Source organism: Acomys russatus, chromosome 20 (assembly GCF_903995435.1).
Source record: "Acomys russatus chromosome 20, mAcoRus1.1, whole genome shotgun sequence".
Taxonomy (NCBI): Eukaryota; Metazoa; Chordata; class Mammalia; order Rodentia; family Muridae; genus Acomys; species Acomys russatus.
The window spans coordinates 10,538,369-10,599,316 of record NC_067156.1 but is presented as its reverse complement, the minus strand read 5'-3'; the positions used below and the strand labels follow the sequence as shown (position 1 = coordinate 10,599,316).

The 60,948-nt window shown below is 44.4% G+C and overlaps 1 protein-coding gene and 1 pseudogene across 1 annotated transcript; both read right to left on the bottom strand.

The window, feature by feature from the left end:
- Positions 1-14,032: 14,032 nt before the first annotated feature.
- Mep1b (meprin A subunit beta) lies at positions 14,033-39,281 on the bottom strand. The gene is made up of 15 exons (XM_051163562.1): positions 39,141-39,281; positions 35,721-35,739; positions 35,084-35,134; positions 34,105-34,145; positions 31,325-31,403; positions 28,667-28,784; positions 27,101-27,279; positions 25,784-26,002; positions 25,011-25,163; positions 23,223-23,438; positions 20,309-20,752; positions 18,790-18,969; positions 17,635-17,764; positions 16,437-16,641; positions 14,033-14,129 (listed from the first exon to the last, which is right to left on the bottom strand). Exons 1-15 carry the CDS (start codon positions 39,201-39,203, stop codon positions 14,115-14,117), a joined length of 2,112 nt encoding a protein of 703 aa, XP_051019519.1. The 5' UTR covers positions 39,204-39,281; the 3' UTR covers positions 14,033-14,114.
- Positions 39,282-51,179: 11,898 nt separating this feature from the next.
- LOC127204747 (myosin light polypeptide 6-like) lies at positions 51,180-51,572 on the bottom strand (annotated as a pseudogene).
- Positions 51,573-60,948: the final 9,376 nt, after the last annotated feature.

Sequence of the window (60,948 nt, the reverse complement as noted above, 5' to 3'; positions counted from 1 at the left end):
ATTCACTTTCCATCCCAATCACAGCTCCCTCTCTCATCTCCTCCCTGTCCCTCCTTCCCAGCCTCTTCCCTCTATTCTTCCTCCCCTTGTTCTCAGAAAAGGAAGGCCTCCCACAACCCACCCCAACACATCAAATTGCATCAAGACTGAGCTCATCCTCATCCACTGAGGCCAGGCAAGGCAGCACCAGTAGGAAATCCCACTATATTTGGCTAAGGATAGAGAAAAGAACCTCATGTAGGGTGGCTGCTTTGAATACCTGGTAGATGGTCATTTTATTTACTTAGATAGGACACTGGTTCATGGCTGTTTAAATGGCCAGTCGTTAGTTAGCTCTTTCTAAGACAGGTTTTGCCCATCAGCTGAAAGTTCTAAGGACAACTTCCCACAATCCATAACTCTCCTGATAGCAAGTGTCTCCTCAAGAGTTCATGCCGTGTGTGTGTGTGTGTGTGTGTGTGTGTGTGTGTGTGTGTGTGTGTGTGTGTTTAGCCTAATGGCATGCTAGTCTGGCTAGACTTAGATGATAAAATTTAATTTTATGTTAAAATTCAAGATATCAATGCCTGTCTCTCCTCCGTCCACATTCCACAGTCTTATTTAAGCATGGCTTGGGAAACAGGTCATCTGAATGAACCCCATTTTTTACAGGACCCACGGGGCGGTGTTATTATTAGAACAGATACAAGAACTTTAGGCTCACCTCGAGCCTGGGTTAAATAGTACTCTGTCTCTTCCTAGTACTTACAAAAACAGGTTGGCTTGGTTTGTGTAGGTGAGAGGAGACAGCAGAGAGAGATGGAACATCTTACCGCCACAGAATGAGTTTGCCCGGGAAACGTGGTGTGGGTTTGAAATAGCCTACTATAGAATGTATTCACAAAGTATCTAATTTTAAATAATGTGGGATCTTATCATTTTAAAGCTAATTGAAAACTCCTCATTGAAAACTAAGATTATGTCATACCCACAGGGCAGTGTCACTTTACCTGGAATATTAGCTACCGTTGTTGTTGTTGTTGTGGCTGCTGCTGCTGCTGCTGCTATGATTAAATATCTGGTGAGAAGCAACATAAGAGAGAAAGGATTTTTTTTTCCAGTGTGAACTTTGAAGAGATGGCGTTCATTATGGCAGAAAAAGCATGGCAAGGTGAGCATGAGGTGTCAGGCCACATGCATCTGCAGTCAGGAACGCAAAGGATACAGAAAGTAGACCAAGGCTGTAGAACCATAGCCCAACCCCCACCAGCAGTGAGGCATCTCCTAAAGTTCCCGTGCCTTCCAAAAAACTGTCATCAGCTGGGGAACCAAGTGTTTAAATACATGAGCCTATGGGAGGATGTGCTGGCTACTTTTATGTCAACTTAACACCAACAGAATCATCAGAGAAGAAGGAACCTCAATTGAGAAAATGTCTCCATAACATCAGGCTGTAGGCAAGCCTGGAGGGCATTTTCTTAATTAGTGATTGATGTTGGAGGGTCCAGCCCACTGTAAGAGGGACCACCCTGGGCTAGTGGTCCAGAGTTTTGTAAGAAAACAGGCTGAGCAAGCCATGAGGAGAAAGCTAGTAAGCTGCACCCCTCCATGGCCTCTGTGTCAGCTCCTGCCTCCAGGTTCCTGCCCTGTTTGAGTTCCTGTCCTGACTTCTTCAGTGATGAATGTGGAAGCAGAAGCCAAGTAACCCCTTTCCTCCCAACTTGTTTCTGGCCATGGTGTTTTATCACAGCGATAGTCACAGTAACTAAGACAGGAGACATTTCATATTCAAACCACAGCTTCTGGCTTTCAGAAACACCTTCTGCCTCGTGTCAGTCAAAACCAATAGAAATGAATGGTACCACAAAAAGCATAAGCATATATCTCAGTCAGAGTTTGCCAGAATTCTGTTGTAATAAGATATTTGAAGAACACACACTTCCGTTCCCTCTTTTGAGTTCTTAGATTGTCAAGGCCACTGCCATTGAAAGGACCTGGCCTCTGCTCTGAAATTCTTTTTTTTTTTTTTTTTCGTTTCGTTTTTTGAGGGAGAATTCTTTATTGCATGAGGCACATTGGAGGGCAGCCCAGCGGGGCACGACCTCAGCCAGCTGGCGGTCAGGGCTGGGCTGAACGCCATGGGCCTCTTTTCCCATCTTCCTCTGGTCCCTGGGTGGGGAGCCGCCCTCATTGGGCAGATATGGCATCAAACCTAAGTTCCTGCAGAACCTCGCTGATCGCTTCCATGGTTTTAATTACCTTCATTTTCAGCTGGCACAACTTGCCAGGGTCCTGGCGTCCTCATCACCTGCAGCAGCGCCACCGTGGCCAAGCATGTCTGAACCAGCTCCAAGTCATCACTGAGCAGGTAGTGGCGGTGAGCTTGATCCAGGCTGCGGAAGGCCTGCGCGCATTCATTCTGCAGCTGTTGGATCGGGCTCCGCAGCAGCCGGCACCTCTGCAGCGGCGGTGAGCATGAGCTCTGAAATTCTTAAATTCTACCTACTAGGGAGGCAGTGAGTCAACCATCACCTAGGGCTGTGCTGTGAGTAGTCACATGTGGGAATAGTCAAATGAAAGTCTCCTGCTGTGGCAAGCAATACTGGGTCGCAACAAGCTGAGATGGCTCCACTAGCCCCTCATTTTAATGAAAACCATGTGAGATGGATGGTCTCATATGTTAGAACTCTTTCCCAATGATCATGCAGTGCTGCTGCGCAAACCATTGAAAACCACTACAATACCAAATCCACAGACTGCTAAGATTCTCATAGTCCAACGGATAATGAAATCATGGACCCCATGTAGCTGTAAGGTACGCATGAATGCCATCTTATGAATGTGTGTACTCACTCCTTTGTCTCCTGGGTGCACACGCGCGCACGCGCACACACACACACACACACACACACACACACACACACACAGGGTGGGGAGGGAGAGGGAGAGAGGTGGGCACAGTGCACATTAGTAACTCAGGACTTAAGAAGTGTGGCAAAAGGAACGGGAACTCCAGGCCATCCTCAGCTACAGAGCAATTTCAAGACCAGTGTGTGTGTGTGTGTGTGTGTGTGTGTGTGTGTGTGTGCACCAAAGGCAAACAGACAAAAAAAACCCACATAAAATTGATAACTTAAAAGAAATTCACCAATTCTTTAAAAAATTTGTGAAATAGATCATCTGACTCTCTAACTTGTGAAAATTAAACCTACAAGAGTAAACCTTGCCAAAAAAAGAAAGACTGGGCCCATGTGCTCTCACTGGACATCCTACCATTTTAAAAGTACGTGAGAGAAGGAAGGGCATATGGGCCCTGGGACTGGAAAAGTGGGGTATGCTCAACATACAATCTGCACCTACATAAATTACGTTTTAAATTAAAATGTAAAAGAAATTCTATGTAGAACTATATAACTCTATATTCTATATAATCTCATCAAGAGGAGGGAGCACATCCTTGGATGTCACAGCTAAATACAGATGGTCCAAAAACATAGACAAAGAAAACTATAGTCTAATATCACTGGTGAATATGGATGCAAAAGTCTGTAACAAAGCAAAAACAAATAGACTTCAGCAATATGTAAAAAGAATCATAAGCCATAACTAAATGCAGTTTTCTCCACCTCCCAGGGATACAAAGGTGATTGACATTCATAATCCATCAATTTAGTCCAAAGTATTGGCAAACTGAAGACAAAAATCTTCGGACATACAGACTAATGCAATAACAGAAATCAACAAGACTCTATATCCATTTATGATTTTAAAAAACTACTCAGGGGCTCAATAGATGGAACTGCTCTTCCAGAGGACCACTGTTTAATTCCTAGCACCCACATCAGATGCTCACAGCCACCTGTAACTCAGGTCCCACAGAGTCCTATGCTCTCCTCTGGCCTCTGCAGGCACCTGCACACACACACACAGTGCACATAAGCTCACATGGGCCCGTACACATGCACAGAAATTCTTAAAAAAGAAAATAAAAAATGTGGAGGGGACCATCCTCAGCTTGTTGAAGAGAACTTCAGAAATAGATGGCATCAGAGCAAATGGTGTAAGACGAGAGCTTTTCCTAAGACTGGAGCAAGGCGGCAGTGTCCACTTCTGTTGCTATAGTCAAAGCATCAGAGGGGATTTCAGTCATGCAGTGCCCTCATTGTAGATGGCATGATTGTATAGCAAAGTCACTGCACACAAGATTATCATACAAAAGTCAGTACTCTCTGTACACACCAGTAATGACCACATAAAAAGGTAAAATCTCACATAATTTATTATTGCCCCAACTAAAAGAGGAACAGAAGTGTAGATATAATAAAACATGTTCAGAACCTCTACGCCAGGACATAGTGAGCATGAAAAATGGATTCAAAATTATTCTCAGGATAGAGAGATACACTGTGATCATAGATTAAAAGACAAAAAAAAAAAAAAAAAAAGAAAGAAAAAAAGCCAGTTTTCCCAACATTATAATAAGATTTCACACAATTATTGTCAGAGTCCCAGGAAGATTTTTTTTTTTCAGTTACAGACTACATTACCTAAAATATATCTAAAAGAAAATGAATGAATGTAATCAAAACCACTTTAAAAAATAAAAGTGAGGACAGGAGTGGTGGTACACACCTTTAATCCCAGCACTTGGGAGGCAGAGGCAAGTGGATCTCTGTGAGTTCGAGGACAACCTGGTCTACAGAGTGAGGCCAGGATAGCCAAGGCTACACAGAGAAACCCTGTCTTGAAAAACCAAACAAATAAAAATAAATAAAAAATAAAAGTGAGAAAAATTCACCTACTCTGTTTTTTTTTTTTTTTTTTTTTTTTGGATTTATTTTTTTTTTTTTTTTTTTTTCCTCTCTTTTTTTTTTTTTTTTCCTCTCTTTTTTTTTTTATTATTTTTTTTATTATTTTATTCTTGTTACATCTCAATGTTTATCCCATCCCTTGTATCCTCCCATTCCTCCCCCCCCCATTTTCCCATTATTCCCCTCCCCTATGACTGCTCCTGAGGGGGATTATGTCCCCCTATATATTCTCATAGGGTATCAAGTCTCTTCTTGGCTACTTGCTGTCCTTCCTCTGAGTGCCACCAGGTCTCTCCCTCCAGGGGACATGGTCAAATGTGAGGCACCAGAGTATGTGAGAAAGTCGTATCACACTCTCCACTCCACTGTGGAGAATATTCTGACCATTGGCTAGATCTGGGAAGGGGTTTAAAGTTTACCTCCTGTATTGTCCTTGGCTGGTGCCTTAGTTTGAGCGGGACCCCTGGGCCCAAATCTGCCTATCATATTGTTCTACTTGTAGATTTCTAGGACCCTCTGGATCCTTTTATTTTGCTGTTCTCCCATGCGTCTCTCATTTAGAGTCCCAATAGGATGCCTTCCCCTCTGTCCCAGTTTCCTGGTAAGTGAAGGTTTTCGTGGGATACGCCCCTTGGGCTAGTATGCAGATATAAGTGAGTATATACCATTTGATTCTTTCTGCTTCTGGGTTAACTCACTCATTATGATCATTTCTAGCTCAATCCATTTATCCACAAATTTCGGGAATTCCTTGTTTTTAATAGCTGAGTAGTATTCCATAGTGTATATGTACCACAGTTTCTTTATCCACTCTTCTACTGAGGGACACTTAGGCTGTTTCCATGTTCTGGCTATTATGAATAAGGCTGCTATGAACATGGTTGAGCAAATTTTCTTGTTGTGTGCTGGAGCATCTTCTGGGTATATTCCAAGGAGTGGAATAGCTGGGTCTTGAGGAAGCCCTATTCCCATTTTTCTGAGATAGCACCAGATAGATTTCCAAAGTGGCTGTACTAGTTTGCATTCCCACCAGCAATGAAGGAGTGTTCCTCTCTCCCCACATCCTCGCCAGCATGTGGTGTCGCTTGAATTTTTGATCTTAGCCATTCTGATGGGTGTAAGATGGAATCTCAGAGTTGTTTTGATTTGCATTTCCCTGATGACTAAGGAGGTTGAGCATTTCTTTAAGTGTTTCTCAGCCATTTGATACTCCTCTGTTGAGAATTCTCTGTTTAGTTCCAAGCCCCATTTCTCAATTGGGTTATTCGGTTTGGTGGTGTTTAATTTCTTGAGTTCTTTATATATTTTGGATATTAGACCTTTGTCAGATGTAGGGTTGGTGAAGATTTTTTCCCAGTCTGTAGGCTGTCGCTTTGTTCTCTTGACAGTGTCTCCTGCCTTACAGAAGCTTCTCAGCCTCATGAGGTCCCATTTATTAATGGTTGACATTAAGGCCTGGGCCGTTGGTGTTCTGTTCAGGAAGTTGTCTCCTGTGCCAATATGTTCCAGGCTCTTTCCCACTTTTTCTTCTAAGTGAGTTAGTGTCTCTGGTTTTATGTTGAGGTCTTTAATCCACTTGGATTTGAGTTTTGTGCAAGGTGACAAATATGGGTCCAGTTTCATTTTTTTACACATAGACCTCCAGTTAGACCAGCACCATTTGTTGAAGATGCTATCCTTTTTCCATTGAATGGATTTGGCTCCTTTGTCAAAAATCAAGTGACCATATGTGTGTGGATTCATATCTGGGTCTTCGATTCGATTCCACTGATCAACCAGCCTGTTGCTGTGCCAGTACCATGCTGTTTTAAGTACTATTGCTTTATAGTACAGTTTGAGATCAGGTATGGAGATTCCTCCGGAGCATCTTTTATTGTACAAGATTGTTTTAGCTATTCTGGGTTTTTTGTTTTTCCATATGAAGTTCAGAATTGAACTTTCAATGTCTTTAAAAAATTGTGTAGTTATTTTGATAGGGATTGCATTGAATCTGTAGATTGCTTTTGGTAGGATGGCCATTTTTACTATGTTAATTCTCCCGATCCATGAGCAAGGAAGATCACGCCATCTTCTCAGGTCATCTTCAATCTCTTTCTTCAGAGTTTTGAAATTTTTTTCATACAAGTCCTTCACTTGCTTAGTTAGGGTAACTCCTAGATATTTTATATTGCTTGTGGCTAATGTGAAGGGTGTGGTTTTCCTAATTTCTTTCTCTGTAAGCTTGTCATTTGTGTATAGGAAGGCTACAGACTTTTTTGAGTTAATTTTGTATCCAGCCAATTTGCTGAAGGTGTTTATCAGCTTTAGGAGTTCTCTGGTGGAGTTTTGAGGGTCACTTATGTACACTATCATATCATCTGCAAAGAGGGATAATTTGACTTCCTCCTTTCCCATTTGGATACCCTTGATCTCCTTTTGTTGTCTTATTGCTCTGGCTAGAACTTCGAGTACTATATTGAAGAGATATGGAGAGAGTGGGCAGCCTTGCCTTGTTCCCGATTTGAGAGGAATTTCCTTGAGTATCTCACCATTTACTTTGATTTTGGCTATTGGCTTGCTGTATATAGCCTTTATTATGTTGAGGAAAGTGCCTTGTATCCCTGATCTCTCTAAAACTTTAAACATGAATGGGTGTTGAATTTTATCAAATGCTTTCTCTGCATCCAAGGAGATGATCATGTGGTTTTTTATTTTCAGTTTGTTTATATGATGGATTACATTGATGGATTTCCGTATATTAAACCATCCCTGCATGCCTGGAATGAAGCCTACTTGGTCATGATGAATGATATCTTTGATGTGCTCCTGTATTCGTTTTGCAAGTATTTTATTTAGTATTTTTGCATCTATGTTCATAAGAGAAATTGGTCTGAAATTCTCTTTCTTTGTTGAGTCTTTGTGAGGTTTAGGTATCAATGAGACTATGGCCTCATAGAATGAAGTTGGTAATTTTCCATCCATTTCTATCTTTTGGAGTAGCTTGAAGAGTATCGGTATTAGCTCGCCCTTAAAGGTCTGGTAGAATTCTGCACTGAAACCATCTGGCCCTGGGCTTTTTTTGGTTGGAAGACCATCGATGATTGCTTCTATTTCTGTAGGGGAAATGGGACTATTTAACTTGTTTATCTGTTCTTCACTCAACTTTGGCAAGTGAACTTGATCAAGAAAATCGTCCATTTCCCTTAGATTTTCAAATTTTGTGGCGTATATGCCTTCAAAGTAGGATCTTATGATTCTTTGAATTTCATCAGTGTCTGTTGTTATGTCTCCCTTTTCATTTCTGATTTTGTTGATTTCAATACTGTCTCTCTGCCTTTTAGTTAGTTTGGCTAATGGTCTGTCTATCTTGTTGATTTTCTCAAAGAACCAGCTTTTGGTTTTGTTGATTCTTTGGACTGTTTTCTTAGTTTCTAATTTGTTAATTTCAGCCCTGAGTTTGATAATTTCCAGGCGTCTACTCCTCTTGGGTGTTTCTGCTTCTTTTTTTTCTAGGGCTTCCAGTTGTGTTGTTAAGATGCTTATGTGCGATGTTTCCAATTTCTTTTTAAAGGCACTTAGTGCTATGAATTTTCCTCTTAGCACTGCTTTCAATGTATCCCACAAATTTGGGTATGTTGTTTCATCATTTTCATTGAATTTCAGAAACTCCTTGATTTCTTTCTTTATTTCTTCCCTGACCCAGGTGTCATTTAGCAGAGAGTTGTTTAGTTTCCACAAACGTGTAGGCTTTTTGTTATTTCTGTTGTTGTTGAATTGCAGCCTAAGAGCATGGTGATCTGATAGGATACAAGGTATTATTTCAATCCTCTTGTATCTGTTGAGGCTTGCTTTGTGACCAACGATGTGATCAATTTTGGAGAAGGTTCCATGGGGTGCAGAGAAGAAGGTGTATTCTTTCTTGTTTGGGTGAAAGGTTCTATAGATATCTGTTAGATCCATTTGACCCATGGCATTGGTTAATGATGTTATTTCTCGGCTTAGTTTCTGTTTCAATGACTTATCCTTCAGTGAGAGTGGGGTGTTGAAGTCTCCCACTATTATTGTGTGGGGATCGATGTGTGGTTTAAGCTTTTTTAGGTGATCTTTTACATATGTGGGTGCCCTTGTATTGGGAGCATAGATGTTCAGAATTGTGATGTCATCTTGGTTGACTTTACCTTTGACGAGTATGAAGTGTCCTTCCTCATCCCTTTTGATTAATTTTGGTTGAAAGTCTATTTTGTTCGATACTAAAATGGCTACACCTGCTTGCTTCTTGTGACCATTTGCTTGGAATATTTTTTTCCAACCTTTTACCCTGAGGTAATGCCTTTCATTATGGGTGAGATGTGTTTCTTGGATGCAGAAGAATGTTGGGTCTTGTTTATGTACCCATTCGGTTAGTCTGTGTCTTTTTATTGGAGAATTGAGGCCATTGATGTTGAGAGATATTAATGACCAGTGACTGTTAAGAGTCTTAATTTTGATGTTGTTTCCAGTCGAGCGTTTGTGTAGTTGTGTTTTTGCCATGGGATAGTTATCTATTTCCTGGGTAGTTTTGGTTGTAGCTTGACCCTTTGGGATGGAGTTTTCCTTCTAGTACCTTCTGTAAAGCTGGGTTTGTGGATAGGTACTGTTTGAATTTGTTTTTGTCATGGAATATTTTGTTTTCTCCATCAATGGTTATTGATAATTTTGCTGGGTAAAGTAGTCTGGCCTGGCATCTGTGTTCTCTTAGGGTTTGCAGGATCTCTGTCCAGGCCCTTCTGGCTTTTATGGTCTCTGCTGAGAAGTCAGGTGTAATTCTGATAGGTTTACCATTAAATGTTATTTGGCCCTTTTCCCTTGCAGCTTTTAATATTTTTTCTTTGTTCTGCATGTTTTGTGTTTTGATTATTATGTGGCGGGCAGTTTTTCTTTTCTGGTCAATTCTATTTGGTGTTCTGTAGGCCTCTTGTATGTTTATAGGCATCTCTTTCTTTAGATTGGGGAAATTTTCTTCTATGATTTTGTTGAGAATAGTTTCTGGGCCCTGGAGTCTGATGTCTTCTCTTTCTTCAATGCCTATTATCCGCAAATTTCTTCTTTTCATGGTGTCCTTAATTTCTTGGATGTTTTGTGTCAGGAGTTTTCCAGATTTGGCATTTTCTTTAATGGTTGATTCAATATCTGTGATTGTATCTTCTAGCCCTGAGATTCGTTCTTCCATCTCTTGGATTCTGTTAGAAAAGCTCACCTCTGTGTTGCTCGCCTTCTTCTCTGAGGTCTCACGTTCTCGTTTTTCTTCTGTCTGTGTGTTTATCATTGAATCCATTTTCATTTTCAGATCTTGAACTGATTTTTTGATTTCTTTCATCTGATTTTTTGTATATTCCTGAGTTTCTTCCATTGCCTCTTTATAGGTCTTCAGAGCTTGAACCGTTTTAGTTATTTCTTTCATCTGGTTGTTTGCATTTTCCTGCAATTTTTCCAGTTCCACTCTATGTGCTTCTTTTATGTCTCTCACCTGTTTGTCTGCGTCTTCCTGCATTTGATTACGAATTTTATTTGTTTCCTCCATTATCATCCTCATTACTAAGGATTTGAGGTCGTTTTCTTGTATTTCCGTTGTATTTGAGTTCTCTGGGTGGTTTTCTTTGGGATAGCTGGAAACTGGAGACGCCATGTTGTTTTGGGGTTTTTTGCGTATGCTTTTTCGTTGTCCTTTAGACATCTTGCCGTCTTTGTTTTTGTTGGGTAGCTTCCAGAGTTGAATGGAGGGTGTCTGACGATAGATTCACTTGTTTTCTTACGATTTCCCTAGGCTGCGAGCTCAAAGCTTCACTGGTGTGGATGTTAGGAGGTTAGCCCTGTTGTTCTGGTCTCTCACAGCCAGTGATCCTCAGTCCCCCTTTGCTGTGGATCCTGCAATTGTTCTGGGTCTCTGAATGAGCGTTGGGTCAGGCCAAGGTATCCACAGCCTTCTGTGTTCCCTGCCAAGTCCAGCCAGGAGCACTGGGACCGAACCACGGGCAGAACTCAGCTAGATTCTCAGGGCCAGAACCGTCTGCCAAGCTCAGCTAGGGATTTTGGGCCCAAAATGCACACAGGGTCCAGCCAGAATTTTTGGGCTGGGACTACGCACCAAGCTCCACTAGGGCCTTTTGGCCCAAAGTGCGTGCTGTGGTCAGTTATTGACTCAGGGCCCGAACTGACCACCAATCTCAGCCAGGAATTCTGGATTCAAACTGTACACTGTGTCCAACCAGAGTCTTAGAGCTGGTGGAACCGAGAGCTCTGTCCAGCCTGTGCCACAGCAGGAGAACTGCGGCTGCTCTGAGTTAGCGCCAGTGGCGGAACAAGTGCTCCGCCCGCACTGTGTCCCCGCAGGGGAGCTGCCGCTGAGCTGAGGTGGTGCCTAGGATGGAACCGAGCACGTCACCAAGCCTGCGCCACAGCAGGAGAACTGCGGCTGCTTTGAGTTAGCGCCAGTGGTGGAACAAGTGCTCCGCCCAGACTGTGTCACCGCAGGGGAGCTGCCGCTGAGCTGAGGTGGTGCCTAGGATGGAACCGAGCACGTCACCAAGCCTGCGCCACAGCAGGAGAACTGCGGCTGCTCTGAGTTAGCGCCAGTGGTGGGACAAGTGCTCCGCCCAGACTGTGTCCCCGCAGGGGAGCTGCCGCTGAGCTGAGGTGGTGCCTAGGATGGAACCGAGCACGTCACCAAGCCTGCGCCACAGCAGGAGAACTGCGGCTGCTCTGAGTTAGCGCCAGTGGTGGAACAAGTGCTCCGCCCGCACTGTGTCACCGCAGGGGAGCTGCCGCTGAGCTGAGGTGGTGCCTAGGATGGAACCAAGCACGTCACCAAGCCTGCGCCACAGCAGGAGAACTGCGGCTGCTCTGAGTTAGCGCCTGTGGTGAAACCAAGTGCTCCGCCCAGACTGTGTCACCGCAGGGGAGCTGCCGCTGAGCTGAGGTAGTGCCTAGTGTGGAGCAGCGTGCTCAACTAAGCCTGCGCCACAGCAGGGGAGCTATGGCCACGCTGAGTTAGTGCCTCAGGCAGAATTGTTTGCTGGGCCGGGCCAGTACCCGGGACTCTGGGGCCGAACTGTCCGCCGAGTCCAGTCTGGGTCCAAAGGCTCCACGAGACCCAAATCCTGCCCCGAGTCCCCTCTCCCGCAGCAATTCCCACCAGCCACCACACCAATCGCCTCCACCGGAAGGCTATGAGCTGCAAACCTCAGCCGCCGCTGCTGGTGCCGCTGGTGCTGCCGCCTCTGCTGCTGCCGCTCCGATCAGAGAAAAACCACGCTCCTCCCGTGTGCAGGGGCACGCAGGTCCTCCGCACCCTGGTCCCTCCGAACCGTGGAGCACTCCTGCTGCCGTGATGTTCGGACCTCGGTGTTCCTGGCTCAGAAATCTGTGCAATTCCCTGAATTGTTCACTGGAGCCTCCAAACGCGGTCCACAGTGCTCGCCGCCATCTTGGATCCTCCACCTACTCTGTTTTAAAGCCCACTGTATAGCCATCATACAAATACTGTAGCCAAGACTATATGATATTTACAGGGCATATAGCAATCACTACTATGCAATAATCAAGACTGGGACTCTTGTATTGCAGAGGACCAGGCAGCACATTCACCCACAAAACAGAACAGACAACTTGAATGCAAAGGAATACACTCAGGCATGTGCAAGTGAGGCTGGGACAAAGAACTCAGACGCAACCTGGACCTCAACAGCATCCAGTGAGAAAGCTACCTAAACCTGACTCCTTAAAATGAATAATAGTCACTGCTCACACACAACATTAAAACTATGTGCAGCTTAGGCCCAGGCAGAGGTCTTACAACTTCCAGCCCAAAGCATGACCTATTTAATGGGGGAGGGGTAGGAATAGGACTTTATCTAAAGGTTTTGAAAAACCTGTTGGTGGTGGTCGTGGTGATGGTGGTTGGCTGGTTGGTCGTTGAAACAAGGTCTCACTATGTAACCCCATGTGCCCTAGCTAGACCTCTCTACTAAACCAGATCATCATGCCTTTGCCTCCAAAGTGCTGGGATCTAAGCCATGCCCCACACACTCAGCACAAATCTACAAAGCAAATGGAATGAAGGGCTGAAGAGGCAGTCCAGCGGAGAACTGGCCTGCCCTGTGTGAGGTCCTAGATTTGATCCTATGCCTAGCTGGAGGGAAATGCCTTTCTAAAGCAATATGTGACAAAATTCACAGTGATCTGCCTTCCTTTGCCTCCTAAGTGCTGGTATGAAAGCTGTGTGCCACCACACCCATGCCTAGAACTTACTCTTCTTCTTTTTTTTTTAATTCGTGTGTGTGTGTGTGTGTGTGTGTGTGTGTGTGTGTGTGTGTGTGTGTTGTCATCTGCGTGTTTGTTCCATGTCAGATCTCTTAAGAGTTGTATGCCTCCCAATGGGGTACTGAAAACCCAACCAAAGTCTTGAGGCAGAACAGCAACCAACCAACCAACCACTGAGCCATCCCTCCAGCCTCTGTCCTTCTTAATAAGTAACAAAAACAGTTTAAAATGCTCTCACTGTGAGTCCTTCTAACTGCCAATATTTATCAGTGGAACACTTACAAGCAAAAGCTTTGGGGGGGGGTCCTTGGTAGTGTTTAAAATGCCAAAGCTCCTAAGGTTCCTCTGCCCCCAAATTTGAGGTTAAAAGTTTTCCCGATGGATGCAGGTTCAAGTACCCAAGAGACCACAGGAGAAAATAAGAAAGGAGCCAGTTTAGAAGAACATACACGGGAAGTGTGACATCCCACTGTCACTCCCTACCTTGGGACGGGACAATACTGCAGCAGCGGAGACTCTGCCCCTCCACTGTATATTTTCTGTGGCAATTCTGGGTAATGGCTCTGCGATCTAACAGTGTGTCCCTGAATGGAAGGAGCAATAACCTGAAAAGCTGTCTCTCTTCTCCCTTTTACTGAAAGTATTAGACATAGAAAGTATTGGATATAGAATAGAGGAGCCTGGACTGCTGAGAGAAGCAGAGGGAGAGAGAGAGAGAGGGAGAGAGAGAGACAGAGACAGAGACAGAGACAGAGACAGAGAGACAGAGAGAGACACAGAGACACAGAGACTGACAGACAGACAGAGACACAAAGAGACAGAGACTGAGAGAGCGACAGAGACAGAGAGAGAGAGAGAGAGAGAGAGAGAGAGAGAGAGAGAGAGAGAGAGAGAGAGAGAGCACCATTTTGACTTTTACCAAAATAATGATTTATTATACATTCATATCTGGTTTGGAATGTTGGGGATGTTATGCAGCTTGTGGGAAATATTCTTCCATGTCGAAGAGCCTTTCCACTTCACTGGCTGGCTGGCTGGGGTTAATATTCAAAAAGCATGTTGCTGAAAGGAGAAAGAACAAGGGATGACATAATTCCTAAATATAAAGGCTGCCACTTCAATAGATCACAAGGCAACAGTCTGGTTTTCAAACGAAGTCCCCATCACTGTGCGTGACACCCTTCCTAGCTGGCATGCAGTGCCTGCTCTGTCCTCAGGAAGATGTTCCAGCCTTTGTGACTTGAGCTTCTCAGATGCAAAGCAACATGAGGGCTCAGAGGGTGAGCACTACAGTTTCAGATCTGCACTGGATCCACAAGATTTGTTATTTCTGAATGTGCTGAAGAAATGCAAAGATGAAGGAAAATGTGGTGGGCTCCTCACACCTGACAACCTCTTTAAATACTCCGAGCCGCGCCGTGACATCATGGTGGTGACATCATGGCGGTGTGTGTCCCTGGTATGCTGGCTGGCGTTCCCCCTCTATTGACTTAGCCTTACCTCTTTGTATCATGCTTCTTTCATTACTTCTGATATGTACTGACTCACTTAAAGCCCTTACAATCTCTTACTCGGTCCAGTTTCCAGGGAAGGGCTCCTCGCAGTCACATGCACCTATATTGCTGGTTCTCCCACCTCACCACTCTCTGCCCTCTCTGAACTCATGTCTGTGCATCCTTCCTGATCAGGCCCATGGGCACAGCACTGAACAAGTAGTGCATCAAGGTGCACATCAGCTGCTCTATCACTGTTATTAAACTCAAAAAATAAACTGTAAAAAAAAAAAAAAAAAAGCAACTTCTATACATTTCATTTACTTGCTTTTTTTTTTTTTTTTTTTTTTTTTTGACATTTTGAGACAGGATCTCTATAAAGTCCTGGCACCGCCATGTAAACCATGTCCTCCTGCCTCTGCCTTCCAACTGCTGGGATTAAAAGTATGGGGCACCATGCCCAGTTTATGTACTTTTTAAATATGTGATGGAATCTGATGCTGGATGATGGCATTACAAATCTTCCTGAAGTTGAAGAAATGGAATAGTATGTGGGGTGGGTGACCTGTGCAACCATGGGAAGCAGCCTAAAGCAACAGTGAGGTTGAGATGTGTCCAAACCCCAAAAATCTCATCTTGAGACCAGCAGGAGGAAGGACCGCCCCCTCCATGTTCTAGGCCTGTATGTCCTGGTGCACACAGCCTTGCAGCTCCCACTTCTGCCACCCTTGAGGTAGTCATGGTGGCCAGGTTTCAGGTTAAAACTTCCTATTTCCTTATAAGGACATGGCCAGCTGGCACCTGAAATTCCTCTCCATGCCCATGAAGCATTCCCAGCACCTCAGCCAATAATGAACATTCACCCAGAAAACCCTATCCCCTTTCCAAGGCTTATGTAGCCCTTATTCCCCCAAAGAAAAGAGAGCTATTTCACTGAACACCTTCTTGGAGAAGGCTATCTCTCCAACACACACCACCAACCAAGATCCTGCATAACCCACCCGCCTGGCAAAGCTTCCTTCCTTCCAGTCCAGCCTGGTGAGCAACAGTGTCTGGGCACCCCAAGGGCAGACACAGACCCTAGCCAGCAATAATACTAAATAAGAACCCTTTGCATCAGCATCACTGTCCATCTTCCCACTCATCTTACAAACAGAAGTCTTAAGTAAGAGGCAGAATCGTTGGTACAGTGATACATGTTCAAAGAGAGTTGTATACATAGTGTCTTGACAGCAGGGGTTCACAGAACCTTAAAAGCACAGTAACAGCTCTTTTTAAGAAAATACACTCTTGTTTTAGCTCATTGAAATGTTTTTGAGTTTTTTTGTTGTTTGTTTGTTTTTTGTTTGTTTGGTTGGTTTTGGTTTTTTGTTTGTTTGTTTGTTTGTTTGTTTAGACAGGGTTTCTCTATGTTATCTTGACTGTCCTGGACTTTCTTTGTAGACCAGGCTGATCTCAAACTCACGGCGAGTGATCCGCCTGCCTCTGCCTCCCGAGTGCTGGGATTAAAGGTGTGCACCATCGCACCCAGCCCACTGGAACCTTTTTTAAGGGAGACACTTTCCCAAAAGTACTTCTACCCAGTTCCTGAGCCCTGACACCCCAGAACCCTCAGAACAAAGACGCTAAGAAGGCGTGGTTCAGCCGTGAGGTTCACCCCAGAAAAGCATGAACAACCAGATAAGGCTCCCAAGAAATGCCCCCCCAAGAAGCCTCTCCAAGTTCAGATAATGGTGGTGACGATGCGAGTACAAATAGTATCAAATCAGTTAACAAAAAAAAGTGAAAACCGAAGCTGTGTGTAAAAAATAGCCCAGCTCTCTTTAATGGGGCTCCACAATAAGGCTTGAATCACCAAACTGTACACTTGACTTACATTTTCTAGACTCATGGCTGCCGTATTTGAACCAGCCTTCTTCCGGTATTTCCTCCGGGTGCAGTAGACACTGACGAGAGTGATGATTAACATCACGGCAAACACCGTGACAGTGGAAGAAACAGCGATGACAATGGTGTCTCGGGTGGACCCTCTCTCCTCACACCTTGTGCCCACGTACCACCAGTCTTCTCCTGCAGGACACCTACATGAAGAGATATGGTGCCATTTATGGGTGACTGTGAGCCTTGTCATTAGAGGGCTTGGTCACATCTAGTATATTTGAACACTGGCAGTCACTGACATACATAACTATTTGACCCTAGACTTCCTGAGCGTCTGAAACTAGCATCAGGTGAAGCAAGGAAGTGGAAGGGGGCGGGAGATATTACAATTAATCTGATACTGAAACAGCAGCTTGGGGAGCCATAAGAAAAGCAACTGAGGGTGTCCGGTTCACCACGGTGAGCTCCGCCCCTTGCCCAAGGACTCAGCATTTCAGCATATTCATCTAGAAAATGAGGAACGGCAAAGTCAAGGGACAAGATGGCCATGAGGTTCAAAAAGATACATGATGTAATAAGATACGTAATTCAGGCAATTAGACTGTACTGCACTGTTTCTTCACAAATGGTGGCTAGCCCAAGTCCCAGGTGAAGTTCAAAAGAATAACTGACGGACAGTTTTATGTCAGTGTGACACAAGCTGCAGTCAATAGAGAGGAAGAAACTTCCATTAAGAAAAGGCCTCCATAAGATTGGGCCATAGGCCAAGTCGGTAGGGCATTTTCCTAATTAGTTACTAATGTGGGAGGGCCCAGTCCATTGTGAGCGGTGCCATCCTTGGGTTGGAGGTCCTGGGTTCTATAAGAAATCAGGCAGAGCAAGCAAGCCATGGGGAGCAAGTAAGCAGCACCCCTCCATGGCCTCTGCATCAGCTCCTGCCTCCAAGTTCCTGCCCTGTTTGATTCCTGTCCTGACTTCCTTTCATTGATGGGCTATGGGGTGACATATAAGTCAAATAAACCCTTTGCTCCCCAACTTGCTTTTGGTTATGGTGTTTCCTTGCAGCACTAAAAACCCTAATTAGGACACGGATCAATGTCATCCATGTAAAATATCAGCATCTAACTTCCAAAAGGACAAAAACAAATCTAATGGGAGAGTGAGACAGTGGAACCTGCCACGTGAACCCTCACCTGCACTCAGCTCTGTTGTCATGGACAATGCAGATACCGCCGTTCTGACATTCAACCTCTGAGCAGGCATTAGGGACAGAGGTGGGGACTGCGTCTGGGACAGGTGACGTAGAATTGAGGTGAGATATGTCTGCAGAGGGAAGGGGAACGCATGGTGGAAATCAGCTATGGCATTAATTGTCGTTGGACACAGATAACATCAGAGTTCAGCCTTGTGAGAAACGTATGGAATCTTGATGTACGGCCCTGCAGTACTTGTGGGCAATCAAATAAGTATCAGGCAAAGGTGGAGAGATGGCTATTGGCTAGGACTTGGCTTCTCTCTCCAGAACCCACGCTTTTGTGTTTGTTTGTTTGGTTGGTTGGTTGTTGTTGTTTTAAAAAACCATATGAGGTGGTTCATGCTTATAGTCTCAGCACTGAAGTGGTGATAATGGCGGATAAGGCTCAGAGGTCAGCCAGCCTGGGCTACCAGGTAAAAGCGAGAAACGGAGTGTGAAAGGGGGCTGGAGAGATGGCTCAATGATTAAGAGCCCTGGCTGTTCTTCCAGAGAACCCGGGTTCAATTCCCAGCACCCCCATGGCAGCTCACATCTGTCTATAACTCCAGTTCCAGGGGATTCAACACCCTCACACAGACAGACATGCAGTGAAAACATCAATGTACATTTTAAAAAGTAAAAATAAATTACTAAAAAACAAAACAATGATGCCTAAGGCAGAGTTGTCCACTGGTTTGCACCTGCGCGCGCATGCGCGCGCGCGCACACACACACACACACCACGGAGAGGGAGCTAGGGTGACAGCCACTATGCTTGTCTGGCAGTTGAAGCTCTTGGGGACTCGCCCACTGAGCTCCTGCCCAGGGCCCTGTGTTTCCTATGTGAGGAAGTAAGACACAGAGATTTCCAGCCCAAAGATTTTCACTGTTATTCCATAATGTGGTAAATAAATGCTTAACACTGGAACCTTTTATGTTTCTAATTAAATTAGTTTCACATTTCTAATCAGTCATATATTTTTTTAAAAATCCCATTCTTGCCCATCTGCTCCCACATCCTATAACATATCTAAAAACCAAAGCCAGAAGAACACAGCAAACAACCAATGGCCGGCACAAGGAGCATGCTCACATAAAATGATTTTGTGGGTACCTTCGACTGTCAGTAGGATGTAAACATCATCTCCTTTTATGAACTCTCTGCTCTTCAGCCTCTTGTGGGTTATGAAGACACTGGTTCCATAACCACTGTTTCTCTTAAACTGAGTTCCATTAGGGAAAAGAGCCACCTCTCCCACAATGGAAGGCCTGTCCCAAAAATAGTTTCCATTATCTGAAAAAAGCAATTTACATTAATGGGCTGGGTTTAACATCATGGTAGCTTTCAGTGGACGGGACGAACAGTCTGTGAGACACAACCAGGATAAAGCTAAAGAGAGTTAGTTGGTACTGTTGAGCTATGGTGTACTCCCAGGCAAGTCGCTGGAGCTTGCTCCCTCACACTGCCCCACAGGAAATGAGATCGCTTGCCAGTGAGGCCCAAGCCCTGACAATAAGTGGAGAGCACAGCTGTGCACACTCTCGTAGGATGGTGCCTCCAGGGCCTTCTAAATTTGCAGCCGGGCCTTCAAACTGAGTCAAAGCAGTGAGCTGCTGAGAGCTTTTACTATTAGCAAAGAGAAATTTATCTCATGAACTGAACTAAGCGGCATCTCAATGTCATCCAGAGGAACGTGTTGGAAAAGAATGAAAAATTCTAAAAGCTTAAACCCTTCAGTTTCTGACCCTTTGCTATCAGACTCAGTTGATATTCTTTTTCCTATGTCACTTTGATTCATCCTTGTCATTTGTAAAATTCATTTGGTGACATTCAACCTCCCATAATTCTATTTTTCCTTCTATTCCCTTCCCAAGGACAAAAGATTGTTGTAATTCCAAGTGTAATTGTGATGATTCTTTTTGAGACTTGGAATGCTGTCTTTGTCAGTAACCCCCCCGAGAAGCATTGGCACGATGTCACTGTGCACACGATGCTGTTGCCACCCCCCCCCCCCCCCGAGAAGCATTGGCACGATGTCACTGTGCACACGATGCTGTTGCCACCAAGGCTCCGGCATCTCCATTCTGACTGAAGGTTCTCATCTTAAGAGCTGAATTGTTCTCCAATGCGCCAACAGTGTGACCAAGTCAGTACGGGTGAAAGAAACTCAGCATCAGAGGGAATCTTCCTCCCCACAGCCTTCTATATTAACATCTCCTAGTTCTCTAATAAATCTGTGGGACTGTTGTCCCTCCTGTGGTTTAACATGCAAGGACAGTGGGGCTTCAAGAATGTTTTGGTTTTTTATCAAGATCACAGAGCTAATAGAAGCAAATCTTGGGGCTTTGTACAGAAGCACGCCAGCCTCTACACCCAAAACTCCTTAAGCAATACTTAGAATCAGGGATGGTTCGTCCCCAGAGTCCCAGTCCTTGCTGACATTTCTAACAGTCTTCACATGGGGACTGTGTCTTCTACAATTGAATCCTTTCCCTGAAGCTGAAAATCTTCACTTTGAGATTGAACATTCCCTAAGTAACCAACTGTGCAAAATCTCACTCCCAAACCAACCATCCCTCCTTCAACAACGATCATGTCCCTCCCTTTGCCTTAAAGAAAAGAAGTCACAAACCGTCCCTCATCGTCGGGTCTGTGGTTATGCTCCTCTGGTTGGACATACGCTGTCGGATGTCGGGATTTTGATCCAAGAGTGTCATTGTGACTTGCTGCCAAGGACATGGCCACTGTAACTGATCGTCATTGGTGCCAGAGATCAGGTGGAAATAAATTCCTACATTTGTCGAGGAGCTTAGATTCAGGTAAATCTGATAAGCATAACCTTTAGGAGAATAAAACGGAGGACTGTGTGCATCTGGATTCTGGCTGCCAAGGAGCTGTGTGAAATTCTGTATGTGCCAGATATGGTGAGGACACCTTGTTTCTGAGAGGTTGATGTCATCGAGAGACAGGCCACCCGACGATGCACCAGGGCCTCTGAGTCCTTCAAATGCCACTCGAAATTTCTTAGTCACTTGCAGTGTTACGTAGTAAAGTTGCCAGCTCCCAGTGGGTATTTCTGCAGAAAGAGTCATTGTTTCAAAGGAGAGGAAGGACTGTGACTCTTGTGGTGACGTGGTCACTGTTAGAGTTCTAACCTTCAAGGCTACTGATTCGGAGAGATGTGGAGGGTGGTTTTCTCACTTCCTTATCCCAAGATCGTTGACTTAAGGGTGTGGATGAGGTTAGACCATTGCCTGGGATATTTAATGTTTAAACGCCAGCTTCCCGGGTGGCTCACTCTTTCCTCTTAGATGGAAAAGGACCCAATTCCTGAGTGCTTCATGTCTGCCTACGAGTTACCTGGCACCCCGTGTCGGTTAACAGTTGGGCTCAATAGTAACACCTGTGACTTGCTGATACTCAGACAAAGGCTTCTTTACTGTACTTTTAACTTAGCTGAAATACCTAAATTTCAGCCGAATTTCAGCAGTATTAAACAGGAATCTAGAATCCAGGAACACCACATCCTGCTCATATCTAGTGACTTGGGGTGAAAAGCACTGACTTGGTGATGGTGACCCCTCTTTTCTACCATCCATTTCTTTCCTGTCCTGCACATCTAGATCATTGCATATGCGAGACTTTTTCTAATCATTTAAGCAAGAAATTAGAGGATGAATCTCGTTTTCGGTCATATGGTGCCTTTGGTAAGAGGAAAGCTGAGAAAGGAAACAGTCAAACTGCCAGATACCCCTACTCCAGTAAGAAACAGTATATGAAAAATCTTCAAGAGCCCCCATGACAACAGGGGGGAAATCAGGTCAAACTATCAGTTAATACACATCAGCTGGAAACTTAACTATATCAACATTTAGTGAGAATTAAAATTGCCTGGGAATAAGTTACAGATGCTCAGATTACAGAAAATGCTGCTGACCATGGATAGATTATGGACTGAACAGAAACCTTCCGTCTACATTTGAAAGCTTGGCTTCATTATTGTCATTTCTACCCATGAAAGCCCAGAAGCGCTGATAAGCAGGTTCCTAAGAGTCTTATGTTACTAACTTTCAATGATAGACCCACAGGCTGCTAATGGGACAGATCTCCATTCCAAACCCAGACAATGACATATACATACCTTAATATCTGCATTAATATATATATTAATATATAATATGTATACTAATGAAAGTAAGATATATAAAGCTGGGCTCTGTGGCACACACCTGTAATCCCAGAACTCTGGGAGGCAGAGACAAGTGGATCTCTGTGAGTTCGAGGCCAGCATGATCTACAGAGTAGTTCCAGGACACAGAGAAACCGTGTCTTAAAAAACCAAAAAAAAAAAAAAAAAAAAAAAAAAAAAGAGTAAGATATATAGTTTTAATATCTATCTTATATAATTTCATATAGAATATATATGCACAATGCATGCATATTCTTTGTGAGATTAAAAACCTCATAGATGTTCACAAACACAAGCAACATCTGTATCCAAGATGCTTTCCTGACCGAGAAGTGCCTTGACGTATAAGGTAGTGTGAATTCACAATGCAGTATTTGTTTTTGTCGTTAAACTAAGAGGTCAATGTAAACAACAGAAAATGTAGTCTCTTTGCTCTGATTGTGGTTAATAATTAGTGCCAACTTGATTTAGAGTCACCATGGTGACCAGCCCCAGTGCACGTCTGTGAGAGACGTTCTACATTAGGTCAATTGAAATGGAAAGACCTGCCCTACATGTGGGCAGCATCATTACACAGGCCCGGCTCCCAGACTTCGGTAAAAGGAGAAACTGAGCCTACGGCCACCAGCGCTGGTCTCACTGCTTCCTGGCCACAGATGCAGTAAGCAGCTGCCTCGCACTCTTGCAGTTATGCCTTCCCTGCCATGTTGGACTGTGCACTCACACTTTGGTCCACAATAAAGCCTGCCTTCCTTAGTTGCCTTTGTCAATTGTTTTCTCATAATAATGAGGAAAGTAACTAAAGTCCCACATCCCTTCCACTTTAACTTTAACATGTGATCAGCTGACCCACCTCTCCAACATGTGGCTGATGTGAAACATGGACACCCCCTCCCCATCAAAATAGCTCCCACAGTGACATGTACTTCATGGCATAGCAGAGGCCTTCACGGGGATTTATATTTTTAAGCTGGAAGTTAAGTAGAGTCCTTTTTTTCCATTTTTGAATGGCACTTTGGTAAGGCTCGGTTGTGGTGAGATAAAATGAGAGGTGCCCAACAGTATTTATTTAGGGACAGGCCAGGTCCTCCCTGAAGCCAGTCCTTTCTTCATCCATCCCATACTTTAGTTTCTTTTAGCCATCAACCTTCCCCATGTTGCCCATAATTCACAGTATATTCTTATTACATGTGAAGAACCGAAGGCCATACTTCCAGGGACTGGCTGTGTTTTCTAAGTATCACATAAAGAACCCTCAAGCAAGACAGATCAAGTTCTACTTGGAAGTCACATGTCATCGGCCCCTGCTCAAATGCCTTGCCCTGAGTCCAAACTATAAGAAATGTGGACACTGTACCTTTAATCTCTCTCTGAAGGGTTAAAACACCATCCGGGTTGCCCGCATCGTACTCCCGGGTGTAGACTTTCAGCAGGTCATTTGCACTTCCGCTGTTGTACAGATAAAACTCCAGGCACTGAAAGCCTCTCTTGGGGTACAAAGTCCTGCTCTCCAGCATCGCCGTGTCACCCTCATTCCTAATACTCGTGTTAAAATGCATGAAGAAGCCTGAGTCTGTTCAAAGAACAGAAAGTAAGATTTTTAGGATTTCTAGCTCTGAGCATATGCCTATTTCCTGTAGTATTTGCTTATACCCCACCATATACAGATGTTAACATCTGGCTGTGGGGCCCCAAAGTTCATGCAATTGAGATAACTTTCAACTATTTATGCTGGTAGCATTTGGAAGTATGACCTTTGGAGGTGACTAGGGTAACATGAAGTCACCTAAGTGTTTGTGGCTTCATGAGTAGAAGAGACTTGAGCCAGCAGAATGCTCCGTGTGATCAGGTGATGACCTTTGCCCTATGATAGAGCAGAATGTCCTTCACCAGATGGCAAGCAGACACCAGGCACCATGCTCTTAAACTTCCAAGTGGCAGTGTTCAGAACCATAGAAAGTGGTATTTTTAAAAATTAAGTATCCAGCCGAGCATCGTGGTGCACGCCTTTAATCCTAGAGGCAGGTGAATCGCTGTGAGTTCGAGGCCAGCCTGGTGTACAAAGAGAGTCCAGGACAGCCAAGGCTACACAGAGAAACCCTGTCTCAAAAAAAAAAAAATTAAGTATCCAGACTCAGGGAATCAGATATAGCCACAGAAAACAAACCAAGCATGACATTATACTGAGCATTAAAATGTAGTTCTATAAGCAAGGTGCAGTGGTGCACCCCTGTAGCCCAGCACTCAGGAGGCAGAGACAGGCAGATCTCTGTGAGTGTGAGGCCAACCTGGTCTACAAAGTGAGTCCAGGACTCACCTGTCTGAAAAAATCAATGATGATGATGATGATGATGACTATGACAATGATGACGACGACGCTCCTCCTCCTCCTCCTCCTCCTCCTCATCCTCATCCTCATCATCATCATACCATTCTACAGCCAGGTAGTTCAGGAATGAAACATAGGTAGGCATCCTTTCTCTTATATTATCTTCCAAAACCAGAAAGTGCCACAGACCATCTCCGTCGGGTATATGTTCTTGGGAATGGGAGTTCTAGAAGCATCACTGGGCAAATATGGGCGAGTGACAAACAGAGACAAACCCAGAGGTAGTGTTTGAATCTGAGTGTCACTCGCCTAGCTTTGCCCACTGACACTTCAAGAACTCGTAAGGACCTATTCCTGACTGAGGTGGTCATGGCAAGAAAGGAAAGGCAAACCCCTAGGGCAGAGCTTCCTGTCTCCACTGTAGGTGTTTTGGTACCTAGAACATAGAATCACATACAGCTATGATTCTAGAGCTGAGTGACTCAGCCCCAGCCATGCTCACTAGAGTCTCCTACATTCTGTGAAGTGCTAGAAAAGAACAACACTCCCGCCCCCAAAGAAGACTCCTTCCAGAAGGTTCCTGCCCCACTCTGTGCACACACAGATGGAGTCCTCCCAGAACCCAGCTGCAATTTGTAGAAAGAAAAACATTCTGGGTAAACAAAAGCAGAGGCTTAGCAACCCTTTCCCGTGAGTAAGGCTCATTCCTTTGGAAAAACTGAATGAGTTATCATGAATAATCCTGATAGACAGGACAGAGAGACGGCTCAGGGGTTAAGAGCACCTCATGCTTACACTTAAAACAAAGCCTGTTACCTCTGCACTGGCCCATGTTGGAGTGATCCTTCTCAGGACCCGCGAGAACCCAGGAAACCCGCTCCCAGTCAGCACTGTCGCCTGCGCTTTGGATCATGCCACAAATATTTTCCAGCTCAAAATCACAGGAGTCCATAAAACTCAAGGAAGAAGCTACAAAAGCGAAGAAGGAAAAAGGTGTGAATACTCACATGACACAGTGACCTGACTGATGAAAGTGATCGCAGAACCATGAGGAACGACACTCCGGAGGGAACTGGCTGTGGGACCTGCCAACTGGAAGACACTTTGTGTGTCTGCACAGCCCAATAGCCTCGTGCATATGAATGTAAAGTCCGCATCAACTCCCCCCCCCCTTTTTTTTTTATCTATTTGTAGAGACCTGAGTCAATAGTCCTCCTGCTAGTCAAGCCTCTGTGCCACAGCAAAGGTTATCTTGTCCGATTTACGGTACATCTGCACGCTGTTTCATTCTAGCTTAAAAGAGGTGTGAAGACAGTGGATCTCAAAAATCTACATTTGAATTAAAACCTCAAAAATGTGCATGGGGTGCATGCTTGCAAGGATTCAGACTGTTATACTAAATCTCAAGGACAAACTTTTTACGAAGAAAAATGCCGAAAGCGGTTGGTAGATTGGGACCTGAATGCTATTCTGCCTTTTTTTTTTTTTTAATCTAACTTTTGTAATCTCAGAAAACCCAAAAGTATGTAGAGCATCCTTTTTCCAGCAGGGCAGAGGGAAATAAGGTTATTTCAAGGGTCATCACATACAGCAGTTGTACAGCTGGTTCAGCTTTGACAGGTCATAGTCACTGAAGTCCATCCGTTGGCCAATCACATCCTCAAAGTCTGAGATTCTCGTGACGATGGTAGGCTCTGTTCCATTCTGAAAAGCAGTTTTACTGTAGTGCATTACGGAGGTGTAGTCATAGGGGACATTCAGGGAATCAGACACACTGTCATTGTAGATGTTGAAATTGTGTTCTCTTCCTGAACATATTTTTTATAAACAAACAAACAAACAAACTTTGATTAGTTTATGTTCATAAAACTAAGCTGCGCTTGCTAAACACTGTTAACATAGAAATGCAAAATGTAATAGAGCAGACTTTGTACATGTTATCTACTGTCTTTGAACCTGACATCATGCGCAACTATGATAGCAACAGTCAAACTAACACATCTGCACTTCCCATACAGCCAAACATCTACGGTTCTACCAAGTGCTAATGGGGAGGGCGTATGGGAGTTCTGCGAAGCCGTGTGGAAGCACTCAGTCACCACCCAGCAACAATGAAGGCGGCAAGTGCTCTGGCAGATCAGGTAAGAAGCACAACTTTGGTGAGTGTGCTAAGATGAGACCTTACACTAATAACAAGGGCAAGAGTCGTTAGAAAAGATGGACATAGGCAGACAGATCTCTGTGAGTTCAAGGCCAGTCTGGTCTACCAAGGAGTTCCAGGACACCAAAGCTAAACAGAAGACCCTGCCTTGAAACACCAAAAAAGAAAAAAGAAAAGGAGAGAGAGAGAGAGAGAGAGAAGAGAAGAGAAGAAAAGAAAAAAGAAAGGAAGAAAAGACAAACATAGCTGAGGACTTCAAGGTTACTGTAATATTTGCAGATGCATTTAAATCACAATAATTATAGTTCTCAATAGTGCATTATATTTAAAAATTGTAAGTAAGTTAGTGTCTTATTAACAAAGTGTCTTCTCATAAAACATGCTGAGTGGGTGACAGGCATGCTAATTGGATTTATTTTAAATGACGTGATTAATGTGCATATAGCAAACATCATCTTCTGCCCATAAATATATACATAACTGTAAATTTTAAATGCTATGTTTGAGTCACAATAAGCTCCAAAAATCATCATCTTAAAACATTAAATTGAGTGTATGTAGAGAAGATGCCAGGCCACTTAGCTTCCTGGTCTTGGACAACTGATTGCAACTTGATATGAGATGAATTTGTAAATATGATGAAGTGTACCCGCTCTCCACAATACGAACACCCATTGCCAGGCTGGTATTGATATTTTCCTGCTTAGAAATTTGACCTGTAACTAAGGACGGAAGAGAAACATACCTGACTGAATTCTATTCCAAACTATAGTGACATAATCATCCCGGTCAGCGCGTGACTGCTCATGCCAGAATCCCAGAGCATGGAGGAACTCGTGTTGAACTGTCGCAATTCTGTCACAGTTTGCCCCGATGGACAACTCTTGCTTCCCAGCACGCATGTTTCCCACTGAGGACCAGCACCTGATGCAGACCAGGAGCAGGATGTTTGCATGAGAAATGCAGAGGTCACAAGACATAGGCCTGCTTGTTTACCTGCATATGGCCTCCCTTGCTGTTTGGGACGACAAGAAGACCTGGCAGAGCATAGGCTGTTTTAGAGTTTACCTCAGCACCATGTGCTGCACAGGGACAAGCCATCTATGCTCATCCCCAGGAATGCAACCTTCTTTAGATGTTGTTCTGTCCTGTTTATCTCCGTGTATGTGTGTCTGCATACGAGTGTATGTCAATCTGGATACCCTCAGGGGTCAGGAGGGAGTGGAAGCCCCTGGAATTGGAACCATGGGTAGTTGTGAGCCACCCAGTGTGGATGCTGGGAACAGAGCATGGTTCCTCTGCGAGATCTCAATTACAAAACAAGAGTTCCACAGGACCAGCAATCACTCAGAGTCACTGTGTTCGTGTCAAGGACACTGCTACCTCTCAAGTAAAAAGACTCTGTCAGAGTGAATTCACACACAACTTACAGTGCGTTTTACCTGAAGAGAGAATTAAGAGTGTTTATTTGTAAATGGGATGAAAGTTATAAGGTTGCTTACAATATGTTGACACTGGTAGTCTGGTTGAGTGTATGGAAACATTTTCTATTTACTTATTTATTTTGGCATATGTGTATCTGGGTATACATGATCGTACAGGTGTGCATACCGTGGAGGCCAGAGTGTCTTCCTCAGTTGCCCTCCACCTTACCTTTTGAGAAAGGGTCTTCACAGCCTGAAGCTCAGCAATTAGGCTGGCTGGCCAGTGAACTCCAGGAATTTGTCTCTATCTCCCCAGAATGGAATGGTGTCTCACACGTTTTTTTTTTCCACATGGTGCTGGGGATGTGAACTCAGGTGGTCTTCATATTTACGCAGCAAGGATTTGAGCAACTGAGCCATCTCCTTCACACCAGGTTGGCTGGCCCTTCCTTCCCTCCTCCCTCTCTCCTTCCTTCCTTCACTCCCTCCTTCCTTCCTTCTTTCCTTCCTTCACTCCTTCCCCCTCCCTCCCTCTTTCTTTCCCTCCTCCCTCCCTCTCTCCTTCCTTCCTTCCTTCCTTCCTTCCTTTGTTTCTTTCTCCCCCTTCCTCCTCCTGCTTCTCCTTCTTGGTCCTCGCACTCTTTCCTTTTTATAGTACTGGGGACCTAACCCAGGGGCTTACACATACTAGACAGGCCCTCTAGTATCACGAAAACATCATTTTATGGCCAGAGAAACCAGGTCTAAAGGTCATTCTCTGCACAAATGACAAAGAAAGCTGTGGCCCCACCCACAGGTCAAGCAAGACCTTGGACGATTGCTGTGGTGTAATGCTCTGGGGAACAATAGTCTCCTCAGAACCTTAGCAGAACAACCCTTGAACTTACCCGCTGCCCTTGAACACTGATATATAGTTGGCTTCTCCAGACCAAGGTTTGAAGTCAATGCACGTTTTAAGGCGATAGCGCTCAAATGCATTGAGGATTACTCCTTTAGCATTCATGTCTGACAGAAGACAAAAGTGTGCATTTAGATCTCTGCTTCTCTTCTTTTCTTTCTTTCTTTCTTTTTTTTTTTTTTTTTTTTTTTTTTTCTTACTTATACATGGTTTTCTCGAGACAGCCTAATGTGTCCTTAAAAGAAGACAGGATGCCAAGGCTATCACATGACTGTCTTAGAGCAGGGTATAAATAAGGCCTCTTAGTAAAAGCTTTGAGAGGAGAATTTCCACCCCACATTGACATGTTATCAGAACCAAGCAGAACATGTGTAGAAATGTCACAAACTGTAGAGACCGCTAGCAAGTTAAGCTGTCCATTTACCATGTGTCTTTGCTACCACAGGCCCTGGCTAACTTTGCATCATTTGTAGGAAGCTTGACCTGGCTCCTGTGAGCAATCCTTGGCATCTCAATGATGAAGAAAGTTCCTGAAAAATCCCAGGATCTCAGCAAACAGTGGAGCAACAGAGGACCCACATGGTAGAGAGATGAGCTGACTCCCACACGCACACATCCAAGTGAATAATGAAATTTTAAAAGATAACAGAAAAATGCAATAAAGTAAGTGAAAGAAACAGAAAAATTAGAATACCATAGTTACAAAGATTTTTTAAAAATCTGTTTATTTGAGTGGGAGACTCTATGCTGAATTCTTAACCTGTCATGTTTTCATAACAGCTGTCTCCCAAGGCTGAGCTGCACCCTTGGCTACCCCCTCACTTGACACCTTCTTCTTGGTCATTCACTAAGAGCCATTGTCATGGAGTACCATGATGTGTGTGATGTGGAAGGGCTGTGCACATGCACATGTGCTTTACATGATGTACACATATGTGTATGCGTGTACATGTGCATGCATGCACAAGTATGTGATGTGCGCATGCGTGTGTGCACACGTGTGTGTTTGTGTGTATATGTGTGCTTGCATGCATTTGGTCACACTTGTATGGATGCACATAAACACGTGTACACAGCATGCGGAGTCTGCGGATGATATCAGGACTCACCCTCCATTGCTTTTCTACCTTTGTCATTAAGGGTAGAAGGTCTCTCACTCAAACTCGGAGCTTTCCCACATGGCTGGTCTCTGTGGCCAGCTTGCTCTGAGGCTCGTTATCTCCAGGGAGGAGGGAATTACAGCCGGATCCCTTCCCACAGCATGGACGTGCTCTCTGAAGATCTAAATTCTTATCCTCGTGCTTGCCATCTCCCCAGCCTTCTTCTGACTTTTTAATAATTTAATACTAAACTAAGAATTATTTATTTCCTGAAAAGATAAAAGATAGTGGACTCCTGTTAACGTCTGGAATTGGCAAAATAAAATCTTGGCAAGCAACGCCATCTTGTATAAATTTGTTTGACTGGTCGTCTTGTGGGGTTTAATTATAGTTACATCTTGCACTGGGGCTAGGGCTGAGGATGTGGCTCAGTGGCTAAGCTTTTGCACTGCTCTTCTAGGGGATTGGAATGTAGTTTCCAGAACCTACGTGCAGTGGTCACAACAGCCCAGGGAATCCAATGTCTCTTCTGGCCTCTGCAGGCACTATACACATGTGTTATTCACTCCCCATGCATGCACACATACACATAACTAAAAGTAATGAAAATGAGTCTTTAAAAAAAAAAAAAGAAGTCCTAGGCTGGGCATGGTAATGCATGCCTTTTAACCCCAGCACTCAGGAGGCAGAGGCAGGTGGATCACTGAGTGTTCGAGGTCAGCCTGGTCTACAAAGGGAGTCCAGGACAGCCAAGGCTAACACAGAGAAACCCTATCTCGAAAAGAAGAAGAAGAAGAAGAAGAAAGAAGAAGAAGAAGAAGAAGAAGAAGAAGAAGAAGAAGAAGAAGAAGAAGAAGAAGAAGAAGAAGAAGAAGAAGAAGAAGAAGAAGAAGTCCTTTACAGTCTGAGAGTGACTGGTGGTACTCATCTGCCTAGCATGCCCAGGGCCCTGGATTCTTCTGTCAGCTCTGCAGTAAATAAATAAATACCTAAACATGGGTGATGCAGCTTTAAAATTAAGAGTATTGGTGATGGAGAGATGGCCTAGTGGTTGAGATTACATACTGCTCTTCCAGAGGACCCAACTTAAGATCCCAGTGCCCCATCAGGTGCCACACACCGACTGTGACTCCTGCTCCAGGGGGCATAACGCTCCTCCGTGAGTACCACAGACACTGTGCTCATGTCCACAGGAGGCACAGCAGCGGGGGAGGGAGAGGGAGAGAAAGAGAGATACCATGGATTTAAAATAGCAATAAAACCTACAACAAACCTTATCAAGGCCAAGCGTGTTTCCCTAATCTTTACATCCTTAGCGTTCATCATAAAGTAAGTCCCCCACTGAGGATGACTGCATTGATCTTATGTTGGTCAAAACCCAACAGATATTCAGTCTGAAAGTCTGCTTATTTTTTGAAGTAAATGTACCTAGCCACACAGAGGAACAGTAACAAGTCTTAACACCACACACGGCCATTCTGGTAGATGTTAATTCTATCATGTCAGAAACACACATTAGCCGTGGAGACTCCAAAGTGTGTACTAACCCAAGCTGTCTTCTAGAACATATGGAATGGTATGTGGCCATCTATAGTCATCTCCAATGATGGAATTCTTCCCTTGTGCCTGTCAAAAATAAAAGAATCAGACAAGTAAGCTGGACAAAGCTCATCAATAACCAATCTGGAAATAGGTATATTTACAGTTCTTCCTGATAGCTCAAGCCAACTGAGCATGTGTCTGAATTTTTACCATAATTGAATAAAGTTTACAGACAGAAATAACTAATTACTATATTAACACAAAGTTAAAGAAAAAAATGATACTCAGAATAGAAGATTGTTGGAAACTACACTATAAATACTGGTAGATGTTGAGATATTAAGAACACATAAGAATGGGCTGTCGACACCTTCACCATTAAGACAGCTTGCAGCTCTTAAAGATGATGTAAGTTCAGTTCCCAGCACCCACATTAGCAGCTTACAACTGCTGTACACCTACTGCAGCCATGTAGCACACATAAACTCATGCCGCCTCCCACACATACAGAATGCTTGTGGTAAATACAGCGAGGTCCTCACACTTACTACAGCGGGTGCCTCATCTTTTCAGTCAGCTCCTCAGCCTACAGGCACCTATTTAAAGAATGACTTTGCTACAGGAAATGGGTTTCAGGGAGCACAAGATTATGGAGAAGGAAATGCATTATTTGGAACAGAAGGACAACCCGGAAGGCTATTACAAACCTACAAGGGACCAATGACAGGGCTTGAATTGTGATGTCGGGGGAAACTGAGGGACCTAGGACTGTTGGAGGGAGAGGGGGTGGCAGGGTTCAGCGATGGACTCGGAGAGGATGGGCATAGACTAGGAGCAAAGGGGACTCCTGAAGTTGTGTACGTCTTTGAGATGAAATAAGCGAAGCAACGATGGGCAGATGGAGAGGAAGGCTCTAGGGGAGGGTTCTAGCCAGGAGCATCGGAAAGCACTTAGATCTGCACTGTCTTGTAGACGTTTACATGCAGTGTGCAAATGGAGCCTGGGCTGGGGGGGGGGGGCAAGGCAGGACGAGCGTTGCCCACTTGCAGTCCTCGGCGCAGAGGTGGCATGTGAAGCTCTGGCCCAGGTGAGATGGAGAAGCAGAGAGGAAAAGGGGGCCAGGACCAGGAGGAAGCCTCAAGATGGCAGCTTCCTCCCCTACTTCCCTTTCTTCTCTACTTCCCTACCCTCGTATCCTCTCCCCCTCCACCCCTCCCCCTCTTCCCTTCACCCCTTCCCTTTACTCCTCCTTTTCTCTTCTCTCTCCCCTTCACCCTCTCCTCTCCTTCCTCCATCTCTCCAGGTTTCTCTTCTCTCCCTCTCTTTTCCTCTTCCCTTTCTTCGTTTTCCTCCCCCTCCCCCACTTCACTTTCTTTCCCTTCCCCCCTTCACCTCTTCCTCTTCTGCTCCCCCTCTCTCCCCTTCTTTGTGTGCTATCAATATCAAACCCACGCAAGGGCCTCCTGTTATACTGTATCCTCGGCTTCTCTCTGACTTTTTATCTTGAGATCACTCCTTGCTGTGTAGCCCAGGCTGGCTTTGAACCTGTGGTTCTCCTGCTTCGGTGGGATTACAGGTCTGAGCATCAGGCATAGCTCTGTCTCTTCCAGGAGGATTTGAGAGGTGCCTCTCCAATGTGTATGGGGGAAGGGAGGGATCTCAGAGTGTGTTAGGGGAAATAGTAGACTTTTGCAGAGCAGAATCCTGAGTACCATCTATATCCAAGGGCACAGTTACGAATGATCTTGTTCATTAGTCTACTTTCTAAGTTTACATAAACTTCTAAAACATAACCATTACAAATACATTATCAAGCATCTCTGTTTGACTCCATAATCTACAAAAGGATAGTAAGTTCTTAAATTCTTAAAAATCTGGGACTCACTATATATATATATATATATATATATATATATATATACATATATATATATATATATATATATATATCTTGATTTGCTTTTTTAAAAGTGCTTAAGTCACTGACTTTAGTTTGTTTGTTTGGGTTTTTTGTTGTTGTTGTTGTTCTGTTTTTGAGACAGGATGTTGCCACTATGTAGCCCTGACTGGACTGGGACTTGTCATGTAGGCCAGGCTGGCTTCAAACTCAGAGATCCACCTGCCTCTGCCTCCCAAATGCTGGGATTAAAGGTGTGTGGCAGAACACCATGTCCAGTAAGATACTGAACTTTTAAAACCCTCTTAATGTACATATACATCTACATAAGTGTTCATCTGTGTGTGGCTAGATCACAATCAACACTCTAAAAAATTATTTGGGAGAACCCTTCCTTAACATCACTATTTAGAGCTGATTTCAGGGGGAAAGTAAAACAATAAAATAATAATTATAATAATAATTATTATTATTATTATTATAAAATAATAATAATTATTATTATTATAAAATAGTAATTATTATTATTATAAAATAATAATAATAAAATGTTATGACAAAAAGCCTGTCGTTGGAGATATTTTAAATTTCAGTTTTATTTTACTTCAACTAGATGAAGTCTGTTTTAGAACAAAAATTCTCCTTATTGCAGCAATTATAAAAATCAATCAGAGCACCACACCTGTGTTAAGAGATAGTAGATTTGTTCAGACAGAAACCTAAGCAACAGAGGATGAAGATACAGCTATGCACGAATCCTTCCTGGGTGGCGTGCCCACTGAGTGCCACCGGGCCGCTGCACCTTCTAAACAGTACCTCAATACTGTGAGCCTCAACTGCTCACAGCCGACCTCCATGGTTCATCACGCAAGCATCACTGCAACTCACCCCAAGTTTGATGTCTCCCTCAAAAAGGTCCAGTCCCAAATCTAAGAGAAGAAGTAAAATAATGTATGTCATTGGGTCGGCTTTCTGTGCCACATGGTAGAGGATGTTCTGAAAATTCCAATGAGAGGAGCTGACCAGACCACACCCCTAGGGATCTATGGGCAGGTTAATGTTTGCTTGGGGTAGGAGAGACGTTTTCTTCAGTGGCATAGCTGCCATTAAGTTGCCTGTGCTCTTGCAAATGAGCCCTCACCCGAGCTTTGTAAGGAACCCTAATGAAGCTCATCAGTCCACAAGAGGAAAAAGTAAACAAAGCCTGAAGGTAGAGATGGGACTAGGTGACAAGAAAATGGAGATTGGACGTACTCTGGTGCCTCATATTTGACCATGTCCCCTGAATGTGGAGACCTGGTGGCACTCAGAGGAAGGATAGTAGGCTACCAAGAAGAGACTTGATATCCTATGAGCATATACAGGGGGAGGAGGTCCCCCTCAGGAACAATCATAGGGGAGGGGAGTAAGGGAAAAATGGGAGGGAGGGAGGAATGGGAGGATAGAAGGGAAGGGATAACCATTGAGATGTAATGTGAATAAATTAATAAAATAAAATTTAAAAAAAGAAAGAAAATGGAGATTGGGACTTTAGGGAAACTGGAGAGAGTTTGAGGGGATAATGGATGGATACAACCAAACACGCTACATGCGTGCATGAAAATGCCATAATGAAAGCCATCATCATATATAAGTAAAACATGGTGATTAAAAAAATAACAATTAAAGGGGCCCTGAAATATAGCTCAGCCAGGAAAATATGCCTGCCACCAAGCCTTGACAACCTGAGTTTGATCCCTGTCCTCTGACTTGTTTCACACACACAGACACACTAATAATAATAATAATAATAATAATAATAATAATAATAATAATAATAATAATGATGATAAATGATTATAAAAAAGGATGAAGAAAATCCACAAACCTTCATTGATATCAAATATGTCTTGATCAATTCCCCCATCTATATCTTTGACTGAAATAACAAAAAACATAGAACATTATGTTCATGAGTGGGAAACAAATCTCATTAATCACACAAATCAGGAAGACACAAGTTTTTGTCTCAGATTCTCATTTAGCTTACATTGATTAATTGATTGGGACTCCAGTTGATTGAGACCCTCCTGTGAGCCAGCCTGGGGACTAGACAGGGGACTTTTGAGTGTGCGCACTGTCCTTTGCACACTCCTTGAGTGTCAGATAGACTTTAGGAAGAAGACATTGGCCACTCTGTGTATCAGTAACAAAGCATGGGAAGTGTGACTTAGTGACTAAATGGGAAATAAATGTCTAAACTTGCTCCACCCAGAAAGCCACTGCACTGGCCTTTCTTGTACGTCTATTTTTCTGATGGACAGCTGGGTCCTGGACAATGGCGCGCTCCCTACTGAATCAAAACAGCCAGCGTTTGATCAGAGCTCATCACACCGCTGCTTGGATTGCCCATCTGAGTCATGACGTCCACTCGGCGACTGTACGCCCTCCGTGCGTCTGTTCCTTTGCTTCACCACACAACTTTCTTGCACTGCAATCTAGAGCAAAACTCCAAATAGACTCACCAAACTTTTCTGGAGTTGGCTGGGAAGCAAACACATAAAAAAAAAAAAAAGGTATTATTGCAATGCTCATGGTATAAATCTCATTTTTGGCTCCAATTTTGGAATCTTTGATATTCATTTTTAAAGTTATTATTTATGTGATGTGTAGGGTGTGTGTGTAGTATGTGTGTTGTGTATGTAGTACTGGAGTGTGTGTGTGTGTGTGGTGTATGTGTGTATGATATGTATGGTATGTGTGTGGTGGAGGGGTGTATGTGTAATGTGGGGTGTGTGTATGTGTGTGTGTGTGTGTTATGTGAGGGATGTGTGTATGTGTGTGTGTTATGTGAGGGATGTGTGCGTGTGTGTGTGTGTTATGTGAGGGTTGTGTGCGTGTGTGTTATGTGAGGGGTATGTGTGTGTATGTGTTATGTAAGGGGTGTGTCTATGTGTGTGTGTGTTATGTGAGGGGTGTGTGTGTGTGTGTGGTGTATGTGTGTATGATGTATATGGTATGTGTGTGGTGGAGGGGTGTATGTGTAATGTGGGGTGTGTGGGTGGGTGTGTGTGTGTTATGTGAGAGGTGTGTGTGTGTGTTATGTGAGGGATGTGTGTGTGTGTGTGTGTGTGTGTGTGTGTGTGTGTGTGTGTGTGTGTTGGACAGAGGGCAACTTGTGGTAGTCAGTTCTCTCTCTGTACCTATCAGTCCCTAGGCTTGGACTCAGAACATCAAGCTGGTGGCCGGTGATGAGTCACCTGGTGATTCATCTCACTGGCCCCAAATTTGTACCTTATTTTTCTTTTTGGTTTGTTTGTTTGTTTGTTTGTTTGTTTGAGACAGAGTTTCTCTGTATAGCCTTGGCTGTCCTGGACTCGCTCTATAAACCAGGCTGACCTCGAACTCACAGATATCCGCCTGCCTCTGTCTCCCGAGTGCTGGGATTAAAGGCGTGTGCCACCACACCCAACTCTATACTTATTTTTGAATGCAGGGCCTCTCTAGTTCAAGCTGGAAGTCACTCTGTAGTCTAGGCTAACCTTGAACTTACTGCACCCACATCGGCCTCCCAAGTGCTGGGATGACAAGCATGAGCTGTACTGGTTCTAAGGTAAGCCAGACAGTCCTTCTTATTAATAAGACACAATACTTTCTCCATACATCCTGGACAAGCAAGCCGAAGCCTACATGGCGTTATAACTACTTCATATAGAAACTGAAGCTTCCTGTTCAATGAGTTTAAAGGAGTTTAAAGGTAGAGACCAAAAAAAAAAAAAAAAAAAAAAAATCATCTTCAAAGCTTGAAAAGAAGTAAGGCAATACACCAGACTCCAGCCCTCATGTCAGCACTCTTTATACATGGGGCAATGCCTCAGAGGAAGGACAGCAAGTAGCCAAGAAGAAACTTGATACCCTATGAGAATATATAGGGGGACGTAATCCCCCTCAGGAACAGTCATAGGGGAGGGGAATAATGGGAAAATGGGAGGGGGGGGAGGAATGGGAGGATACAAGGGATGGGATAAACATTGAGATGTAACAAGAATAAATTAATAAAAAAAAAATATTCATAAAAAAATAAAAAAATAAAAATACATGGGGCAATGAATAAAATGAATAAAATAAAACTTTATTCCCAATTAATAACAGAAACTTTACGCAACACCTCACTATAATCATGTTTGCTTTCGTGTCTCTCCCAGGACTCCACTTTCAAAAACAATACCAAATATCTAAGCAAAATACCAATGAGTAGATTCTGTGATTTAAAACAGGCACGTGCGAGCACGCGCGCGCGCGCGAACACACACTTTTTTTTTTGTTGTGTTTTTGTTTGTTTGTTTTTGAGACAAGCTCTCTCTGTATAGCCCTAGCTGTCCTATAGACCAGGCTGGCCTCAAACTCAGAAATCCACCTGCCTCTGCCTTTGCCTCCTGAGTGCAGGGACTAAAGTCATATGCTAGCACCACCACCTGACTTAAATACAGATTTTTTCAAATCGATAGTACACAAATTACTGAGTCACATGCCCAATGAGGTGAAAAAAAATCAACATCAGAAATGTATTTTGTGGGTGGGGGGGGGTATGTGGGGAGGGGCAGGGCGGGAGGTGCTCATGAGGGCCAGCCATTAGCTGCAGGTGTCATTCATCAAGGGCCAGCTACTTTATTTTGACACCAAATCTCCCACTGGGACCCAGGGCTCACCAACTAAGCTAGGATGGCTGAGCCACCAGCCTCAAGGAACCCTGTATCCTGACTCCCAAGGCAGCACCGGCATCCCAAACACATGCCAACATACCTGTCTCTTCCTGTGTTCTGGAACTCAAGCTCAATTCCTCATGTCTGCAGTGCCAAGCACCTTACTGAAGGCCCACCTGGGGCGGGGGGGCCTGAGAGATTTCTTAATTAACATAATCTAGGAGGAAGTCAGTGGAACTGGAAGACTGTCCCTGTGAGTCATGCCACAGGGACATTCCAACTTAAGGCAATTTAGTTAAGCGTCCTGGATCTTAAGTGATCTCTGTGACGTGTTCACCACCTGATTTGGACGAGTACCATGAGTTATATGGTACCATGCCAAAACATGCTATAAACATGCAATGCTGCATTACACACGTGTAAAGTACAATTGCATTCACAAGAGTTGGCATACTGAATCTGAAATGGTTAACAAGACATGGGGATGAACTGATCAGATAGCTACTGTCATTTTGACAGCAAGCACCCTGGTTTTCTCATACGGTAAAATGCACAGCACACATTCATAGATGACCCCATCGCATCTGCAGAAAGAGATTTACAGGTAGATTCTCCGAACCACAGTGACACATGTGTGAACTAGAGAGGCCCTGTAATTCTCTGGTCCTTATCTCTACACCATCAGCTCAATATAATGTATATTATATTATGTTATATTATATTATATTATACTTGATATAATCTAACTAAAGGGTTTCCTCGGCCATTAGAAATTTCATGTAAGACCTTGAATTAGCTTGGCATGCAATCTACCGGGCACTGCTGGCAGATTAGTTTAGACTGACAGAGATGCAGAGGAGAAATTCTATATTGTTAGACTTTGCAAACATGGACATGGCCTCTGCCATTTGTCAGTCTTCCCCCCTGTCAAGTTACTCTAGTAGCAACTAGTTTGTTACTTGAAAATAAAAATGGCTTTCAAAACTCACATTCACTGTCTTATCAAAAGAAAACCTGTCACACAACAATGAAGCAGAGAGAAAATGTAATTTTCTGTCACAATCTCTGGACCTCTCTGGCAGAATGACCTCTTAAACCCAATATCCTGCTGGCCCCTGCCCACCGCAAGGAAATGTTCCTTTAAGATCAATGTTTTGAAATATGCAAGACAAAACATGAGCAAACAATTATCACTTGGTGATTGATATCAATGGCCCCCAATTTTTCCAATTGTTTTCTTACCAAGCCAGAAACCAGGAGAAATGTGGCAAAAACCAGAAACAAGGACTGGTGCCAGGCATCCATACTGTGGCTCACCGCTGAAAGTCACAAGCTATAGCAGTCATGGCCGAGCTGACTTTTAAAAGCTAAACGTCATAACGTCCGGCCTTTGATCTTAATGTTAATGATCCATCTCCCAAGTCATCTTGCTGCTGTGAGAACTTCCAATCAAGGAGGTAAAGTCCAGTGTCACTCACACACCTCTCCCCCCACCTTTACTGTGCCAGCATTGACTGCTAAAGCTTGTCACTGAGGTATATTCTCTATTGTACACATACTGTTCCCAATTTTTCTAAATATCACTTGAGCAAAAAGAAGCACGCGCGCACACACACACACACACACACACACACACACACACACACACACACACACTCACGGTTCAGCCTCTCAGTCTTCCTGAGACTCTAGTGATAGTTTATTAAATCCCAAATCAAATAGTCTGTGTCCTGGTTAGAGCCACGAGGAGGCACAATACAGAAGCAAGCGGGTGTTCGGAAGAATGAGAATAGTTCCTGTGAGGCCAAAAGGGCTACATACATGTCAGAGAAGGTGCCCACCCTGAGGTGTCATAGACATGGAAAGAAGGATGTTCCCATGGCAAGACTACATAGGAGGACAACTGGAGGAACAATTGTCCCAGGATGCCTGAGGCGATGGCAGCAGGGACCGTATGTGGCCCTGCAAACATATCTGGACTTTAAGCTTGGACACAAAATCATTTACTTGGCATTGGAGGTATGCTTCAGCAGCAGAGTCCTGGACTAAACATGTACAAAGCACCAGGTATGAGCCCCAACACCACACACACAAACAATTTCCCCTGCATCGGCTACAGTGAAATTTCTACCACCTCCATGAAAATAATAATGACTCTTAAAGAAAAGAGTCACCCTGCTCAAACTATGGCACTAGCCAAGGACTATACATGCAGTAAATATTGAGCCCCGACCCAGATCTAGCCAATGGACAGGACATTCTCCACAGTTGAGTGGAGACTGGGGACTGACTTTCTCATGAACTCTGGTGCCCCATATTTAACCACGTCCCCTTGAGGGAGGGCCTGGTGGCACTCAGAGGAAGGATAGCAGGCTACCAAGAAGAGACATGATACCTTATGAGGATATACAGGAAGAGGAAATCCCCCTCAGGAACAGTCATAGCGGAGGGGAGTAGGGGGAAAGCAGGAGGGAGGGAGGAATGGGAGGATACAAGGGATGGATGGGATAACTAGTGAAATGTAATATGAATGAATTAATACAAATAGTGAAAAAAGAAAAAGAAAAGAGTCGTAAAGTGAGGGGGCTGGAAAGAAGGTGTGGCAGTTAAGAGCACAGGCTCCTCTTCAAAAGATCCAGGAGCCCTTCTCACGGCTCACATGGCATATCACAATGGTCTGTAATGGTGCCCTCTTCTGGCCTCTGCAGGCACCAAGTACACATGTGATGCACTGTCATATATTGTTGGCAAACAGTCGTATACATAGAAATAAGCTAAGCTTCTTTTAGAAGAAAAGGAAAGGAAAGTTAGACCCTTTAATGAGTAAGGCCAAATTGTGAACATCTGGCTTTCCAGCTGCCACATGGGCCGGAAACACCTAACTGCACTGTATGTATCAGGACAGACAGCCATCATGTGGTAGTAGAAGAGAAACAGAAAGAGCAGGAAGCTGTTCCTCAGCCTGGGACAGGGGAGTCTGTTTTCTGCGCTAATTACAGCGCGCAGCCCAAGTCTGAGTAGGAGTCTTATCGAAAGTCAATGAGGCACAGCTGAACGCAAGCGCAGACGCTGCACTCTGCCTTTGCTGAATGGATGGTGTTCTTTTCCCTCCTGGGGTTTCAGTGAGACTCTACTGCAGGAGTGTGACGTGTGGGGAGGAGTCCAGCTTGCCTCCCAATGCCATCATGTACATCCTGTCCCTGGGAGCCTTTAGATGCTCCATCCTGGCATTTGAAACTGTGTGTGCCTCTGCTTACTGGCCAACTACACTCTTCGCTTCTCCATAGGCAACACCATCAACTAGAGACCTAGTGTTAGGATCAGAACATTTACAGATTTCCGGGAGATCCGCTGGAGCCAGCAGGACAACTGCTTCTCTCAAAAATGTGATTCACGAAACAGCCATGGAACAGTGTCCTGTATCCTTCTAGACCTCACTTTTGTAAGGCCACGAGGGCAGAAAGGATTCTGCAGGAACAAGTGCAGAGGTGCAACAAGGGGATCCAAAATTCACGGGGTTCTCACGATGCAGTTTTCTTAACCCGATTCTCCCTCAAGAATGTGAGATTGTGGGGGCGAGTATCTAGCTCAGCTGGCAGAAGATTTGCTTAGCACATGTGAAGCCCTGGGCTCAGGCCCCAGCACTGCATAAACCGAGAGCTGTGGTATACACCTATAATCCCTGAACTCAGATAGAAGCAAAGGGTCAGAAGTTCCAGGGCATGCTCTACTGCACCAGGAACTCAAGGTCAACCTGGGCTGCATGACCCTGTCCCCAACTGAAAACAAAGACAGCAAGCCATGACATCAGCTCTTCGTGCAATCTTATAAGTACTTCTGAACATATTGGGACTCTCCCTCCATTCTGCTCTCTCTCTCTCTCTCTCTCTCTCTCTATCTATCTATCGATAGATAGATAGATAGATAGATAGATAGATATAGATATATATACACAGGGTCCCTTCGTGTGGCATAAAGTCTGATTCTCCAGGTTTTGTGGGTTTTTTTTTTCTTTCTGTTTTTCAAAGCCCAGACTCTTTTAAAGGAATTTTCAGAAAACCTTAGTTTTATAACCCCAATTTTTGCAATAGAAACTCTCTTGTTTCTGGCAATTAGGGGGCCCAGGTGCAGGGCAGGCATAGAATTGTAAATCCTGTAATCTTATCTCAAAAGATAAATTTTTATATGTTATTTTTCCCATGCAACCAGACACTTAAAGTGGGCATCAATGAGCAAAGGTCAAGACGGAATAATCATCACTGGTCAGTAGTCACACTAGCTAACACTGTCCCTATACTATCTTTCTCAGTTTCCAGTCCAGGCTCGAGAGCAGTGGGGCTTAGGCCATGACCTTGTATTCATACCCATAGGGAAAAACACAAGACTCTGGAGGAGGTAGAGGGCCAGCGAATGGAAGGGCCCAGGGCCCAATGAAACTTTAACAGATTTATAGTCCAGAAACAGGCCATTTGGCAGCAGCATCTGTGGCCTCCACATTCCTCACCTGGGTGTGGGGTGTCTGTGGCGTGATGCCAGCTACCTTCACTGCTATAGGAGGGGAGAACTGCCTTGGAGTGTCCATTCCAGGTTACTTGCAATGCCCTTTGGCTGGTCACTTGACCTACACTGTATCACTAGACTGGTGGTGGATTCAGAGGTTGGCTTGGCCTCTCAGATAGTTTAATGAATAGCCTGTACAGAAAATTGGAGGGTCTGTAGTAACTTGAAGGAATGGTTAGATGTTTTTGCCAACTACAGGTCTCTGAGCCTGTGAAGCAGTGGGGGAGGTTTTCAAACACATAGGAGTAAATTCCTCCCTCTGTGGGGTGCAGCAGGCCTAGGCAAAGTGAAGGAAGTGGGCATATCCACCCTTTGATAGATCCTAATGAGAGTTTTGTTAACGTTTTTATAATGTCTTGTTTATTTTTTTAAGCCCGGACATAACTCTGAGGTCTATATGCACAATAAAATCTTTAATCTAAAGTCTAAAACTTTAGCTACTAGTGAAGAGGTTTTGGCTGTGAAGGTTGGACCACTGTCTGGTCTCATTGGTAATGGAGAAACAAGTCGGGCCTGTTCCTGGAGAAGCTTTTTAGATATTATTTGAGCAGTCTCAGTCTATCCTCACAGAAAGGGTATCTTTAAAAACTCACCGGTACTTCTTATCCTCCCCCAGCCAACCAGAACTTGGTAAAGCCAGCCTCCCGAGTTCACTTGGGTGCTGGTCTCTCACTTGGACGCAATCCTGAGGAAGGACTCTCTGTTTTGTATTCACTTGAGCACAAACCTGGCATCTGGCGGAGACTTGCCACACTAGGCTCTCTAGTCTAGGGAGAACATTCCTTGGTCTGAGCAACTCAAAGTTTTGTGAGCTCCTGGTAAAGGTTAGTTACTAGAGACCTGCCAGTTGATTTGGGGAGGATGACCTTTCTCTCTGGTGTCCTCCATCAACCTGTGGGTGTGAGCTGTCCATTTCTTCTTTACCATGGAGTCTCAAGCAGTTCCAGGTTGTGGTACGTCGTCAGACTCTCAATAGGCTCCACTGGTCTTGGGGCCCTTTGTCCGGCATCAAGTCAGAAGCTCAGCAATGAAAGACAGCAGCTTGTAGGGGAAGCAGTTTGTAGGGGAAGGCCAAGATATTTTAATGTCTTTTTTCTTTTCCTCAGCAGTAAGAAGCTCTCTTTCTCTGTAGATCATACAATGGACACACCCAGTAGCAAAAGCATGCCAACTGATGCTCATTGAATACAGTGGTGGGCTTTCCTCTTTCCCATCTGAGAAACTGGGTCACACCAAGCAGCTCTGCTCTCTGGGATGAGGTACCCGGCTTAGGCTCAAATCATTTAGTTACAGTAACTACTGTAGCTCCCAAATTCCAGGTTTTATTTTTTGTTGTTTTGTTTTGTTGTTGTTGTTTTTGAGACAGGGTTTCTCTGTGTAACCTTGGCTGGCCTGGACTCGCTTTGTAGACCAGGCTGGCCTCGAACTCACAGCGATCCGCCTGCCTCGGCCTCCCAAGTGCTGGGATTAAAGGCGTGTGCCACCACCACCCGGCCCCAGGTTTTATTTTTCATCTCGTGACTATCATGGATAAGCACCTGTGTCATCAGGCAAACCGGACTGAAGGGTGGGCCAGGAATAGGGTGTGGTCCAGGATTGCACAGTCGTTAGTCAGCATTCTGCTGTTTCTCAGAGGATGGCCTCAAGCATGCCATGGGGCGCCGTGAGTGTAAGTTCTTGACCCAGAGTTTGTTTGTTTTCTTTTACTAAACCATCGTAGCTGCTAACAGCTCTTAGATAGTGGGCCATCCTGTGGCTACAAGGTCCAGTTGGTTGGACAGGTATATCAGGGCATTTCCACTGCCCTACAGTTTGGGTTACAACTCCTTTTGTCTTTTGTTTCATGGAAAACCAGATGAGTTTTGTGACATCTGGAAGTTCTGGGGCTGGGGTAGAAGTAAGAGCTGTTTTTCAAGCCTCAAATACTTTTTTTCAGTCTCAGTCCAGATTAGGGGCTCAGTGCCCACCCCTCGCCCATCCCCAGTCTTCCCACACCCCTGCCTTTGTGCTGGTGTATAGGGCCTTGCTATTTCCACAAACTCTGGTGTCCAGAGGTAGCAATATCCAACTGCACCTAGGAACTCAAAAGATTGGCAACAGTAGAAGGTTTCTGAGCATGCAAAGACCAAAATTATTTCAAAGTCAGGTGTGTAATGACTCTGGAATTATCTGTACCACATTGTGTTTTCACTGCAGGCTTCACTGTGAACACACAGTACAAGCACTTTGCACTGCTCAGGTCACCCTAGAGAACTGCCAGAATACCTCGGTGCAGATTTACAACTAGTGTCCATTACTTTTTAACTGTATGTAGAGGTCAATGGACAACTTTCAGGAGCTGGTTATCTCTTCCTACCATGTAGAGCCTGGAGAGCAAACTCAGATCATCGAGCTCAACAGCAAAAACCTTTGCTCTCCGGCCAATCCTGACTTCATTATGAACTTCCGTGTTTTCCTTGTATGTATTAAGTTTTTTTTTAACCCATGTAAAAATAATAAGGTTTGATTATGGAAAATATTTTAAATATTTTCCTACTGTTATTTCTCAGTGGATAAGTGGATTATGCCTTTAGATTGGGTTGTGTTATTCAAACAAATACATCCATCTCATTAGCATGCAAATTTGCTTTAGTCACCAATAAATGGTAAAATTTTACATGTACCAGTTTTTCAAAAATATTTTTTGTGGTAATGGAGATTCAACCCAGGGCCTCGTGCATGTTAAGCAAGCAGTCTACTCCTGAGGCCGTCCCCTGGTCTCTTCACCTTTTCCTTTGAACTGAGGATCTCATCAATTTTCCCAAGCTGGTCTCAGTTTACAGTGTAGTACAGACTGGCCCAGAATCTGTGATCCTTCCACCTCAGTCTCCCAGGTATGTAGGATTACAAGGCCGAGTGGCTAGAAACAACTTTCAATAATTCATTGCTTACTATCGGTGAATGTTTAATTTGTATGCTTATCTCATGTACATATCCAGCCAGGACCATGTAAAATTTTTTCAGGCACAAATAGCTTTCTAGATAAACAGTTTAAGAAGCTATGCTTCTTAAGAAGCTGTGCTGGAGCAACAAACACATTCCCAAGTATGTGTAAGTGGCATTACAACAGCGCCACACAGGGAGAAAACAGGGCTGCACGCAACAACCATGTTATGTCATGTAGGGAGATGAAGCCAGAAGCTAGAGTCTGTTTCTATAGTTGAGAGATCAAGGGCACTGTCTTACAGCAGCCGCTCTGCTGACACGAAGAAGCTGGATGGCAGCCTGAGGTGGCGCTTGGAAGAAGCAGCAATGCTGTGTCTTTATTCTGCTCTTAATTCATAGTAACTCACCTAGATCGCCTCAACCACAGAAATTATTGAAAAGAAAGAAAAAAACACATCCAAGAACAGATTAGATAGATAGATAGATAGATAGATAGATAGATAGATAGATAGATAGATAGACAGACAGTCTGAATGTAAACATTTAGAACAAAACAAGAAATTAGCACGGGAAAATAAAGATCACACCTGCAGCCCTGCCATCAGGGAGATGGAGATTGGAGGGTCGGAAGGTTGGCAGCTCAGGGTCCTCAGATGCTTAATGATCTGGAGACCAACCCAGGCCATGTGAGAGCATATCTGAGAAGAAAGGAAGGAAGAAAGAAAGAAAGAGAAATTATAAAAATGACATTCTATGTTAATATAAATAACATTCTGATGACAAAATACATGTCCAAGACCAAAAATAATTGCAAGAATGTTTTACTGTTTTACAAATTCCATGTCTGGTTTAGTATGGACTGTCACATCTGCTGGTACATCTAACTCGCTGGCAGATGTCACAACTTAAGAGCACGAGGAAAATATGACCTCAAAGAAAACTGTATTTGGAAAAGAAAAAGTGTTGTATAATATTGTGGGTGGCTGGAGGTTTTGTTGTTGTTGTTTAGGTCGATTGCTTTTAAGTTCTTTAGGCAAGTTCTCCGAACTTATTCTGTAGCTTGCACAGGCCTGGAACTTCTGGTCCTCCCACCTCAGCCTCCCAAGTGCTGGACTGTGGGGGTTGAACCACCAAACCCAACTGAGATTATGAATGTTCTAACTAATGAGGCACTCAGTCAAACTCCACCATTTAAGAGTAACTTTTATTGGTCTGGTGTAACTGTCCTCTTGGAGTCTTACCCTTTCTAGTTCTTTCTGAACTCTGGCTGGCTGGTTCAACTCGGCTGTTCTGACCCAAACTCCTCTCCAAGCTGACTGATTCAAACTGGCTTCTCTCAGCTTCTGATTGAATTTCTTTGCTTGGCCTCAAACTAAGTCTGGTAGTCTGTTCTAATCTTCTGGCTCCTTCTCATTCTCTGGCTCATTCTGTCTTCACCTGTGTCTGGCTTATTCTCTCTGCAACTTGTCTCTGTAAAATTCTCCTGGTAAAACTGCCTCCCACAACGCTTTCTGCTTCTCTCTCAAGTCATCTCTCTTTCCTGAGTTTTCCTCAGGTGAGTTGCGGGAACCGTATCTCTGACTCTTTCTGTCAAATTGCTCTCTGATTTGTCATTTTGTCTGCCCCTCAATTAGATATTACTTTCAAACATGGCTGCTTCCTTCCATGAACTAACCTTACCAGCAGGCCAGGGCTAGCCTGGCAGTCTTTTTGTAGGCTAGGCCCAGCTCAGAACAACTTTCTTACCTCAGACTCTTGTGTGCTGGATTTACAGGGATGCACCTAACAAGCACTAGATTTGTGATTGTTTATTTTATCTTTTTAAAAAAATCTCTGTGTGGCCAGGTGTGGTGGATCACATCTTTAATCCTAGCCCTCGGAAGGCAGAGGCAAGTAGATCTCTGTGAGTTTGAGGCTAGCCTGGTCTACAAAGGGAGTCCAGGACAGTCAAGGCTACACAGAGAAACCCTGTCTTGAAAAAAAAGCCAAAGAAACAAAAAAATCTGTGTGTGTGTGTGTGAGAGAGAGAGAGAGAGAGAGAGAGAGAGAGAGAGAGAGAGAGAGCTATGCTCATCTGTGTGTATGTATGCATATGTGTGAGGATAGCATGTATGTCACATTGTGCGTGAGGTCAAATGACCACGAAATTTTTCCATGCCTTGCATGTTGTTTACAGCAAGGTCTTTTTGTTGAAGCTTCATATGCCAGGCTAGCTGGCTCACCAGCTCCAGGCATTCTCCTGTCATGGAACCCTGGGATTGCAGGTGCACTACTGCCTCTGGCTCTATGTGTATTCTGGGGACCTGATCTCAGATCTTCACACTTGTTCAGCAAATACTTTACCCACTGAGCTGTTTCTCAGCCCCAGGTTTTGGCTCTTAATTGTTGGGTTCTGGGTAGAAGCCAAGAAAACTCATTTCAGACACAAGCTAAAATTGGAAGCTTTATTTTCCGAGCTCAGGGAAGTGGCCAGTTTGGGATCAGAACTTCAACCCTGAGAGGGAGTTGTATTGCATATTTAAGGGTGAAAACCACAATCGGCTCATACAGGGGACCGATGGTGGAACAGGGTGGTCATCTCTGACTCAAGTTATTTTGCTAACATGACTTTCTAACTGATCTTGAAAGTGTGCCTGCCCATCGCGGGCAGCTGGACTATGGTTGGGGGCGAATTTCTGGGAACAAGGCCACAGAGTATCTCATTGGACATAAACATAGTTTATGGTCAACCTGACCTTGTACAGAGACTCGTTTACATCAGCAGTGAGCTGAGATGATATGGCTGGTGGGCCTGAAATGAAAACATCTAAAGTTATGCTACCCAAAAGGCGCATCCTCAACTCAACATTAGTGAGAGACTGGAAATCACTAGGACATCTCAAACACACTGTCAGTGAAAGGCACGGCGCTGGGACTAAGGCGGCCAGATCAGCTTCAGAGTCAATCAACAGCTGCAGAGCCTAGAGTCACTTGGTAGCTGAAACCCTCTTGTCATAATAATTCCTGATGTCCAGGCATCCGTCACTGGTCCCCCCTTTGATTCTGTCCACATCCACACATGGAATTCCTAGATTCTGTGAAGTAGAAGCTATGTACTATTTGTATTTACCTATTGGTAAAATGTAGCTCTTTTTTCCCTTAAGTGTGAAAATAGGGAAGAAAGCCATATAGTGGTCACTGTGTGTGTGTGTGTGTGAGTGTGTGTGTGTGTGTGTGTGTGTGTGTGTGTGTGTGTGTGTGTGTGTGTTTTGAGACAGGGTTTCTCTGTGTGTAGCCCTGGGTGTCCTGGAACTCACTTTGTAGACCAGGCTGGCCTTGAACTCATAGAGGTCTGCCTCCCTCTGCCTCTCAAGTGCTAGGATTAAAGGTGTGCACCACCAGCACCAGGCTGTGTGTGTGTGTTTGTTACTTTGTCATCAGCTGAAATAACAAGCCAGGCCTGGTGGCTTACAGACCTGTAATCATAGACAGTACTTGGGAGGCAGGGTCAGAAGGCTGATGAGTTCCAGGGTAGCCGGACCTAAATTGCTAATTCTAGGCCAGCCTGTGCTACATAGAGAAATTCTGCCTCAAAGTAAAACAAACGAAAACAAAAACCCTATCAGGTCACAGTGCCTGTTGGCAATGTTTACATTCACTGCTACTTTGACATGACAGTAGTTACTAGGCCTACAGCTAGATCCTACCATAATTAAATACGTTAATAATGAAGCCAGGTGTGGTGGCACACACCTTTAATCCCAGCACTGGGAGGCAGATGCAGGAGGATCTCTGTGAATTTGATGTCAGACTGGTCTACCAAGTGAGTCCAAGACAGCCAGGGCTAACAAACAGAGAAACCTTGTCTTGAAAAACCAATGATAATAATAATGAATAACTATAACACATCATCATCATCATCATCATAATAAACAGCTAGGAATGGCAGCTCACATCTTTATTGACAGCATTTGAGAAGTTACAGCAGATGAATTGCCAGTTGTTTGAGGATGCTCTGGGCTACATGGTGAACTTTAAACCAGCCTGGTGCATAGAACAACACTGTATCTCAAAATAAATAACCCAGGACATACAATCCATTACTATCAATGCTTTATTCTTTTTTAAATTGTTTTATTTAATTTCCTTTTTATTTTGTGCATTTTAAATATTATTCTAAGCTGGGTAGTGGTTTACACAACTTTAATCCCAGAACTCAGGAAGCAGAGGAAGGCAGATCTCTGGGTTTCAGGTCAGCTTGGTCCACAGAGCAAGTCCCAGGATAGCCAGGGTTACACAGAGAAACCCTGTCTCAAACAACAACAACAACATTATTCTGAATAGGAATCAAAATTATGAAGTTTGGGGCTGGTGAAGTGGCTCAGCAAGGGAAAGACACTTCCTGCCAAGCCTAACAACCTGCATTTGATCCGGGACCCACATGTTGGAAGGACAGAACTGATTGCCACAGGTTATTCTCTGACCTCCACACACATGATGTTTTGCACATGGGAGCCCATCAACACACAAATAAATGATAAATAAATGTAATTTTTAAAAGTTACATATATTGTTCCTTATTTTATGTGTCTGGGTGTTTTGCCTGCATTGACGTACGTGTGTGCACTATATTCATGCAGTTCCCACAGAGGACAGAACAAGGTGTCAGACTGCTAAAATAGAAATACAGAGAGTTTTGAGCTGCCACTTAGGTGCCAGGTGCTCGCCCTGTGTCTTCTGGAAGAGCAGCAAGTGCTTTTAAACATTGAGCCCTTTGGTCAGTCTTCCAAGCGTACTTTCCACTTAAGTTTTGTAGACTCACGAAGAAAGTCCATGGCCCGAGAACGCTGGGGAGGAAGCTGCCTCCTCTCACCATACTATCTTTCCTGGATGGACACTGCCCTGAATTTTCACAAAGGGAGAGGAAGCATTTGCTTGATAGCTCCAGAGAGCAGCCAGTTCGTCAAGTCAGAGGACTGTGGACAAGCTGCCTTATCCATGAGGTACCATAGAAGGAGGGCCCACGACCGAAGAGCCCGGAGGATGGCGTCTGCAAACACGCTAGCCTGGCTAGCTTTAAAGTACAGATGTGAAGTCAATAAATGTCTAATTAAATTTGCACGAAAAATTATATGCCACGCTAATCTGTTGCCAAATTTAATATTCACAAATATTTTTGCATTTGAAAAAACTCCACAATCAGAGGTTTTTTTTCCTCACTTTGCAGGCAATTGCAAGTAAACACTCATATGAAGAAAGACAGAAAAGATTTTTTTAAATTGGCGCCAAATAGTCCCAAAATTAGGATTAAGAAAACACATCAAATATTTTATGAGGGGAAAGCTACAGTTGCATAATATGAGAATGTCATGATTTTTTAAAAATAGCTGAGAAGGTGTGAGATAGGAATAGAAATTAAGGGGTGAATCAGGTCTTCAAAAATGCAGGATGTTTTGACACTGTGACTATGAGTCTGCAGGGCTGCGTTCACAGCAATCCTGGGATAATAGTTTCCTTTTGGCTGTTGTGATAAAATACCCCTACCAAAAGCAAAACCTGTTGTGGGGTGTCAACCAAAGAAGACTGCTCAGACCTTTTATTTTTTCAGGGAAAAGAGCAAGTTTCATTTGGGGAAGGCAAACATCATTCAAAAGAAACCAGATGGGCAAAGGTGCTGTGATAAGGGAGCCTTTGGGGCCACACAGAAATCTCACACTGGGCAAGGCACAGGGTCCGGCTCAGGCTCAGGCTCAGGCACCAGCTCCGGCATAGGCTTGGCATGTGGAAATGCCACTAAGCACCATCGGGGCAAGCTCTTCATGGCCCGGCCACCAGCATCTCTACTTCTTCTTCTGTCATCTTTTCACCCGGTGTGACATGACTGATTTCCGCCCCCATGATGGTTCCATTCCCTTCCTTGTCAAACACACGAAGGCCGTCAACACAATCCTCATGAGTTCCCTGGTCCTCGCTCTTGGCCACAGTCTGCTGCATCAGCAGGAAGTGCTCAAAGTCCAGACCCTTCACATTCGTCTCATCACTCTTAGGGTTCCCCAGGACCTTGAACACCTCGGCATTGGTGGGGTTCTAGCCCAGGGCCCTCATCACATCCTCACATTGGCTGTACAGGATTTTGCCATCACCTATTCAGTCAAACAGCTGGAAAGCCTCTTTGAATTCTGTGGTCTGGTCCTTGGTAAAATCACACATCTTGGCTGCTCAGCTCTATGAGACCTTTTCTTGCAGTCATGGCCCAATAGCAAGTATTGATTAGCCAAGGGGCAACTACCTTGGGTGTTCAATCCCAGTGTGGCACTGAGCCTTCCTCAGAGTGAGCTGTTGAGCACAGAAGCCATGTTCTGTTCTGGGTTGACACACTTCAATTAACGAGAACAGTTAGGAGAGACAGAACTACAGAAGCCAAAAGACAAGGTGATTACATGCCTAGACTTTGGCAGAACTATGGACTTTGATGAATATGATTTTTGTTTTTGTTTTAGCAGGTGGTGTTGTCTACATGCTGAGTTTTATGGCCTGAACGGTATTTCCATCATGGAGTCAGTTGTGCTAAGGACTATGGCCCTGTTACAATCCCACTTCTCTTAGTAAATGAGTCAAATTGTGACTCCTCCTTCACACAATTGTCTAAATAGTTTAAGATGCAGGGCCCCACCACTAATCAATTGGGGTAAGAAATTAAAGGTCCAGCTAGTGCTAATAGCAGAGTGGCCAAGGAGATCAAGAGAGGAGAGGCTTGCACCAGCGATCTGATTATGTCTTTGTCTCTTTCTCTTTTTGAGGTTTTGCCCAACTGTGGCAAGATTTTCTCTAATTATTCCTGATCAATTAACATAGAAACAACAGGTCCTTCCCAAAGCCATGCATAGCCCCCCTTATCTCATGAGAAGTAAGTTTAAGTCTCTGATTCTATAGGACCGTTTCTGTGAAGGAATCCAACTGTCCTTTCAATTTGAACATGGACACGTTTAATACCTCTAGGTCCTGATCAACCTGCCTACTTAGTTTTTAAAGTTTTTATCTCCCATGATAAAGGCTAGTGTGTCTATGGCTGTTGTCGGGTCCAACCATGAGTGGGATGAAGACAGGAACAGCTTTTTTTTTTTTTCCTAATTCTAAGTAGTCCAGAGTCCATTTATATAGAGTATGCCTGGGGAGAGTGTGTACTAAGGAGCATAAAGGGGGTTTCTCAGTTTGGAAGGCATTTGAAGAGGCATTTTTAGCTAATCCACTAATAACATGCCCATTAGGTAGTCTCAGAGGGCCAGTAATATTGCTACTGTCCAGGCAAATTAACCTGCAAGGCAAAATAGCGGGCCACAGAATAAGGGGGAAAGCCTAGGCTACAGGTTTGTATATTACACTGTAAGTCCTTTAATGTTCATTAGGCTGCGCCCAGTCACGGTGAGTTCTGTCAGTCAATGGCTGAGTCTGGCCTTTTCCTATCCCTGTGTAGTATGGGGACTGGAGGTCTAAGCATGAAGAGTGATCCTGGCTGGCTTCTGGCTAGGAATGATTAACTAAGTGGTGGACCAATTCAAGAGTGGGACGCGGAAGGTGGGATTCTGGCCCCAAGTGTGTTTAGTGCTCTGGAGGGGAGAGTTGGTTGGAGCCTTGGCATGGGTAAGAGATCTTTGTTAATTCTGGGGACCCCAAGAGATGGTTCAAATCTATCCATAGGGTGCCTTCCTGTGGCAGAAAGTCTGATTTCCCAGGTTCTCTTATGTTTCTCAAAAGAATTTTTCCAGGAAGTCTCAGTTTTGCACAACCCCAATTTTTGCGATGGAAACGCCCTTGTTCCTGGCAACTAGAGAACTCAATTGCAGGGCATGCATAGAGTTGTAAACTCGGTGTCCCTATCTCAAGAGATAAACTCCCACATCTTTCCTTTCTCTAATAAAACCAGACACTTAAAGTGGACATGAGTGAGTGAAGGTCAGGATGGAATATGGGTTCCTGGTCTGGAGTCACACTAGCTAATTCCTTCCCTGTGTCTGCTTTCTCAGTATCCAGGTCCAGGCCTGAGGGTGGTGGGGATCGGACCCTGACCTTTTACGTTCATAACCATAGGGCAAAACATGATGACTCGGGAAGAGGCAGAGGGGAAGGGACTGGAAAGGCCTGGGGCCCAATGAAACCTTAATTTCAACGAGTCCATAGTCCAAAAGTAATCCATTTTCAGCAGCATCTGTGGCTTCTGCTGTCTTGACCCAGGTGTGGTGGACCCATGGTGTAATGTCAGTTACCTTCATGGCCATAAAAATGGAGAGAATTGCCATGTAGGATCTTTTCCAAGTTGGTTCCTCTGCCCCTTTGGCTACCGGTGTGACCCAACCGTAGCACCATACTCAAACAAGGGGAAGCTGATGGTGGACTCAGAGTTCGGCTAAGTCTCACAGATAGTACAATAAATAGCCTTTATGGAGGACTGTAGGATCTGTGATGCCTTGAGAAAGAAGTGATTAGAGAGTTTTTCCAGCTACAGTTCTCTGAGCCAGGTAAGCAGTGAGGGGAGGTCTTTCAAACATAATCTCACAGGGAGTAAATCCACTGCCCCCAAAAAGGAAGGAGGCGTATCCACCCTTCATTGAACTCTAATAAGAGTCCTATTTGTTGCTTTTTTTTTTAATGTCCAGTTCACTCTTCCTACCTGCCTAGGACTCTAAGATCTATATACACAATGAAGTTTTCAATCTAGGTCTAAAGCTCTGAAGCCACGTAGCTGTTAATTGAGAGGTCTTGGCTATGAAAGCCAGGCCATTGTCAGACCCCATTGCTGGGGGGTGGGACAAGGCAAATCAGGGGGCCTGTTCCTGGAGAAGCTTTTTAACTACCATTGAGCAGTGTCAGTCCTCCCAGAAAGAGTATCTATTAAAAACTAACAGGTACTTTTATCTTCCCCCAACAGACTGGATCTTGGTGAAACCAGTTTTCCCAGAGTTCACTGGGGTGTTGGTCTCTGTTTTGGATTCACTTGCACACAAACCTGGTATCTGGCTGAGACACCCCATGCTAAGCTGCCCAGTCTAGGTGGAACATATCTTGGTCTGAGCAACTCAGAAAGTTTTGTGGACCCCAGATGAGTAGCTTGGTGACAAGTTACCAGAGTCCTGCCAGTTGTTTCCAGGAGAATGATCTTTCCCTCTGGTATCCTCTGTCAACCTGTGGGTTTGAGCTGTCCATTTCTTCTTTACCACAGAGTTTCAGGGCGTGTCCTCAGAATATCAACAGGCCCCTCTGGTCTTAGGGCTATTTGAGAGGCAGTCAAGTCAGTACCCCACTCACCTCTTCCTTTACTGGGCTCATCATTTTTATGTCCTCAAAGTGGAGCAGTAGAAGACAGCAGATCACAGGGGAAGCCGACTAGCCTCTAGGAAGGACAAGATTTTCTCCTTGTTTTTAATATTCGTTTCCCCGGTGGGAAGAAGCCTTCTTTCTCTATTGCTCATACCTACCGTGAACTTGCGCAGTAGTAAAAGCATGCGGACTGATGGTCTGTGTGCGGTGGACTTTACTTTCTCCATCTGAGAGCCCGGGTCAGATGGGTCAGTTCTGTTCTTTAGGCTGATGTACCTGGCTTGGGCCCATATCATTTCAGCTAAAGGAACTACTATATTTCCCACGTACCTGGTTTCATCTTTCGTCTCCTGACAGTCGTGGATGAGCACCTGCGGGTCCTCAGAAGGCAAGAGGGTAACAGGATTGACTCAAGGGTGGTCCAGGAATGAGGGTTGGTACTAGGTCACAGAGGCATTAGATAGTCATTGTTCCTTGGAGGAGGACCTCAATGGCATGGAGTCTGTGAGTATAAGATCTTGACCAGAATTAACTCTTCTGTCGCCTCACCCTCACCTCCACACTGGGACCTGGACCTGCCTGGACCATGAGCAGAAGTCTAGCAACAATATAAGCAAGTGCTCCAGAGTGGGACAGACAGAGGTTTTTTAGGCTTCTCTGGGCAACCTGGCAGAGCCAAAAGAATTCAAGTCCCCAACAAGAGGCACAGTTTGTAAGTGAGAAGGCATCTCAAACCAGAGAAAGCCATTGGTCAATACAAGAAAACAGAACTGACAGAAATACACACACACACACACAGAGAGAGAGAGAGAGAGAGAGAGAGAGAGAGAGAGAGAGAGAGAGAGAGAGAGACAGAGACAGAGACAGACAGAGAGACAGAGAGGGAGAGACCTAGAAAGACACATACTAAAGACAACCAGGAGTGGCCACCAAATATTCATACACCTGAAACAGGCAGGTAGAATCTAATGGCATCTCACACAGATCCTAGACACTTAATGAAAGACCATGTCTCATCTCTCTTATGTGCCCAAACAGAAGACACATTAACCAGACTTATCCAGAGGTGACAGACCAGGCAACTTTTTACTGTTTCCTTTTGGAGTGGAGGTGTCAGAGTCCTCTGAAGCGTTGCTAGGCACTGGATGATCAAAGGGAGTCCTGGGGACCTGGAACATCTTAAGTCATACACGCCCTAGGAGCCCCCTGAACAGCACACACTCTTCCTCACTCCAAGGGGCTCTGAGACCCTAATGTTTCAAGTCTGGGGATCTCTGTGGGACCTCCAGAATGTTGTGGAGTGTGCACCAGAGAAGACTGCTCAAACACGAATGTAAGCCAATAACTAAACTCAGTGGCTTGTTTATAGATAGCATCACCTTCCAAAATAAGAACAAAGACCCATAAAAAGTCCATCAAAGTCCATAGTTATGGGACAGTCTGTAGATGAACTAACATTGATTTTTGGCTTCTGTAGGTCTGCTTTTGGCTAACTGTTCTTGTTAACTGCAATCAACCCATATGTCAACCCAGGATATGTTTCATTTTTTATTTTGTTTTGGAGTGTGTGTGTGTGTGTGTGTGTGTGTGTGTGTGTGTGTGTGTTTAGCGGAGGGGGGAGAGTGCTAAAAAGTTCACCCTGAGAAAGGCTTGCTGCTATACTGGGATCCTGAACACCCAATGTAGTTGCCAGCTGGCTACTACAAGACTCTCTACTGGCTTAAACTCATGTCGGAGAAGTCTTCTCTGGGACACCCCACAATAGTAGGTTGGCTAAACTTTACTGCCCAGACCACTGACCCTTTGGTGAAAAACACCTGGCCTTCTACAAGTTGGGATTCTTCTGTGTCCTCCCTCTGAATATATATATATATATAATGCTGTTAGTTTGTTCCTTAACAACTCCAAACAAATCCACTGTTGTCACCTCTCATAGTGACAAGTTCCTGTGAAGGTACAAATGACTGTGCCTGTATGTCCTCCACTTGCCTGTTCCCAGCTGGCTCCCACCCTGCTCTCACATTTCTCTCTATGTAGCATTAGTGAATTGCCTCTGGTGTGGGTGAGACAGAATATAGCCCCAGTTGTGTGTCAGAGCCTTAGTTCCCAGATACTAGCACTATTGAGAGTCAATTGGATCACAAGTGTGCTAAGCACAAAGATGAATGGCCTACTGGTGGATTCAAGGCTCCACTGGCTATTAGCAGGCGGGCCTGGTTGGACGAATGCTGGGCACACTAGAACTGGTAAGACGGGAGGAGGGGAAGAGAAAAGGCCTGGGAAGAATATGGAAAAGTGGGGAGGGAAAGATCAGATGACACTCTAACATCGATTTCTTTTTCTAAGTGTGTGTGTGTGTGTGTGTGAGAGAGAGAGAGAGAGAGAGAGAGACAGACAGACAGACAGACAGACAGACAGACAGACAGACAGACAGAGACACAGAGAGAGAGGTGCCTTCAGAGGCCAGGACAGGGTGTCAGACTCTTGGAGCTGGAGTTGCAGGCATTTATGAGTGGCCTGACATGAATGCTAGAATCAGAACTTTACCAGGGCTCTTTTTGTTGTTGTTGTTGTTGTTGTTTGTTGTTTTGTTTTGTTTTTGTTTTTGTTTTTTGAGACAGGGTCTCTCTGTGTTAGCCTTGGCTGTCCTGGACTCGCTTTGTAGACCAGGCTGGCCTTCAACTCACAGCGATCCGCCTTCCTTTGCCTCCCAAGTGCTGGGATTAAAGGCGTGCGCCACCACACCTGGCCAAGGGCTCTTAACTACAGAGCCAGCCATGTCTCCATGCCCAACATCCACTTCTATGGATAGAAAAGGCAAAAGCTGGTGTTTTGGGGAAATACTAAATGCCCTACCTTACAGTCCTCGGCCTTGGCTCTTGCATTCTTGTCTTTACACATTTCTGCAAACTTCTCCTTTCTTTGTTGTCTTTTAAAGGTGCAATAGGATATTGAAACAGGGGCTTACTGTAGCTCACACTGTCCTAGAACTCACTATGAAGCCCAAGATGGCCCTAAACTTGCAGCGAACTTCTGGCCTCAACCTACCAGAGGCAGGAATTATACAAGTGTGAGACACCACACTGGGCTTCTGAAAATGCTCTCTAAAAAGAGGCTGGGCATGGTACCAACCACCTATAATCCCAGCACCAGAAAGGCAGATGTCTGTGAGTTCAAGGCCAGCCTGAGCTATGTAGAGAGACCCTATCTGTTGTGGGGGAAAAGTCAGATCCACTTATGTTTCTCAAAGGCTCATAACCAGGCAGCCTTGGTGGCTAGCAGTCTGGAGGCAGAGGCCAGAGGTCCCTGCGAGTTCAAGGTCAGGTAAGGGTCCCTGCCTCAAGCAGAAAGGTGATCAATAGTTAGTAACCAGGGCCACAATGTTAGGACAAGTCCCAGGAGGAAATACAACTCTAGACAAGGAGCCCAAGAGATTAAAGAGGGTGTGACTAAGTGGACAAGAGATTTTTTTTTTAATTAAGTTATCTTTATTTTATGTGCATTGATGTTTTGCCTGCATTTATGTCTATGTGACAGTGTCAGATCTCGGAGTTACATACACTTGTGAGCTGCCATGTGGATGCTGGGATTTGAACATGGGTCCTCTGGAAAAACAGTCAGTGCCCTTAACAACAGAGCCATCTCTCTTAGGCCTGGACAAGATAGCTTAAAGGGTAAAGATACCTGCCACTGAAACTGAGCCTGGTGACCTGAGTTCAGTACCCAGACCCATATGGAAAACTGACCCTTGCAAGTAGTTCGCGCGCGCGCGCGCACACACACACACACACACACACACACACACACACACACACACTTTTAAAGCACATGGTTTACAAGGACAATGGGGGAAAGAGTTTGTAGTAAGGTGGCTTTCCTTGTGCTCAGCGGAGGCCAGTGACGGGTGGAGATGATGCAGACCATCAAAGGCTGAGGAGTTAGAGGATCCATAACACAGAACCAGCTCTATAAATGAGTGGGTGGAGGACGTAGCCTAGCACAGTTTGTTATGCAGTCATGTTGCCTTGCGTTTTACTCTCTGCTTTTAAGAATTCGGTTTTGTTTTGCTTTTTTTATATTCTATCATAAAGTGAATTGGATGGCATTTGTAATCCCTATAAGTTCACATATTCACATATGATATTGCAAATATACTATTTCCCTTCTGATTTTTGTTTCCTTGCTTGCTTTTTTGTTGTTGCTCTTTCTTGTTTGTTTGTTTCAAGACAGGATCTCAATATGTAGCTCTGGCTGTCCTGGAAGTCCAGGAACTCACTGCATAAACCAGGCTGGCCTCAAACTCACAGAGATCTACTTGTCTCCGCCTCCCAAGTCCAGGATTAAAGGCATGTATCACTATGCATTGCTTAGATTTTCTTCTTTTTAAAGGCTGACTAATATTAGGTTATTATAAATACAATGTGACCAGCTGGCTGCCTCAGGGTCCTGGTGCTTGGGTTTCCCCACCAAGAGGGACTATAACTTTACACTGTGAGCCTTTCTCCTTTAAGTTGCTTCTTGGAGGATATTTTATTACACAAGGGAAGAAGTAACCAAGAGGGACATCTTCTTTTAACAATGTCTACCAGAGCCTTTGTCTATCCTTACACTATTTTCTTGCTGCTGAGTTGCATATGTTTTTACATTAACCCTGTTTTATATGTATGATATGCACACATTTCTTAAAAGGACAAGTGACATTAACAACAGCTCTGTCCTCTACATTTTCACCAATAGAAGAGTGTCTCCTGCCAGGTGTGGTGGCACACACCTATAATCCCAGCAAAGGGAGGCTGAGGCAGGAGAATTCTAATATTAAAGCCAGCTGGACTACATAGAAACACCTCTCTCTCTCTCTCTCTCTCTCTCTCTCTCTCTCTCTCTCTCTCTTTTTCAGAGCTGAGAAGTGTAAGCTCAATTTTCTTAACAATTATCTTTATTATGAACTCACTAACAGAGCATACCTCACTTACAGCCCGACTAACCCAAACAATAGGAAAGGGAGATTAAAGAACACAATAATGAAACCTTAAGGATATCATGAAGGAGAGATAAACCTGTTTTTTAGGATTCCAAGTGTGGGACTGGAACGGTCTCGTGAGAGAACAGGTGAGGCTAATCCACTACAAGACCGACCACCTTGTGCAGGAGCTTGATTGTTGCCAGCTGAAAAGAGCCTCTTGGAGGAGATATATAAATGAGCCCAGAACTGGAGGTGGGGCTTTTTGGAGACTTGGGATAGTTTTGGCTCTTCATCGCTGCACTTCGAGACGCTCCTAGAGAGAACCGCTCGAGGGAAGGCTTCAGGGCTCTGGCTCCTGCTGAGGTTCTGGGTTCTGGTTACTCTAGGTTCCAGCAGAAGAAATCCTGCTGATTGTGCCAGAAGAATCGCTCCTCGGAACTGATATCCTTATGGTTTTGTTATTGTGTCCATTAATCCTCATTTCCTATGTTTTGGTTAGTCAGGTTATAAGTGACGTATGCTCGGTCACTAAGTTGTTAATAAAATATATTGGTTAAGAAAATTGAGCATACAATATCAATTCCGAGGAACGATTCTCCTGGCGTTGTCAGCAGGACCTCGGTAAACCCACAATTCAACCAAGGTTGCTGCTGGAACATGGAACAGCAGCTGGAACCTGAAGCCTCAGCTGGAGTCCAAAGCCTTGACATTTTCCCTAGAGCAGTTCTCTCTAGGAGCATGTCTCAAAGTGCAGGAATGAACAGCCAAAACAATCCCAAGTCCTCTCCCCCTCTCTCAAGCCTCTTGTTTTGGGGATATATATATATATACTAGGAGTAGAGTCCCCCACAAAGTGGTTTGACTTCTAAGGGGATAAACATCCTGCTTTCTCACTAGTGTGTTCTCAGTCCCACATTTGGGATCAACACAAAAACATGCTTATCTCTCCTATAGAGGAGGGAAGGTCAGTGTAATAAAAACAAATGAGGCCAGGTGTGGTGGCGCATGCTTTTAATCCCAGCACTGGGAGGCAGAGGCAGATCTCTGTGAGTTCCAGACCAGGCCAGTCTACAGAGCAAGTCCAGGACAGGCACAGAGAAACCCTGTCTTGAAAAACAAAAACAAAGAAATGAGGGGGCTGGAGACATGATTTAGAGGTTAAGAGTACTGTCTGTTCTTCCAGAGGTCCTGTGTTCAATTCCGGCAATCACATGGTGGCTCAAAACCATCTATAATGAGATCTGGTGCCCTCTTCTGGCATGCAGGTGTACATGCAGGCAGAACACTATACATAATAAATAAATACAT

What these genes read in the sequence shown, in the direction of transcription:
- Mep1b (XM_051163562.1), bottom strand. Translation starts at nt 39,203, where the DNA reads ATGGATGCCTGGCACCAGTCCTTGTTTCTGGTTTTTGCCACATTTCTC. An exon ending in AGGGAGACATCAAACTTGGG is followed by an intron (nt 31,404 to 34,104) that starts GTGAGTTGCAGT and finishes TATTTTTGACAG; the next exon opens with GCACAAGGGAAGAATTCCAT. An exon ending in CATCCTACTGACAGTCGAAG is followed by an intron (nt 17,765 to 18,789) that starts GTACCCACAAAA and finishes TTCCCTCTGCAG; the next exon opens with ACATATCTCACCTCAATTCT.